This window comes from Girardinichthys multiradiatus, chromosome 23, assembly GCF_021462225.1.
Source record: "Girardinichthys multiradiatus isolate DD_20200921_A chromosome 23, DD_fGirMul_XY1, whole genome shotgun sequence".
Taxonomy (NCBI): domain Eukaryota; kingdom Metazoa; phylum Chordata; class Actinopteri; order Cyprinodontiformes; family Goodeidae; genus Girardinichthys; species Girardinichthys multiradiatus.
In genome coordinates, this window is record NC_061815.1 from 48,509,580 (window position 1) to 48,580,567 (window position 70,988).

A 70,988-nucleotide genomic window follows, 5' to 3' on the forward strand; every position below is an offset into this window, starting at 1 on the left:
TTTCAGTTCCCAAGTTTAAACTCAATAATTTTCATTTGGAGAGCCCTAAAGGTCCAGACTTGTCCTCTGAGTGAAGCAGTTGGAGGACACTAAATCCTCATTCTGTTCGTAAAAGCTCAAAGAAATTTAGTGCAAGAGAGAAAATGTCTTGGCAAAAAACAGCACTGAGATTTCCTCAGGGGAAATTATTGTTTTTCATTTAATAAGTTCTTTAATTCGTAGCAGAGAAAAAAAAAAGTTATTTTAAAAATTCAAATCGAAATAAACAGAATGTCCAAATGAACGTGAATAATCAAATCAGATTTACACAGAACAAAATAAAGTCCAGATGCAGGCAGGCTAACATTCAGCCTCAGCTGTGCTTATGCACACACACACACACACACACACACACACACACACACACACACACAGTCTCTATCAGTGATAGGACAATATCTTGAATCTAATCAGGATCAATAGCTTCAACTGTAGCAAACCAAATAGGTTCCATTTAATGCTGCTTTAATTTCTTATCTCAGTAGAAGTGAGCCATTAAAAGCATTTATGAACACGAACGTTTGGATAAAGTGTAGAAGCTTGAATGCAGTCACATGATGAATGTCGTACAGTTGGCTGATAGAAGAGAGATTAATGATGCTGAACTAAGAGGTTGCCAGGTTTGAAACACCTTGACTGCAGATGTTAACTCTAACAGCACTCAGCATGCTTTTTATTTCTATAGCAATCATCCTAATAATGACAGAACTCTGCCAAATAAAGGAAAACCTGATTTCTATTAAATTATCAAATCAGGATCATGAAGCAATACAGCTTTGTTTTCTACCGTCCATTTCGGATTATTGTTCCTCCATGTGGTGTGGTGTCATACATGTTTGCATACAGGATATGAATTAATTGATTAAAATCTAATTACAATTAAACATTCAAAGCAACATTTTAAAATCTGCTAAAAAGCCACACCTTATCCACCTCTATAGTATAATTAAAGATGATATCAGATAAATCTGAATATATATGACTTGTTATCAAACGTGGGGGAAAACGTGGATGCTTTAAGATTGGTAACTAAATTACTCTACCCATTACAGTGGCTTAAAACAGAAATGCAGACGTGCGTTCAGTTTTTTCAGTGAGGCTGTTTCTCTCTGAAACTCATGACAATGTGTGCAAAATTGTTCAACCTAAAGAAAGTATGTACTACATTTAGAAGGAAAGAGTAACCTGTAAAGTTAGATAAACAGGAGCAGAGGGAGGGTTTTTTTTCCATATTGGTTTTCAGACCCATGGTAACTCTAAAGGAGTTGCAGAGATCTAGTTGTGCTCTCAAAACCTGAGTTTTATGAAAGGGTGGGAAGCAGAAAGCCATTGCTGAAAGAAGTCCCATTTAAAGTCATGGAGGTGACCGGATTAGATGAGATGGAAAAGGAATTTTTTGGACTATATGCAAAGTGCTGTGTGGCAGAAAACTGAGCACACCACCCCCATGGTAGTGGCAGCATCATGCTGTGGGGATGGTTTTTTTCAGCAGGACATTTAAGCTGGTCACAGTTGATGGGAAGATGGATGGAGCTAAATGCAGGAGAATCCCAGAAGAAAACCTGTTGGAGGCTGCAGAAGATTTGAGACTGGGGTGGAGCAGGACAACCACCCTGAACATACAGCCAGAAATACAGTGGAATCAAAGCAGATTCATGTGTTAAAATGGTCTAGAGCTAAATCTAATTAGGAATCTGTGGTAGGATTTGATATTTACAGACAATCTCCATCCATTGGGGTTTAAGCTATTGTGCTAAGAAAAAGGCATGAAAAAAAATCAATATGTAGGTGTTCAAGCCTGGTAGAGATGTACCACAAAAGAGTTGCAGCTTTAATCTCAGCAAAAGGCATTTCTACAAAGTTTGGACTCAGCGGGGCTGAAAATTATTTCACTCTGAAGTTTGAAGAATTTTATAACTCAAAGAAGAATGTCCCAACAGCATATGTCAAATAGTGTAAAATTACAAAATATAAAAAAAACTTCAAGGCTTATGAAAACATTTTCCAGATCAGATTTCCTGCAGCAGGCCAGTTTCCGGATCGAGTGCTAGTTCTTCTACACCAAAAGAATTCAATGAGTTTTGTTTTTTTAACTGACCTGTTGGACGTTGTGTTTGTGGACACTGTTTGCAAAAAGATCAGCATCCCATTTTTCCCATATTCATATTTTTATGTTCCTCTAAACATAAAGTAGTATTTAGGATTATATTTTAAAGGTGAACGTTTTTATTTCAGCTTTCCTTTTATAATCTGTGTCTTCGTCCTTTATTATTTGTCTTTATTTGTTTCTGTATAGCTGTAATACTTTTGCATTTCAGATCTTCCAGAAACATTTTCATTGAGCTGATACCCTACAGTTAGCAGTACGTTGTGACTGTGGGTGTTCCATCGGCCTGCAGAGTGCACCAACTTGTCAGGGCAGGACAGAGCTCTGGGGTGGGTAAATCTTCCACTTGTGCCCTGGGGACAAGGGATTACCCTGGGCAATTTAGCTGTTTCCAAACAGGTGAGATCCAGGTTAGACAAGACCGACTCTGTTGGGGTGTCCGGAGCTTAAAGGTTATTATTCTAAAAGCAACTTGGTGGGTGTTCCCGCTGCTCCCTCCTTGTCTTTTCATGGTTGTTTGTTTGTCAGTCATTACAGATGGAGCATCATGTGTTGGTAGTTGTTGCTAATCCAAGTGGTTGTGATTATGTGGGCGGTCAATAGAAGCTAATTGTGTGGACTGCAAAGTTATTACCACAAATATAATTACTCAGCTTTAAATTATGAGGCAATCTTGCGTTGTGCAGCATTGCTTTCTTTGGTATCTCGAAGAAAGACATTTCTGTGGGTGAAATGTAATAATTCTATGAAATGCAAATACAGTTTAACAATCGGAGTGATCAAAGCCCATAGATGGAATTGCGACTGGACCCACTTGTCAGGCATAAACCCTCTCAAGGCTGGGGACTTTGTGGGCCTTAATAAAGCCCTAATAACCGGGACGTATTGTTTATTTTCTGTTACACTGGCCCTTGGGCCACACAAATATAAACCCTCCAGCACAGTGGCTTTGCTTCAAAGCCTCACATATCCGCTAAATACCATCAGAGAGTTTAGATTTTTCCTCAGTTGTCCTTCTCATTACTGCTTGTGGTGACCCAACTTAAAGTCTTAATGTGCTAATGATGCATTATATATGCTTTCCCTATAAAACATATTATATTCTGCTAGGATGGCAATTATTGCTGAAACACTCCACCTCAGAGGTTTCCTCTCAGAGTATTTGTTGCTTTACATCCAGTGTTTGCATCTTAAGATCTGTAGCTTGTTTTTCCTAAAACTTTAAACTGCCTTGTTCAGAGCTGCTATTATTCTGTTAAAATATAACTGGAGTACTTCTAAAAATATCAAAGTAAACTTAGAGTTCTGCCAAAACAAGGAATGAAGATAAAAAAAAAATACTTTCATAATAGTCTAAAAATATTTTGGTAAATTTGGAAATCTGATCTAATTTATTTAGCTAACTGTTTAAAAAGTTCTGTATATTTGCAGTGACAAACAAACATATAAAAAAAGATTTCATGGTATTAGATTGGAGGATGTGCAATGTCTGTAGAGCTTCTGGTTCTAGTGAAAAATTACAGCACCACCTAGTGGAAGTTGTAGTTTTAGCACCTGAATGAGATTTATGGGTTCTCAAATAAGGAAAAAGTCAGACAGCAGAAATAAAAAGGAGGAAGAAATCCCACAACTGGTCACCTGAAATATTTCTTCTATATTTTTAACAGAAGGGTCTCTGGACGTCTTAATGAGGTTCAGAACACCCCCTCCCAATCACATCTGACTGTCAGAGCATCAAACCAGGGCCAGGTTTCTCTGTTTGCTCAGAGAACATCACATTCAACCAAATGTGTTTGCTTAAACTCTCCAGACATGTGGGCTGAGGAATGAAATATCAAACAGGACAACTGTTAATGGGATGCACAAGTGCTCGCACAGCTAGGTGAGAATGTACTCACACACACACACACACACACACAAACACAGACACACACTAGATGATTATGCATGCATTCAGATTTGCTGCATTTCTCAAACACATGACAGTGACACACTCGCTGACACTCCACACCTCAACGCCCTAAAACATAATTAGTCCTCTCTCATCCTTGTTGAATGATCAATGACTGTACTGTTGGTTTTGCATGAATAATTTCTAATGTGACAAAGACGAAGAGGAGAGGTGTCCTGTTGTGCTTTGGGACACGGGAAGGCTAGATTACCCGTGTGCCAAGGGAATCTAATGCAATTACGAGTGTTTGCTTACACCATGTGTCCTCTTCCGTCTGCGCAGCAGCGTCAGGACTGCGCCCGTCGCCATCCTCCCGTTCAGCTCTCTTGTTTGTTTTCAGTATTTACACCACCACCAAAGGCAGCCCACCCCCACACCCCCCTTCTCATTTACCCCTGCTTTCAATATCACTAATTAAAGTAAACCAATAAGACTGGGGGAGGGCAGAAAATAAGACGTGTTTGCAGACCAGATTGAACTCTACCAGTAGCTCAGAAGTCAAAAGAGACATTGTGAGAGGGCTGTTGTGGGTGGAGGGGTGCATGTGTAGCTGGGAAAATATACATTATTTATAATGCAAGAAAGAGGGGCCACATGGGGAGAGAGGAGGTTTATTTAAAAGATTAGGGAGCCCTGCTTATTAGCTTTACCTCTCAGTCCTTATTAGAATAGTATCTAAATAGATAGATAGATAGATAGATAGATAGATAGATAGATAGATAGATAGATAGATAGATAGATAGATAGATAGATAGATAGATAGATAGATAGATAGATAGATAGATAGATAGATAGATAGATAGATAGATAGATAGATAGATAGATAGATAGATAGATAGATAGATAGATAGATAGATAGATAGATAGATAGATAGATAGATAGATAGATAGATAGATAGATAGATAGATAGATAGATAGATAGATAGATAGATAGATAGATAGATAGATAGATAGATAGATAGATAGATAGATAGATAGATAGATAGATAGATAGATAGATAGATAGATAGATAGATAGATAGATAGATAGATAGATAGATAGATAGATAGATAGATAGATAGATAGATAGATAGATAGATAGATAGATAGATAGATAGATAGATAGATAGATAGATAGATAGATAGATAGATAGATAGATAGATAGATTTCCCCACACCCTGGGAATGACATTTAGTTTTTGTGTATTTAGAAAAGAGGATAATTTTTAAGATAATCTGCCTATGTTCCTGTTGTTCTTTGGGATTTAGATAATATAGGCAAACACAAAATGCACAGACACTCCTGCTAAGTTGAGGGGCGACAGATAATTTTAGGTAAAAGGAAGGGAGGCGGGCGGCTGGCAGAGAACTGTTGGTTCTCTCAGTGTGAGGCTGTGAGAACAAAGTCCAAGTCCAACTGTCATTGCTGAGGATTACATATTTGATATGTAATCCATCGCTAAAGTTTAAGTATGTGTGTTTTGCTGGCAGTAAAGTTGACCTTGTATAAACCCGTGTAAAACTAACTTCCCAAAGGCATTCATGACGTTCACTAAGATGTGTCATATATTGGTCTTATGGAGCATATATTTAGACAAGTTAATAAAATACTATAATCAGTTCTAAATGATCAACCTTAAATTAAATTGACTAATGATTTAAAATAAAATGGCTGTGTTACAAAGTCTACCAAAGATGGACAGCAGTAGTGTAGGGAGCGTAATCTTAATGTGAATCTTAATGTTAGCATGCTTTACCAATCCCAATATCAGCTTGTATGTGTGTTTGGGATCATGTCCTGTTGGAACACCAAACTGTGTCCAAATTTCAACTCTTCAGCAGTTGAGTTTAGGTAAGGGGGAACTATGGCTCACTGGGAAGATCAGTCATCTTGCAATAAGAAAGTTATGGGTTTGATTCCAGTTTCCGCCTGTCACATGTTAATGTGACCCAGGGCAAGGCACTTAACCTGAAGATGCCTGTCAGTGAATGAATGTGTGTGGATGTGAGTGTGACTGGGTGACTGTGGCTGTAGTGTAAATGGCTTTGGGAGCTCAGTATGACTAGAAAAGCGTTATATAAATTCAGTCCATTTACCATATAAAGAACTTGGAAATTGTCCTCCTGTATTATTTCAATCATCATGTGCTAAAGACCACGCAACAACATGATGCCGTCACAACCATGCTTGACAGTTTGTGCTTGAAAGTCTCACCTTGACTCCTCCAAACATACTTCAGTCATTCTGGTCAGACAGATAAATCTTCGTCTCTTCATATAATAAAGAGACAAAGATCATATAATGTTTCTGCAGAAGGCATTTGGTTTAAACATGTGGGTGGTGGGATTTTTTTCTCAGGATCATAACAAACTTCCTTTCATCTTAATGTGATAGAGTGAGATTGTTGAAACTTTGATAGAATAATCCCAAACTTTGTTTAATGGTTAAGTCAGGCTTCTGGAAAGGCACACCCGATGTTTGCTATTTGCAGACTATCTGTAAAAGTGAGGTCCATCCCAGGACACCAGCCATTTAAATTGAAGTCTTTCTGCCAAGACGTCTGGCCAGCAAGGATTGTGCCAGAAGCTTGTTGATGTATATAAAAAGTGTGGTTGTGGTGAAACACGCTGAGGGACTTTTAACCAAATATTTGTGGGCATGCATTGTTATATAATTGAAACCAGATATTTACATACAAATAACCTTTTTTTCTCAATGTTGTGAGATTAAATTAGACTAAACATATTCCCTGATTGAGTTCAGTTAGAATTGTCAAAATTATTTCTACTTCCTCAATGCCAGAATACCATATTTAAGTTATGTGACTTGGGTTGAAACAGGCTCAGGTTTGTAGGTCATCTAGCTCCTTCATACCTTTTCAGCTCTACCTACATTTTTTCTCTGTCACTGAGATCAGGGATTTGTGATGTCTAATCCAAAACACTGACTTTCTTGGCCTTGAGACACTTTGTAGCTAATCTGGCAGTCTGTTTAGGGACATTGCCCATTTGGAAGATACCATTTACACCTAAGCTTTAACTTCTTGGCTGTTTTCTGCATAATAATCTTTCCTCCAGGTGTAATCTATTTTGTGAAGGGTACCAGTTCCTACAGGAGGAACTGGTAGGAGTCTGCCACCCCTGTACTTTATGTGTCAGGCTTGAAAGCTCAATCCTTTTTTCCTCCAAATGTAACTGTTATGACCAAACACCGTAGTTTCTTCAGACCACATGACAAGTCTCCAAAATGAATGTATTTGTCTCTGAGCTCTGCAAACTGTAATCTGGCTTTTTATGTTGCTTTTGGAGAAATGACTTCTTCCTTGCTGAGTGGCCTTTCTGCCCATGTTGGTACAGAACTCATTTCATTGTTGATTAAGACACACTGTTAAACACCATTTTTACAAGGTCATTCACTTTTGTTCTGGGGTTGATGCAGACATTGTGCACTAAAGCACTTCCATCTCTGGTACACAGAACCTGTCTCCTTCCTGAAAAGACATTCCCATGCTGTTAATGTTTGCATATAATAGGTTGAAGAGATGAACACTGAACATTCAGGCATCTGAAAACTGGACCCAAGGATCTACCGGGCTTGTGGAAGTCTACAGTTCTTCCTGATATCTTGGCTGATTTAACTTTTATTTAACTTTTTCTATGATGTCGTACAAGGAAGGGTGCCCAAAATGTTTGACCTAAGCTGTACAGTTTAAAATAAATGCAACCAAATAACAATAAAATATATAAAAACATCTGGCTTTGAAGAAAGTTTTAAAAAAATTCTGGTAAACAGAAACACATTTTAATCCTAACTGAGGATTAACTGAGGATCAGACTAAACAGGAAAGGTTTATTCTGATTTAATGTTGGAAACAGAGAAAAATAAGTTCTATGTCTTTCTGTGGTTTGTATGTATTTAAGCCTGTTTGCTTATTTTGACCAGATGTGGATAAGATTAAATCCAAAATGAAATTCAAACTTCTTGAGTGTAAAAATTGTTGAAGTTGTTTGTTGTACAATCATTCCACACTTAAGAAACATCTAAATGTTTCTATAATATGATGTTGTTGCTCATGGTGAGTGTATGTGAACATTTCACTGGAACTGTCAGAAAGCCCGGAGAACTATTAATCAAGATCATTACTAAAAGTTTAAATTTGGCTTAAAATGATCTTCAGGTTTGAGTGTGTTGATGGCATGCTATGCAACCTTCAAAAAGGGATTAAAAAAGATTCACTGAATCATTTTTAGCTTTTGGTGCTGGAACTACAGCAACCTAAATTCAGTTTCACAACCTCAAGTCTCTCTGCCCATTTATTATTGAGACTGCAGTGCTTTGGAATGAGTAATGGACCGAGGTACCTATAATGGATCATTTCAGATTTTCTTTAGTGCTCACCACAATTACTACCCAAAGAAAAGTGTTCAGTCAGCTGTGTTCAGTTTGGAGTGTGTTTTTTGGGGATCGTCCCAATCCTTTTGTGGCCAGGCAATGAGCCAAGGAACATTGATTTGGAAGCCTCATCTTTGGAAAACTGTGAGTTATTGTGAGCAGAGGGAGAAAAACAGAATGATTTACTTTATGGCGGCTGTCTAACAAGGTAGCTACGACTCACCACACACTCATTTTGATGTTACTTGCCTTACCGCAACCTTGAAACTCTTTTGAAGCAACAATGATCTGGGATGCATCGGGGAGACAGAAATGTAACAAAAATAACAGACCTGCTGAACAACTAAGGAGAGATCTTTGGCAGTGCAAAACAAGTAGTGAATTGAACCCCAGAACCTATTCCTGTTCTATAGAAGTTAAAATTAATGTAGAAATGTCAATTATTATAACATTAGAAAAGGAGCTGTTCTTTTCAGATAAACATGTCAAAAGTGTCATGTGCATTTGTTTAAAGCCCATTATACTCTGACACCCCCAAATAAAATCCAGTGCAAGCAACTGCCCTCAGTGTTCACACAGTCAATAAATGGATAACATGTGGAATTTAATCTCAATATAACGCAGCTGTTCTGTTTCTAGCCTCAGAAGTTTGTTAGAGAACATTAGAGAGAAACAGCACCATGAAGACCAAGGAACACAAAGAGAAAGTTCTGGTTCAGTTTAATTCTGTTTAAAGCAGGGTTAGGTTCTGCAAAAACATCCAAGCTTTGAACATCTCACAGAGCTCTGTTGAATCCATCATCTGAACATGGAGTAGGATGGACCAACTGCAGACCTACCAAGACATGAACATCTAGCTAACCTGAAAGGGCAGCATTAATCAGAGAAGCAGCCAATGGTGACTCTGGAGGAGCTGCAGAGATCCACAGTTCTGGTGGAAAAACCTGTCATCATCATAACTATTTGCCATGCACCTAATACATAAATGTGGCCTTTATGGTAAAGTGAACCAATAAGAAGTCCTGTTTGAACCCATGCAGGGGACACGTCGTGAAAGAATGGGCCCTGGTCAGAGGAGACTAAACTGTTACCTTTCAGACCCAATTACAAGTGCTATCTGTGGCAGAAAACAAACATTGCAAAACCCGAACCCTTCCGTCCTCATGCTGAAACAGGTGGTGGCACCATCATGCTGTAGGGATGCTTTTCTTCAGCAGCAACAGGGAAGCTGTTTAAAGTTGATGGGAAGCTGGAAGGAGCTAAATCCAGAACAGTCTTGGAAGAAAAGCTGAGGGAGGCTGCAGTAGACTTGAGACTGGATCCTGAACTAAATGTAAATGAAAATCTGTGGCGAGACTTGAAAACTACTGTCCACACCCTGTCTGACTGAGTTGAGTTGTTTTGTAAGAAAAATGGGCAAAAAATTACATTGTCTAGATGGACAGAAATGGTAGAGAAATGCCCAGAATGAGTGTAAGTCTATAACTTAATGGTCTAATAAAATACTTAGAAATTTGTCAAACTGACCTGACAAAATTTGCAAAAAGTTAAAGAGGTTTTTATATTTTTGTATTTGAAAAAAAAAACAACAGTTGTATACATTCTCAGGAATGATCTCAGACTTATGGGACAGTAGGATGGGAAAACTGAGCAGATCTCAAGGGAAACTAAATCTCCCAGAATTTTCCTTGTGTGTGTGCCGTTTTCAGGGATTTGGGAAAAGCCATCAAGTGTCTGAGAAAAATCTCTCACCCTACCTTTAACACAACCGTACTAAAGATGCTTTATTGACTCAAAGTTGACACACAAAGGTAAATAAATGCACAAAGTTGCTAAAGGGATTGGGATGTGACATGTATATCCAAGCCTGTCACAGAAAAAGCCATGCAAGTCCCACAGGTGGTGATTATAGATGCATTTCAAGACAAACAAGGTAAGTTTACTGCAAGTGAGCGCGTCACAACATTATAATCTGATTCTGCATTCCTGTTGTGTAAAAGCCAGAATAATTGCTTTGAAAATGTTTTAGGTATCCTTTTTATACAGAGGACATTTTGGTACCAAATTATGTAAGATTGACTCAAAAGACCTAAAATAAGTCACATGGCTTCTTCCCATGCCTGCTGCTGATGAGCCGTTTGACCAGTGTGGGAGAGACAAAACAAGGGAGTGTCATGATAGCACCTTCCAGCTAATCTCTCAATTACTACCTTACTGCTACTGTCAGACAAAAGACAACAAAAGCTTAGAGCTGTCACGCATGAATCCCTCCATATGAGTGTGTGTTTGTCTGTCTCTGCTCTAATAGCTATGTGTGGTCTACGTAATCCTGCTCTTTGTTGTCTATTTCTGTTGCAATTCATCTAGAAAATGCAGTAATGACTGACAGGTTGCAAAACATGAAACATGATCTTGCATGTCTCATTGAGAAAAGCATGATACAGTAGTTATTTCGGTTAGAGGTTATGAATTACCAAAGGAGGAATGTCCATCTTTCAGTTGAAGGAGAAAACTGTGAGAAATGTTTACCTTTTAAATAAATCCAGTCAGCAGGACTTCTTATTATTTTTGTTCCTGTAGTGCGCTAAAGCTTGAGCTAAAACAGTTGTCCCTCCGAAGAACTAAGTTAGTTCACTGTTTTGCCATTTTCAAATGAAGTTAAGTATATTCCACTGAAACATAAGCTGTAGTAAAGCTGTGTCAAAGAAGGACCAGGGATGTCCCAGCCATGGCCTGGCATTAGAGGTATAATGGCCTGGATTTACAGCTAAAACAGGGGCTTCACGCTGGCAGCTTCTGGTGACTTAAGTGGGCTCTCTTCCATAGCCTTTGGGTTACAAACTACATCAATGCTTAGGTCTATATGACTTTCACATGTAGTTTCTCCTTGGCTTATTTCACATAAATGTAAACATAATCATTTATTTCCCAAATTAATGGAACATTGACCACATTTATTGCAGGTTGCCAACAGGTCAGTGGTATTCACCCTTTCTGTGTTTCAGCAAACTCTTTTATTTGAAAAGATACTCTAAATGTTTTGTGCAAAACAATATTTCTTTGATCCATTTCCCAAAAGAAAGCCTCATATGCTCAGCTTTCAATTGTTCTGAATGCAAAACATCAGAACACGCCCAAGAATGCAGGAGGACCTAAGCAGAATTTGATTTGGGGCACCTCTATTTAAATCCAAACCCAGCAGCTCTATTTGCCTTTTAACGCCCCTGGTTTCATCGTTTACAAGTAAATAAGACAGTTAAATCAACCACATCACTGAGTCCATTTTGGTTTCAAGGAACCACACAAAATTGCCAGTTATTTGTTGACATTTTTTGCAGTTCTTGTGCATGAAATGTTGGACCCGCACAGACAAATGCAGCAGAAATGACTAAACAGGTGCCGTTTGATTATAACTGGTAACCTAACTATTAAGCTATAAATACAGTTCTTTTAAATCCTAAAAAAATATCTAGAATTAGAGTTTACTGAATATTTATCTCTTTCAATATAATATTCAGAGGCCTTTGGGGCAAACATCCGTGTTCTATGTGACCAGGTTAGATATTCCTAGGACCCTATGCACCAGGTTAGTTTGCTTATACCCTGGGTTGGTCCTACGTAAACTATTACAATCCTTTGAGCTGCAGCTGAAGCCTCTGCTTCTATTTTTGAGGAATTAAAGATGTTTTGACTTTTTTGAGTTAAATACATTTTACAAATTAGATCCTAGCTGAAACGTAAACGCTGAACCAACATCCCATAAAGTTTCTCAAATATAAATGTATTTATTTCAAAGTTTTTTGTTGTATTTCTGCTGCAGAGAAACCGTGTTTGAATGAAATTACATGTAGAACTAAGTTGAATCAGAATGACACTACATCCAGTTTATAAAGCAGGTTAACAGCTACTAAACGCTGTGAAAATATTCATATAGTTAAGCCCAAAATGATTCATAAGCCTGGGAGACATTTTAATCTGATAGAGAATCGTGTAGGAAGCTAAATATTAGGGTAATGGGAAGGAGGTCTTTTGACCTCAAAGACTTGAAACTCATCAACAAAGACAAACTGTTTTTTATTTTTATCTAAAAGCTGTCTCTCAATTCCTAAAAGAAACAAATGTTTTGGTAGAATGACAATTTTAAACCTGAAACTGCATGAATAATTTTGATCTCTTTTTACATTCATTCATGTTCTATACTGCTTATTCCATAGTGGATCACAGGGGAGCTGGTGACCAATTAACCTAACAGATATGTTTTTGGACTGTGGGAAGAAGCCGGAGTACCCGGTGAGAACCCACGCATGCAAACTCCATGCAGAAAGACCTCGGCCGGGAGTCAAACCCAGGACCTTTTTGCTGCAAGGTAACGGTGCTACCAGCTGTGCCACCTTGCAGCTGGCTCTTCTCACAATTTATCACAATTCAACCACAAACCTGAATGTATTTCCATTTATGTGATAGATCTATCCAACAGAGTGCAGAAGGAAAAGGATTCACAAGTGAAAACATGAAGCTGTTGTTAAAAGAACTCCAGTTGTATGTTTACAATAAGCCCAATGCAGGAGATGCAGCAAACATGTGGGGAAAAGTGTTTTGGTCAGAGGAGACCAAAATATGACTTTCTGGCCTATATCCAAAATGCTGTTTGCTGGTAAACTAACCCTGAAACATCACCCTGTGAGACACTGCGATGGCAGCATCATGCTGAGGTGATGCTTTTGTTCAGCAGGGACAATGAAGCCCTTCAGAGTTGACGAGAAGATGGATGGAGCTAAATCCAAGTCGATCCAGGAAGAAAACCTGTTAGAGGCTGCAGAAGACTTGAGACTGGGGTGGAGGTTCACCTTCCAGCAGGACAACAGCCAGAGATACAAGATCAAACCAGATTCATGTGTTAGAATGCCCTAGTCAAAGTCCAGATCTAAATCTTGAGTCATTGTTCACATGTTCTGCATCTGATCTCACTGAGCTTGAGCTAATTTGCAAAGAATGGCAAAAAGTCTCTAGATGGACAAAACTGGTTGAAACATACCTAAAAACATTTGAAGCTAGAACTGCAGTGAAAGGTGGCCTTAAAAACCGCTGACTTAAGAGGCTGAATACATTTTCAGATTTCCTTAGTAAACATATATTCTTCCCCACTTCATAATTCTGCTCGACTTTGTGTTTTTCTGTTACACAAATTCCCAGTAAAATATTTGCTAGTGTAGATATATACTGTATAAATAATAAAATATAGCAATAAAACACACTGCATGTAATTTTTGTGGCATCGCTCTCAACAGTGGGAAGCATGAGCTAGTATAAATTATTGCCTGTCTAATTTTACATTTTCCTACTATTGGCTTTTAGTTTTCCAATTTTTGAAAATGAGCTGACAGAAAAAAAAAAAAAAGGCAGGGGGGGTGGGGGTCATGCAGCAAAGGTCAACCACTGCACCACCGCCGTGTCCACTAGTTTTAAAGATAGAATCATATCTAATATACTGTCATAACGCACTCACACAAGAATTACCATTTATTAAATAAAATGTCTGATGAAATCTAGATATTCTGAAATACAAGGCAACACTTTTGACCTTTTTCTTCCAAACATGCTTTTATTTAAGTGATGGCATTTACCCAATCCAACAGTGTCACTGTAAAATATTCTTCTTCGAGTCTTTTTGCCAAAGAAAAATAAAGTGTAGAAATAAGCAAACAGGACTTTTTAAATGTCAAGCTTTTCCTGTTACTATTTTATTCTGTGACAGTTTCCCATTTCCTAGGATATAAGCTGCACAAACTTAACATGACAATAAAACATAAAGCCGTGCAACAATGTGGCTGTAATCCAGACCGTGTGTCCTCCCTGGATCAAATGCACAATGCTAGGACAATTCAGATACAGGGATCTAAAAGCAAAAAAATGTAGCAGACTCATGGTCTTCCCTTCGGATATTTTTCCCATAGATTAGTCACGTGGACGTGAGAAGGCCGAATAAATCTGCGACCATGTCTGACATTTACAGATGTTTCCCAGTTACACAAACACCTGTCAAGCCTTGTCTCATTCTTCCTTTTGATCCCGTCTTCCTCTGCTGCTTCATTATGTCCATGCTGCTGCTTTCTATTTCTGAAAAGCTTGCTTTATTTTTGCAGTTTTAGGTAAAACGAGGTCATCAAAGCAGCACAGTTTGTGATTAATGGCACAAGCAAGGGATCGAAGATGAAGAGAAGAAATTTACTTTCCATTAAAACGGTTTGGAAAATCAGATCAGCTGCCAAGTGCATTCATTTGATCTGAACAGGGCTTCACTTCTCTAAGGCATTCCTTAGGACAGAAGACAACCTTTTGTCCTGACAGCCCAAAACTGTTTTTCTAACCGCTCTTGGCAAGTACCATTTAAATCAATATATATTACCAATGACGAACTTTGGTAAGCCTGACCACATGAAGCAGGCGGCTTCACGGCTTAGGACAGATTTTACCTTTTGGTTCCTGCATCTTTTTACCCAGGTTCCTATGGAAAATGGTGTGAAGCACAAACAGGGTCACTGTAGCTGCCAGCTGTGACAGACGTATAGAGAATATGCCCTGATGCTGCTGCAGATACTGTATAAACAGGAATTAGATCTTGTGTTACTTTACATAGGAGCCATGAGTGCTTGGTGTTTGCATCAAGACTTAAAAACACATGGGAAAAATTATCAGACAAAATAAAAAAAGCTCTGCTCGTGGAAATGTATTTTTCTTGAAAGTAAGATGATTATTTTAGGCACAAACACTCAAGCTTTTGCACAATGTAATACTGCCACCTAGTGGTAACCTGCTGCACATTCAGATCTGGAAAAAAAAACCTCACCTAGTATTTTTTATTGTAAGTTACAGAAATATAAGCAGGAATTTTTCATCATGGATTATTGGGAATTCTTCATGAAGGAGTCAGTTCTGGTTTATTCTTCTCTCAAGAGTCTTCCAGACTGATGACTGTACGGATACTAAAGAGAAAAAAACAAGAACATTGATGAAGATAACCCAAGCTTTCCTTCTGTAGAATAAAAACACAAAACTGCAGTTAAACAATTAATCACTTGGTGGAGTAAAAGAAAAACAAGTTAATAAACAAGTCTTTTAATGGATTCAGCTTTTTAAAAATTGGAGAGTTTCAGAAAAGAACTGAACAGCAGATTAAACAGAAAGTAACAAATTGCGAAGTGTTGTCAGTGCTTTTATAAATACCTAAAGGATGAGGCCAAACTAAACTGCTTCCTACCTTTGACCATTTCTCAGAAGTTCAAATGCGGCATTGATCTGACCCAGTGAGAGGTTGTGAGTGATGAACTCATCCAGCTTCAGTTTCTTCTGCATGTATTTCTCCACCAGTTTAGGCACGTCCTTCACACTCTTCCAGCCTTCAGAACACAATAAGATGAAATTTACACAGTTGGATTCAGCCCAGTACACTCTGGAACCACCAAATGAAGTCCAGTGTATCTAACTGGCCTTCAGACATCATCTAATTATCAAATAGACTCCACCTGTATGAAAGTCCATTTCAGTATCAATCCATTTGTTCTGTGAAGACCTCGGAGGTTTGTTAGAGAACATTATTGAGCAAACTAAAAGTTTTAATAATTGTCATGTTATGTCATGCTACCCTCAGCTAGTCAGTATAAGGTGCTACTATTGTAATTCTAAGGGATGCACCAATTGCAGGCCAATTCAATTCAGTTTATTTATATAGCGCCAATTCACACCACGTCGTCTCAAGGCACTTCACAAAAGTCAGGTACTTACATTCCAATTAATCTGGCCAATAACAGATCATTAAAAAGCCTGACCTGCTGATTCCGATTTTTGGGTGATACCAATGTTTTGTGTATGTGATCATGTGTTAAGCTGAAAACCAACATGGCTGTCTTCTCTATATCCAGGACAATCCCAGAAGAAAACCTGTTAGAGGCTGAGATTGGAGGCTGAGGTGGAGGTTCACCTTCCAGCATGACAACCACCCTGAACATGCAGCCAGAGATGCAACGGAACGGTTCAGATCAACACAATAACCAGACACTAGATACATATCAGGCACTGTTATTGGTTGACGCAGTCCAGTTTACTGATTAATCGGTAACAGTCAAAAGCTAAATATCAGCCGGTGTATCTATGAGTTCTTGGTCTTTAATATTTTAACTAATATTATTTAAATTTGTGATAAAAATAAAATACCTCCAAAATAAGTTCCCTTCAAGGTGCGCCCCATCAGGATCTTTATAATCTGAACGCTCATTGTTTCTGTCTCGGTCCACCCAGCAATGACACATGTGCCACAACCCTCTCTGGTGGACTCCAACGCAGCACTCTAGGAACAGCATGATGTTTCAGTTGAGCCAGTTTTTATAAACTATATTGAAAATTAAACATTAAACAAAGAAATGACATCCACCATTATAGATGGACTGCCAACACACTCCAGAGCATAGTCCACCCCACCGTTGGTCATCTCCACCAGAACCTCTTGGATGGGCTTGTCGTAATCTTTTGGGTTGATACAATCAGTGGCTCCAAATTGCTTGGCTTTCTCAAACTTCTCAGGGTTGATGTCGACCCCAATGATCCTTTTGGCCATGACTGCCTTACAGCCCATGACGGCAGCCAGTCCCACCGCTCCAAGCCCAAACACGGCACAAGTGGAATCTTTCTCAACCTGAATGAACAGACAAAGATGGTATAAAAAGTAATCATGAAACTTTATTCTTTAAAAACAAAATTGTGTGAACAGTAATTCTGCATTGAGCTCTTTGAAACAGGAAAATTCTAAAAACTTTGGTGTATCTACTGCCATCCTGTGGAAGGATTTCATAATGACAAGTGATTCAGTCAGTCAGTCATTTTATACCGCTTCTTTCATAGTGGGTCGCTAGGAAGCTGGTGCCTATCTCCAGCAGCCTGTAGCGGTACAATGAATTCATTCATTAAATTAATTGTTATTATGAAGTCTTAGTCCTTTTTTGCCAATTTCAAAAAGATATATCCCAAAAGGAAGGAAGGAAGGAAGGAAGGAAGGAAGGAAGGAACTTTAGAAAATGGGATCAGGAATGAAGTCTGGGAATACAAAGTGTTAATTTTCCATACTCTATTCTCTTTTGTCAGACATATCCGGAGCTGGAAAACACCTGAAACACGTTTCCAGACTCTGAGGAACCCTGACCGGAGTTTGTTATCTGGCTGGTTTAGGTCCTCTCACCTTGCCGGTTTGGACAGCTGCACCATAACCAGTGGAGACGCCGCAGCCCAGCAAGCAGACTTTGTCCAGGGGAGCACTGGGTTGTATCTTTGCAAGAGAGGTGTCAGGAACCACCGTGTACTGACAGAAGGAGCTGACACCAAGGAACTGGTAGACCTGCTGACCCCTGCAAGATATTCTGCTTGTGCCATCAGCCAAAACACCCGCTTGTGCGTTTTCCCTAAGAGACATCATGATCAGAGTGTAATTAAAATCTGTTAAGGCAGCACAGTGAATGTGGTAGGCGGTGTGGGGATGTGTGACTGGAAAATCACCAGTTCTTCTTGCAGATGTTTGTTTTGGAACCTTTACACTGGGCACACTCGTGACAAAATGGCAGAAAAAGAGGAATGACTTTATCTCCTAAGGACAAAACAAAAGTAAAATATGTTTGGGCAAGTGCATTAAAAAAGGCAACATGGAGAAAAAGAAGAAGTGAAACAAATTCAAACTCTGATCGAACATTGATTATATATATATATATATATATATATATATAGTACAGACCAAAAGTTTGGACACACCTTCTCATTCAAAGAGTTGTCTTTATTTTCATGACTATGAATATTGTAGCTTCACACTGAAGGCATCAAAACTATGAATTAACACATGTGGAATTATATACTGAACAAAAACGTGTGAAACAACTGAAAATATGTCTTATATTCTAGGTTCTTCAAAAGTAGCCACCTTTTGCTTTGATTACTGCTCCACACACTCTTGGTATTCTGTTGATGAGCTTCAAGAGGTAGTCACTTGAAATGGTTTTCACTTCACAGGTGTGCCTTGTCAGGTTTAATAAGTGGGATTTCAAGCCTTATAAATGGGGTTGGGATCATCAGTTGTGTTGTGCAGGAGGTGGATACAGTACACAGCTGATAGTCCTACTGAATAGACTGTTAGAGTTTGTATTATGGCAAGATAAAAGCAGCTAAGTAAAGAAAAACGAGTGGCCATCATTTCTTTAAGAAATGAAGGTCAGTCAGTCCGAACAATTGGGAAAACTTTGAAAGTGTCACCAAGTGCCGTCGCAAAAACCATCAAGCGCTACAAAGAAACTGGCTCACATGAGGATCGCCCCAGGAAAGGAAGACCAAGAGTCACCTCTGCTGCGGACGATAAGTTCATCCAAGTCACCAGCCTCAGAAATCACAGGTTAACAGCAGCTCAGATTAGAGAACAGGTCAATGCCACACAGAGTTCTAGCAGCAGACACATCTCTAGAACAACTGTTAAGAGGAGACTGTGTGAATCAGGCCTTCATGGTAAAATAGCTGCTAGGAAACCACTGCTGAGGACAGGCAACAAGCAGAAGAGACTTGTTTGGGCTAAAGAACACAAGGAATGGACATTAAACCAGTGGAAATCTGTGCTTTGGTCTGATGAGTCCAAGTTTGAGATCTTTGGTTTCAACCATCGTGTCTTTGTGCGGCGCAGAAGAGGTGAACGGATGGACTCTACATGCCTGGTTCCCACCGTGAAGCATGGAGGAGGAGGTGTGATGGTTTGGGGGCATTGTCCAAGCTTCTGCTGGCAACAACTTAATGCTCACCCTCTACCAATGATCCACATAGCCCTGTCTTTCAGTGTTTAACCCTTTCTCTCTCCTAGACATGGCAATTGACTGAGCTTCTACTGTAACTAACTCTATGTGCTCTCTTTCAGACTCTAACCTTGAAAACTGGCTCAGAGTTTATCTGTTCTTTCTTTTTAGATGAAACGACTAAAGGAGCTACATCCATTAACATTTACTTTTCCTTCCCATAGAAAGTACTCCTGGATCAGTGCTTCTTTGTTGTCTTTGTGTCTCTGCTCTGTTCTCTCAAACCCCCAGTCGGTCGTGGCAGATGGCCGCTCACACTGAGCCTGGTTCTGGTTCTGCTGGAGGTTTCTTCCTGTTAAAAGGGAGTTTTTCCTCTCCACTGTCGCTACATGCATGCTCAGTATGAGGGATTGCTGCAAAGTCAACGCCAGTGACTGTCCACTGTCTCTACATGCTCATCCAGGAGGAGTGAATGCTGCAAGTCACTGACTGGATGCAATCTGCTGGGTTTCCTTAGATAGAAAAACTTTTTATCCAATTTGAATAAATAACTGAATCTGACTGAACTGTTCAATGATTAGGATTAATTGGAATGTATGTACCTGACTGTTGTGAAGTGCTTTGAGACGACATGTGTTGTGAATTGGCGCAATATAAATAAACTGAATTGAAAATTGAATTCAATTGAATTTGAAGAACCTAGAATATAAGACATATTTTCAGTTGTTTCACTTTTTTGTTCAGTATATAATTTCACGTGTTAACTCATAGTTTTGACGCCTTCAGTGTGAAGCTACAATATTCATAGTCATGAAAATAATGAAAACCCTTTGAATGAGAAGGTGCGTCCAAACTTTTGGTCTGCACTGTATATATTATATTTTAAGTTTTACTGTAAAAATTACCCGGTGCAAACTGGGTTACTTGTGGGCCAACACTCTCCACGATGCCTGCCGCTTCATGGCCGAGAACTAAAGGGAACGGTCTGAGTTTCATCCCTGTTCCAGCCTCATACAGGTATTCACAGTCTGTGTGGCACACGCCTGTTGCAACGACCTTTGCAAAACAATGCAGCACACACTTAAACAGTTTCAGGAAGTGGAAGCTGATGATTTGCACACCAGCAGTTATGAAGCCGTGGCAGAGGATGTCACATGTCTTATCTTTGTGACATGCTGTTGTATCACTTTGAGATCATCTTTAAAATGGACATACTTCAAAGCACAAAAACCTCTGAAACGGCAACAGAAACAAATAAAAATATGTATGTGCAGAAAACCTTGATCCGAACTTCGTGAGCCTTAGGCGGGGCAACATCCACTTCTTCGATTGAAAGAGGCTTCCTGGGTTCCCAAGCAACAGCTGCTTTGCATTTGATCACCTGAAAAAAATGAAAGTTGACATCCTGAACTTCAGTGGTGAACGTCCCTTAGACGGACTGTCTGTAATTTATCTTTGCAATGAATAAAGGCTATAGCTTAAATGACTGGATGAGGAACAACAAGCAGCTGATGAAGATGAAGTTAATATCAGACATGACATTTGAGTAAATGGCTGTTTCACTGTTTTTATACCTCTAGACAACAGTTGATCAGCTCTAGTTTGAAATCTAAAATGCCTGGATTAGTCAAAGCTGAACTATTTTTTTTTTTCTGTTTTTCTGAGATATGTGAGACATTTATTTTATTGGCACAAGTACAAACAAAACCCCTCAAATTAGATGTAATTTAGAAAATATTATGTTTAAAGACAGCAAACATAGGCTGAATAATTCTAATCTGCAGACATATTGTTTAAAATACAGTTTTATTACCCATGACTATTGTATTCTCTTTGTGATAGTTCAAAAATGAAACAATACTAAACCACCTTTGCCACTTTGTACCATATAAGATCAGGTGCAGCAAAAAAAGAAGAAGTCAAACAAAGACTATAAGACTCCAACCTGCAGATACATTGTTTTCATGCGGGTAAAAATTTGCAATGTGTTCTATTTCTTACATTCAAAAATATCCACATTTTAGGGCAGTTTTATCATTTTGCACCACATGAGATCATGTCCAAATCAAAAACCAAATTATTTTTAAAAGTCTAGCATAGATTGTACTATTCTTATTTTATTTCCAATGAAAGTCTTTGTTAAAAACCTTAGATCTGACAAGTGAAAAACGGACTATAATTTTACGGTAGTAATTATAATAAATATGTATTCTAATTATAAAAGTTAAATCATTTAAGATTTTCAGATTATGTTTAAAGATCACAGGTCTCACCTAACACATTTTTGCATTTTGATTTCATTTCTTTCATGAGACAAAGAGGAGGTCGCGAATCGGAAGCAAACTTTATCTATCTATTTATTAGATAACAGAAAGACGACGTTGAATTAATTTAATTATTTTCTTACCTGTCCAGTTGTTGCCATTATTTGCTGACGTGTCAACCTGGACCTGAATGAAGGATGTGAAACACTGTTGAACCTAACAGTTATACTGACCGTGTACCCCTGCTTGATTCAGCGTCAACACTGTGACAAAAACACGGAGTTTGCGCCTTTAAAGGATCACGCTTTTGACGTTAACGACACCACTTTACGACGCCATTTATGTTTACGGCAGTCTGTGATCACACGTGTTATCGCATGGAGATTGGAGTCGGTAGAGCGCGCAGCTAGCCGTTCAAGTAAGTAAGTTATTAAATGTGTTTCGGACGTTTATTTTGTATATCTTAAGTGATGCTTTACGGTAGATGTTGTTGTTTTAAACGTTGTTTATGTTGTTTTGGGAATGAACATAATGCGGCTAACTAGTTAGCAGGATCTCATGTGGCACCGCTGGTGTTAGCTCATTAAGATGTGTGTGTTTAAAAGGTTCACTGTTGTTCTCATGTCTTTTTACTGCAGACCTTTAGAGGAAAATGTCGTTCAGAGGTGGAGGTGGACGTGGTGGAGGTTTTAACCGAGGTGGAGGTTTTAACCGAGGTGGAGGTTTTAACCGAGGTGGGGGCTCCAGAGGAGGTGGGGGTTACGGCCGAGGTGGTGGAAGAGGAGGTTTCAGACAGCAAGACTTCGGCCCTCCGGAGCGTGTTGTTGGTAAGATCATCCCAACCATCCATGTTAGTAGACTTTTGAAGGGAGCAAATAGAAAATCTTCCAGATGATACACACATTGTGTGTGTAGGTTTGACATTAAAACAGTTGCAACGTTTTAAAAGCTGAAATGATGGACTAATTCTGGTACCCGCTTTGACAACCGATCATTTAAAAGTAATTCTGTGTATTCTGCACATAGGCAGCTGTAAGGATGTGACTGTGACAAATAACAGTGGGAGTTAACTGGTGCAATCTTGAATCAGAAATGAATTATTTCATTCAATTTAAAGTTTATTACGGACCCAATAAAACACACACACACAATCACAACAAACGATTCATTCAATCAACAAATAAAGTCATACATAAGTTTACACAAGTTAGCTTGCAGCGTGTTTAATCCTACTGAGACAAACATCTTGCTTGCACTGGTCCATCTAGGCCTCCTGAGAAGCACCAGTAAAGCGTCATTGTAGGCCACCTGCAGCCTTTTCCAGGTTTCCTTTTTTATAATTGGACCAGAGATGGGCTGTGTAAACAATGATTTAAACAACATTATTTTCACCTCATTTGTACAGGATCCAAACATGCGTACTAGTGTATTTGCCTAAGCATATAATGTTTTACATTGTCTATTTATGTCTTCATCATCAGACAAATCCTCTGTAAATATATGCCCAAGATATTTTATTTTTACATTTAACATTGTGACTGACAGATAAAAATGTGGAAATTTTGTACTTTTATCCTCCTTAGTTTTACATAACATTACCATGCTTTTTGCTGCATTGTATTGAAGGTCATGCTGCAGGCCATAGCATGAACAAATATTAAGCAACTGTTGCAGCCCTGCAGTGCTTGGACTGAAAACCACCAGGTCATCTGCATACATCAAATGGTTTAAAACAAAATAGCATCCAGTATTACAGGCCTTACGTCTTGTTGACAGTTCATCATGATACACATTAAGAAGAATAGGGGATAATATCCCCCTGTCTGACCCAATTGCCAACCATAGATGATGCAGAAACACTGTTTCCCCATTTGACCAAGATCTTGCTGAGCTTACCAATAAATTAAGATTCTTACAATAAAATTAGGTACACCTTTTTGAATTAACTTCATAAGCAGTTTTCCATGATTTACTTGATCAAAGGCTTTGGAGGCATCCAAGAAGCACATAAAAACTGTGGAGCTTTGTGTCTTATATTTAGCAACAATTTCTTTAGGAGCATATATACACACATCTGTACCCAGCTTAGCTTTAACGCCAAGCTGACTTATCTGAAGATGCCACAAGTTTTGAGATCTCTGCAAAATCTGCAGTGTATGAAATACTTGGTCTCCCCACTGTATAACTGCACTTTCCATTTCACTATTATGCACCTCTTTCTTTTGGTCTGTCATGTAAAATACATTGAGGTTTGTTGCTGTCATATTATCAGATTTGAATGATTTCAGGGCATATGAATTCTTCTGCAAGGTGCTGTATCTGTGCTGCAGATGTTAGAAGCTCAGCCTGGTCTGTTGTTTAGGACTCAGTTGACCTTTAGGTTTGTTTTATAATGAAAGCATAACTCTGACTGTGTGTCCAGTATGCCATCTTGTCAGATTATTAAACGAAGCTGAAACTCACAGTTTTCCTCGTGAACTTGCCTCTGCAGCTCTGGGAGAATTCATGCATCCATGTGAAGATGAAATTGTGTGCAAGTGTACAACAGAGGAAAACAAAGTTCCCTATTTCAATGCTCCGGTGTACTTGGAGAACAAGGAGCAGATTGGAAAAGTGGACGAGATATTCGGCCAACTCCGAGAATTTGTATCCTTTCTGTTGCCCTGATTTTGGGGTTGGAACCATCTGAGGAGTTTAATCGGTGTTGCGTCCAGAATGTGTTTCTTTCTTTAACTAACTGCTGCAGTACTTTTCAGTAAAGCTCTCTGAAAATATGAAAGCATCTTCATTCAAGAAAATGCAGAAGGTAAAAAACATTTTGCGACACTGATTGTAGATGCTTCTGCAGGCTGAACTAATTCTGTGTATTTTCGGCTTCAGTTTTATATCGATCCAATGAAGCTGCTGCCACTGCAGAGATTCCTCCCGAGACCACCAGGAGAAAAGGGGCCGCCGAGAGGAGGAGGCAGAGGTGGAGGAAGGGGTGGTGGTCGTGGAGGTTAGTATAGTCTCTCACATTAAACCAGTCTAAAGAATGAAGCACTTGGAAGATTTCTTCCTGGTTTTGCTTTTTAAAATGTTTTGTTTGCATATTCAGGATATAACTTCTAAGATTGTGTGTCTTGCTTTGTTTTATATCAGGCGGTTTTAGAGGCGGGAGGGGAGGAGGTGGACGTGGCGGAGGATTCGGAGGTGGTCGAGGTGGTGGAGGAGGCTTCAGAGGGAGAGGAGGAGGTGGTGGACGTGGATTCAGAGGTCGGACCTTTTCTCTTTACAGGAAAATGATTTTCTTCCTCTGTTAGAATGTAGGTACAGTGGGGAGAACAAGTATTCGATACACTATCGATTTTGCAAGTTTTCCTACTTGCAAAGCATGTAGAAGTCTTTAATTTTTTTCAAAGATTCTCTTCAACTGTGAGTGATGGAATCTTAACACAAAAATCCAGAAAATCACATTGTGTGATTTTTAAGTAATTAATTAGCATTTTATTGCATGACATCAGTATTTGATCACCTAACAACCAGTATGAATTCCTCGCTCTCACAGGCCTGTTAGTTCTTTAAGAAGCTGTCCTGTTTGAACTCGTGATCTGTATAAAAGACACTTGTCCACACACTCAATCAAACAAACTCCAACCTCTCCACCATGGCCAAGACCAGAGAGCTGTGTGAGGACATCAGGGATAAAATGGTAGACCTGCACCAGGCTGGGATGGACTACAGGAAAACAGCCAAGCAGCTTGGTGAGAAGGTAACAACTGTTGGAGCAATTATAAGAAAATGGAAAAAGTTCAAGATGACGGTCAATCTTCCTCAGTCTGAAGCTCCATGCAAGATCTCGCCTCATAAGGCATCAATGATCATGAGGAAGGAGAAGGATCAGCCCAGAACTACACAGCAGGACCGAGTCAATGACCTGAAGAGAGCTGGGACCACAGTCTCAAAGAAGACCATTAGTAACACTACGCCGCCATGGATTAAAATCCTGCAGCGCACGTCCAGGCCCGTCTGAAGCTTGCCAGTGACCTTCTGGATGATCCAGATGAGGAATGGGAGAAGGTCAGTTGTCTGGTGAGACAAAAATAGAGCTTTTTGGTCTAAACTCCACTCGCCGTGTTTGGAGGAAGCAGAAGGATGACTACAACCCCAAGAAAACCATCCCTACCGTGAAGCATGGAGGTGGAAACATCATTCTTTGGAGATGTTTTCTGCAAAGGGGAGAGGACGACTGCACCGTATAGAGGGGAGGATGGATGGGGCTATGTATCGGGAGATCTTAGCCAACAACCTCCTTCCCTCAGTAAGGACATTGAAGATGGGTCGTGGCTGGGTCTTCCAGCAGGACAACGACCCGAAGCACACAGCCAGGACAACTAAGGAGTGGCTCCATAAGAAGCATCTCAAGGTCCTGGAGTGGACTAGCTAGTCTCCAGACCTGAATCCAATGGAAAGTCTTTGGAGGGAGCTGAAAGTCCGTGTTGCTCAGCGACAGACCAGAAACCTGAAGGATCTGGAGAAGATCTGTATGGAGAAGTGGTCCAAAATCCCTGCTGCAGTGAGTGCAAACTTGGTCAAGAACTACAGGAAACATCTGAGATCTGGAACTGCAAACAAAAGTTTCTGTACCAAACATTAAGTTTTATTTTCCTGATGTATCAAATACTGATGTCATGCAATAAAATGCTAATTATTACTTAAAAATCACACAATGTGATGTTCTGGAAGTTTGTGTTAGATTTCATCACTCGCAGTTGAAGAGCATCTATGATAAAAATTCAAGACTTCTTCATGCTTTGCAAGTGGAAAAACCTGAAAATCAGCAGTGTATCAAATACTTGTTCTCCCACTGTTGTCACATGGTTTGTTCTGATGGTTTTCTGTTTTTTAGGTGGAAGATGAACAGAGTCTTCTGGCCTGGTGTGAAAATCTTATCGCCATCAAACCTCCATCTAGAAGGCTTCAGTCTGTCAGATTCTGGAGCCATAGACTCGTCAGGACCCTGTCGAATATGTTTTTTTTCATTTATTGTGTGCATCACTTGGATGAGTGATGGATTTTAAGTCATTTTTACCATTATTTAAAGGATTCATTGTCTGCTTGTTTCTGACATGAAGGGGACCTTTTTGTTTGTTTTGGATCGTTTTTGAATCAGTTTGTATAAAAGGCATGCTAGTAGTCTGTGCTGATTTGTTGGAAATGCTTGACTGCAGTTTAAGATTCTCATGTGGTGACTTCTCTAAATGTGGAGAAAAAAGAACTTATTCAGCATTGGCTGAAAACATTTTAATAAAAAAATTTCAGAAATTGTATTTTTGTTAAAGACATTGATTAAAAGGTGCTCTGTAACTGGGTGTGCTTTTCACCTTTTTCATTTTTTAAACAGTTTGACTTTTTAAAGTAAAACAAATGCAGGGTTCTTTCCTTATTAGCAGTAATATTCATACCTTATACAGCAGGAACCCAGACTAGTTACCAGAATTTTCTGCACAAAATATGCTGTATTTAGTTTGACATTTATAAACTGCTGCCATTATTTAATGGATTACAATGTTGGCACTTGCTAATGAAATGATGGGATGATGGCAGTTTTGGTCATTTTATACCTGTAAAGGTTTGGTACCACATAGTGTCGTATACCACAGGACCTTCCACACCGACCCTGTGTCACTTTGTCCCGGCCAGGGGGACATTTCATCCCCACTTTGACCACCAAGATTTAAAAGTAATTTTCTGTATTTTACTTATAATCTGAAAGGAAATGTGATTCTATGACTAATAAATGTTTAGTAACAGGAGGTCATCTAGAGTTATTTTGGTTGGAACTGGGTTTCTAATGTAAGAGTTCATTTACAGAAAGTGTGTGTTTAAAGAACAAACCTCCATTAAAATAAAGGTATGTCAATTAAAATCTGCTGCTTGGTCCAGACACTCTGGTCACTCTTGGTTTGTCTTTAACGGTATTCATGGAAAGTGTTTGACAACCAGTTATTAGGTAAATACTAAGCTAGCCATGATGTACAATTAATGGGGCACATTCAAAACCTAAAAATCAGGAAAAAAGGCTTAAACTACTCAAAAGAGAAATGCAGTGAAGACCGTAAGTCTAATTTTAAACTGAAGTACACAAGTGACTTCTGTGTCTAAAGTTAGAACGTGTTCCAGTTAGCAAGTTAGAAATGCTAACTGTTGCTCTTTGTGATTCAGTAACAAGCTAACTGTTATTAGCAACATAAGATAACAGTTTATATTTCATTTATTCAAACATTAAAGAAACATGCTCACTGTCAGAGGTACAGGGATGTGTACCTAAAGACTTTACAAGACAAAAACCATCACGTGCAAATAAACAGTTCATTACAGTTCATCACTACATTTATAAATGTGGCGGCCATATTGGATTGAGCTCGGGTTGGTGACCAACTTTCTTCCCACTTAAATTTCTGGCCTTGGGAGACCTTCCTGTATATTTTTCCCAAATACAAGTTGGAAGTTTTTATTTCGGAGTAAAATTGAATGTGCAATAATCTGCATCCTTCAATCAAAGTGCCAGTGGTTAAAAACAACTGAAAGAGTCTTATTGGTGTTTTACTGTAGAATGTGTCAGAATGGTGGTACTTGAAAACCTCAGTTTTTACTGTGGTGGCACATCTTAGAATCACTGTTGTGTTGTAGAACATTTCTTTAAAAAACAGAAAAAGATATTAAACATTTTTCTGTTTTCTAAATTTGACAACCTGTTTCAGGTTGTATTCTAGACTTTTCAGGAGAAATTTAGCATGGAACAATCTTTGTCATGAAGCTGGTTGGGGATTGAACAGGTATTGATTTGAAATCCCAACCCACTCCTCTCTCATGTTTGGTATATTACCTATTCCTATTTTACATTCAGTTTATTTCCAGCGTCTGGCATTTACATTTGATGCTATTGTTTTTAACCTGCATGATGGACGTTTTTAATGCTGCAACCTGACAGGAACCACAGGACTCTCAACATTAACTTGTCTGTGCTTTCATCTTTTTGTGTTTTTATTATCCATCTATTTAATTTTTTAATTATAAATCCCTGAACAAATGACCAGATTTTGCTTTTAATTGGTAATAAACACTTCTTCTGGTTATCCGAGGCTTTCATTCTTCAGTTTCATTGTGTAAATTTAAACGATTAACACGCTGAGATCACTTATTACTTTGAGGTTCTTGCTCATTCTTGTTCGACCCAGATAAGTGAATCTTTGACCATGCCGACGTCATACGTACGCTGAGCGTTCTCGCTTCTGATTGGCTTAGAGGTTAACTCCTTTACGGCTGCTCGGAAAACACCTTGTTGCAGAAGGAACGAACATGGAGACAGCTGGAAAAGTAAGTATCTACAAATTATAACAGAAATGTCTTATATGCATTTTTCCTGCATGTAAGTAAATGCTTTAAAAGTGTTCCGGTATAATACGAGCTTTAGGTTTTGTGGCCTAATATGGAGATATTTCTGAACATGCGTTGAATGAATCGCAACAAAGAATCTGGGTCCCCTGATTGAACAGCTTTGGCAGCTCAGCTCCAGCTGCACCGCCTCTCTAGAGACTTCCAGCGTTGGTTCTGCGTCTTCCTTCAGGAAAATAATGCGATCAACACAAAGTTTAATGAATTTTCTTTTGGCGGAAAAAAATCATTGTTGTGCCGTTCATAGCAGAGTTTAAACAGAGACAGCAGCTTCAGCAGGAACATACAGGAACTTTGATAGAGTGACTGCACTGCGGAGCCTTTCTCATGCACAGCAAGGCAGCAGGTACTTTGTTCTTGTTGCAACACCTGCTGGATGCTGTAAAATTAATTAATTGGATTAATTGGAATGTATGTACCTGACTGTTGTGAAGTGCCCTGAGACAGTATGTGTTGTGAATTGGCGCTATATAAATAAAACTGAATTGAATTGAATTAAAATCCCCGTTTTCTGCAGGTGATCAAGTGCAAGGCTGCTGTTGCATGGGAAGCAGGAAAGCCTCTCTCCATTGAGGAGGTGGAGGTAGCCCCACCTAAGGCCCATGAAGTTCGCATTAAGGTGAGTTTTAACCTGATTTCAGGCATGGTAGCTACATTTCCAACAGACTATTCCACCTGAATGAGCATTCTGGTCTCCAGAACACTGATATTGGTTTTAATTGGAGTTCCTACATAGTCTTCAAGCCTAGAAATATATGAAAAACGTTAGTTTCCAGACTGTATTCTCTCGTCCAAATCATAAAAATAAAAAATCAGACTTTTACAGTGATTTATGTGTCGATCTTTGATTTGCTGCTCATCTAAAGTTTTCATCCAACACCATGGTTGTTCTCATTTTACAAGTTACTGATGGAAAAATAATACATGCATGATGCACACATTGAGAAATCAAAAAGGGCAAAGGTATTGCTTTTTGGAGGCACTGTTACTGGAAGGCAGAGTTTGTCATGCATGGAACTTGAAAAAAAAAATCATAGTTTGACAAACTTTTCATCCAAGCAGTCCTTTGTAATAGACGTTTTACTCACATGGATTTTGCAGAGTGGTGCAAACCCATTTAGAGAAATAGAAGAATAGAACAGGAAACGTTCGCCATCCGTTCAGTGGTCATTTAAAGTGGCATCAACAATCAAACATTCATTCATCAATCATTAGAATGTAAAAGTTATGGGAAGGATAACATCTAAATAATAAGATGTATATTTTGTAGTTCAAAAATAAATCCCATGTAAAGACACATAAAAAACCAACCAACATGGAGCTATGCCAGGATGCTCTTCATTGTCCTTAGTGGCATTTAACTCCATAGTCCATGAAGTTCTCACAAGCTAGCTGCTCCACCTGGGACTCCCCACCACCACCTCTGCTTTTCACACCGTTAGACTCGGCTCCAGCATCTCCTCTCCCAGTCTCACTTAAAATGGGTGTCCCTCAGGGCTCTGTAATTAGCTGTCTGCTTTTTACTCATTATAAACTCATTACTGCCTCAGCCCACCACAGCTGCATCTTTAAACATTTGCTGACGACATTCAGTAACAGTAACCAGTGTTGGACCACTTGTTGCTGAATATTAGACTACTTGCACAGACACCAGGCCTCCTGCTGCTTTCGGCCATTTTGTATCCAGGACATGGCGGCTGATATGACACGCCCCAAGTCTGACGTCACAAGACGCTATATAGGAAGGCGGACATTTTTAAAACTCGCTTTCCAGCTGGCAATCTTGACGGGGTTGCCACGCAACTGGAGCGTCCTTGGAAGTAAAAGAGATCCCACGCGGAGTCTTCATTTATTTCTCTCTCTCGTTGGCCAACGAACAATTCATAACTGAGGTTTCTGGACTAGGAAGGCCAGGAATTTCACTTTGCCGATCGAAGACGTGAGTTTAACACGTAACTAAAAACACGGAGTTCGAGGAAACGAACCGCCATTTTGTTTCACCCCTAGTCGACTGCTGATGGTCAGATCCTATTTTTTCCTTTTCGTCAAGAAGACCAAAGGACGGGACTGACCGCTCTCTTGGAGTGTAACTGCGCAACACTCAGCCCCCCCTTTTTCCTCCCACTCGCGGACCCAGAAGGAAACTTCACCAAGTAAAACCCATCTTTTATTTAATCTTTTATTTCTTTATTAGAAGGCCTGGGCAGGGTCAGAGGTTGTAGAAGCGATCAGAATCGCTGGTTAGGATCTCGTGTTCTGAATGATACGTGCATGTAACCTTGCTTATTGAAACTTTGATGTGTTATTTTGATATCGGGATCCGCCGCGTTCCTCGACCTGCTTGTGTTTTACTATCTGAGAGTCAACGCGGGTGCGTTGTAAGACTGGACTGTTAAACGACCTCATGGTAAAATTCTCCACCCCCACCCACTCGCCACCACACCACTTTTCATATTCTCATTTCCTTCTTCTGTTTTTGCCATAAACTGCTGGTTGATTCAATACATACCCACTGCCGTTTGTTGAATTGTGCTTAGTTAAATGTGTTACCCCTGTGTTTGTAGAACTTTGCATGTTAAGTAGGTGAAGATTAATAAATATTCACATAGATAAAGAGAGAGCGTTTTGTGTTCATTGTGTGCGAAAGTGATTCGTCAGTCAAAATAAGGTTAACGTTCCACACGTTTCAGCAGAAACGGTCGATTAAACAGTGACATCTCCGGCAATAGTTATTAATTATTACGGAGTATTTAACGGTTGTAATTGTCAAAGGCGTTGAGCCGCAATTACAACACCAGAAATATCTCTGGTCTCGATTCATAAATGAGGATTTTGGTTAGGAAGTTGATTTTGTCAGATTATGATTTGTAATTATAATTATTGATCAAGATTAATCAATCAATAATCATAACACACAACACCAGAGAAGTATTTTTATACCACATTTCTCAGTTTGCTGGTTAAGACTTTCACTTTAAAGCGATTATTCTTCTTTAGCAGTGTTTTTGTTGAACTTAAAATTATTAAAATGCAGTATTTTTCTTTTTTTTTTATGGTAACAAAATATTAACATATTTGTATTTTATCGGTTGCTATTCAAATATTACGGATGTGTGATTGTTATGCGTTAAATGAGTGAGCACTGCTCCAAATGTCAGTTAAATAATAAATAGTTCTACTTTATACTGTTTTTAAACTGTGCATCTTGGGCGGGACACACACACACTAGGACACACACCAGGCACTGAAGCTGAAAAACAATTATAAAGTTCTCCTAAGAAAACAAATCTTTCCTGCTGTAATCTTTTGTTCTGTGTTACAAAGTTTAATATTTGAATGTAATTTAAAAAGCTCAGAATGTGCTGAGTATAATTGCTGTGTACTTCCTAGATTCTTGCTACAGGGGTGTGTCACACTGATGCTTACACTCTGAGTGGCAGTGACCCTGAGGGACTTTTCCCTGTCATCCTCGGACATGAGGGTGCTGGAACTGTGGAGAGTGTTGGTGAGGGTGTCACTAAGTTCAAGCCAGGTAAGGAGCAGTGAATAACTATAAATATGTGTTGTTGTTGGTGTTTTTAATTCAGAATCATCTTCTCCTAGGTGACACCGTCATCCCTTTATATGTGCCTCAGTGTGGTGAATGCAAATTCTGCAAAAACCCCAAGACCAACCTCTGCCAGAAAATTAGGTGTTGTGACATTTAGAAACTTGCTCCTCTGCCAGCAACCAAGCTCTGTCATAAAAAAGAATGTCTCCTCATGCATCCATGATGTTTCTCCACCCTGCAGAATAACCCAGGGTCAAGGGCTGCTCCCTGACAAGACGTCACGCTTCACCTGCAAAGGAAAGCAAGTGTTCCACTTCATGGGGACCAGCACCTTCTCTGAGTTCACGGTGGTGGCTGACATCTCACTGGCCAAGGTTAATGAGAAAGCTCCGCTGGATAAAGTGTGCCTTCTTGGATGTGGTATTTCTACAGGTTATGGTGCTGCTCTGAACACTGCCAAGGTGAGCATTAAAGGTGGTTTATCATGACATGCAACCACCTTTCCAGAAGACGTAAAATAGGAAGAATATTTTATTATTATTACTATTATAGAGCATTTATAGGATACTCCAAGACGCATTGCAAACAAACACAGAAAGGAATAAAATACAAAATTTCAAAGAAAAATAAGTGCACTCTAACAAACTCTTGAAGGTTGCTGTAAAAACTTCCACATTTTCCTTGTTCAGATGTTTTCTTGCAAAAAGATAATTGTCACACAGTGACAAACCATAAATATAGACACAATTGTATTTATTGCAATCTGTAGAATAATGCCTGAGATTAGACTTTAAATGGTGTATTTATTATATCATTAAAATAAAAACTCTTAAGGGTAAAAAGAGCTAAAATCTATGCGTCTTTAGCTGATTAGTCTAAGCTGTTACTTTCCAAAGGGCCTTGTTAGCGACTGTGAAGGTTGTCAAGTGCCGGACCTCTGGCTGAACACAACTTCTCCAAGCTTGTGTTTCTTGATGAACTGTTAATATAGGTTTGATCATCGTCTTGCAACAGTACACATGACTGTATGATTGGCTAAAATTGATTAAAGTTCCTTGAGATGACGCTATATAAATGAACTGAAATTCAATTGAATTAAAATTGAAACTGCAATATTTTTTTCATGCAACATGAAAGTTTGAAGGGGTTTCAACACAAGATAATGGAAAAAAGTAGCAATCACATCAGAACGGTACTGTGTGTACAAAACTCTGAATGGAAATCAGTGGCACAGAAATTGCAGTAAGTACAATGATTGCTCTAATAAAAAAATGCTAAAGGGGGCAAAAACAAAGTAAAAAAAAAAAAAAGACTTGCCAAAAATTTGCCAAACTGAAATTCAGAAAAATATCGGGAGCCAAAACAATTCTTAAAACACGAGCAATATCTCATATTTTATTCTGATTCATATTGAAGTTTTTCCGAACACATCAGACTTTTTACAAACTGAGAATACAACAATAAAGACGTCGCCTTCAAAATAAAACACATTCTGAACACTTTATGTATATTTGATTCCTAGTTTTCATGCAGGCCTGGTTTGGCCCGTGGGTTGGAAATATCCAGATTGTTCTAGACTGTAGTCATGCATAAGGCGGAGAGCTAGATGGAAGCATTCAAACTATCATAGTGTGTTCTGCAAGACAATTGAGTTTATCTGTGGTGTAATACAAGATTTTACCAACATAACTGATCTTCCTGTTTGTAGAATTACTTTGAAAACCTTTAATTCTCCGAAATGTTTGCCATGTCTCCCAGGTTGAGCCTGGTTCTACATGTGCTGTATTCGGACTTGGAGCTGTCGGGTTGGCTGTCATTATGGGCTGCAAGGCTGCTGGAGCCACCAGAATCATCGGTGTGGACATCAACCCCGACAAGTTCGAGAAGGCCAAAGAGTTTGGAGCCACAGAAGTTGTGAACCCAAAGGACCACAGCAAGCCCATCCAGGAGGTTCTGGTGGAGATGACTGATGGTGGTGTGGACTACTCATTTGAGTGCATTGGAAATGTGCAAATCATGGTGAGAGGTTTTATTAGTTACACTGTACAGGTAGAGAAGTGTCTCTTTGGGAAGGGATGAAGTTGTGTAAAAGCAGCAACATATGACCTCTTCTCATCTCAGAGAGCTGCTCTGGAAGCATGTCACAAAGGTTGGGGTGAAAGTGTCATCATTGGTGTAGCTGGAGCAGGACAGGAAATCTCCACCAGACCATTCCAGCTGGTGACAGGCAGAGTGTGGAGAGGCACAGCGTTCGGAGGTTTGGAACTTAGGTGTCTTTTCTCAAAGTTGGTAATGGTGCTTTAGTCAGTAATCATCTCTCAACAAAGATGTTCTTCCTCCAGGCTGGAAGAGTGTGGAGAGTGTACCTAAACTGGTGGAAGATTACATGAATAAAAAGATGAAGGTGGATGAGTTTGTGACTCACACTCTTCCCTTTGAGGAGATCAATGAAGCCTTTGACCTCATGCATGCTGGAAAGAGGTAAAAACAATTAAATCATGCAGAGATCAGTTGGATCATTCCTCTGGTTTTAAATTTGAGAAACCTCTTTTAAGGCTTGTTTAGTTTCCTTAATGTGGTGGTTTGTTTACATCCTGACACTTTCTACCTTTTTTGTTTTGTGGATTGCAGCATCCGGAGCGTTCTGACCTTCTGATCTGCCTAAAACATCCGTCACATCCAGCCTTAAAGCAGCCTCCAACCATAGTTCCAGCATTTACTTCTCTGCACTTCCTTTGATACAAGACCCAGTGTTTAGAAGAAGCTCTTTAAAAGCAGAACATCTTTTTGAAACTCTGTTAATAAAACCTTATTAGAAAATCTTCAACTTGTTGCTTTTGGCTGATTTAACATTTGATGAGCATACCGGGCTTTGACTGCTGGTCTCACCCCAAACACAGGTTCTCCCCTCACACCGGTCAGCTGGTCATTTTCTTACTTGACAAAAAAAAGGTGTTCAGGAGTAAAAAATAAAAATAAAACCCTGGTGCAGCTATTTTTAAAGAGGAAAACATTTTGTAGAGAAAGATAATGTCTCACAAAAGCTTGAACATGATGCATGTGGCGCACCTGTATGTAGGAGCTGAGAATGCTTCATAAATGGTGGATCATTAAATGTAGCAATGATTATCTCCATCAAAAATCTCTTTTTAAATAAGTTGTATTTTTTGATCAGGCTCAAATGTTTTTGGACAGTAAAAACATGACATACAAGGTGAAATGTTTTTAACATGAACATTAATACACCAACATGGGCTGGTAGGCAACATGGGGTAAAACTACTTTGCTCAAAGGCACATCAACATGATGGGGGAGGAACATGAAACTGAAGCAGCAACTTTCAGATTGGAAGATGACGATTTTTCGCACAGAGACCCATCCTCCTCCTGGGAGTCGGAGCGATCTTGTCCACCTCTACTTCATAGAATGCAATCAGACATGAAATATTTATTCTCAGAGGCTATATTGATATTAAAATTTATACTGGATCTGGTCATGAATAGAATTATCTGATTAGTAATCAGACTTACATATTTTGTTGATTTAAAGAAAAGAAACATGAAATCTAGTTAAAGTGAAATGAAAGTTCAGAGGATAATCAGCTGATTATAGATCTAACGTTATCACTGTGTCTAGAAATTTAAAGGTAGGAAAGCCTTTATGGTTCTGCAGGTTCTGACATCAGAAAATCGGCCTAATCATAGAACGGACAGAAGAGTACCTGCTGCTGGGTCAGGAGGTCGCTGACTTTCTCCAAATCAACTTGGGTTTCTGCTCCTGGTCTCTGATCTGAAGGGATCTTCAGCTTTAGCCTCAACAGATGTTCTGTCTGTCCAGAGAGGTCTGGGATGCTGTTGGTTCTGGTTCGTACTCTGGAAGACTGGGTGGTATTTCTCTCTTAAATTCAGAGCTGAGTTGTAACCAATTAGGAAAAAATAAAAACATCTTGCAGGATAAGATGGGTTCTGGTTTATGAAGGCAAAACAAACAACGCTGGCTGAAAGATTAGACTGAAAACCCCAAAACATTATAGTGAATTAAGTGGATCAGTCTTGATAAATTCGACTTGATTTCTTTTATGGTACTGGTTCCGTGACTTAGCCATGATCAAGAAAATGCAGGTGCTGTAGGATCACACTTCAACTTCTTGGTTCTTTAAAATCTACAAACCGGGTCAGAAATTCCGTTAATTATAAAAAACATTTGCAGAAATCTGCAATATATCGCGTACTTCACTGGCTTTATCGTTTTAAAATATATTTCAAATAATCTAAACATGAAGCTTGATTTCTCTACATGAATAAGAACAAGGTGGTTCTGTTTCTGCCTTTTGGGTCAACTGTAACCTGTTTTGTAATCTAAGTGCGCATGCGTCGTCAACAGCTATTTTAACACGCCAAAAAGGCTCCATCTGATTCCAAGATGGCGACCGCTGTAATGGTGAGTCCCACACATCGCTGCTGTTAGCCGAAGCTCTCCGTGTGGCTCTAACTCACCTAAAGAGCATGTTTATCCACCGCTCAACACAGACACGGTGAAGGGAACGTTGGCGACGGTTCCGAGTAGGAAACAGAAGCTGAGGACGGGGTCCAAACTCTGACAGTTAGCTTCACACGAAGTTAGCGTCGCGGATGCAAACCGACGGTTTAATTGGAGCGGTTTGGGAAATTAGTGATTGTTGGACTTGTTTTCCGGTAACTCACGTCGAAGATCTCGTTTGATTCGGAAGACACATCAGGAATTTCTCCAGGTCGTTTAGAACAGTTGTTCTGAATCAAACTGTTGATGTTGGAATGAATGGGATCACGGACGCTGGAGCAAAACGTGGACGTCAGCCGTTTGTTCCGCAGATGGGTTGAAGCTCGGTTCTGACAAAGATTCTGCCGGATACATGAACGGTTCTGTACACGCAGAAACCCACGGGTTTCTTTAACCTTAAATGTGTGACAAAGTTCCCACGCAGTTTGAAAACTAGTTTTTATTATTTTCCAGGTGTGGAAAAGTATCTCAGTTCAGACTGTATTCCCTGTCCCAACATGTTTGTCCTTCCTGCTTCCCGTCCTTCCATCCATCATCTTTCTGTCATCGTCTAGTTATACATCTGGCGATTTGTCTGTTCTTCCATCTATCTGTTTGTCTCCTTACACTCACGGATTTTGCAGATTTCTTGTTAGAAGAATGACCTGTAGAAATATCGTAAACACAATCAATTTATTCTTCTAAAACGGGCAAAAATTGATTTTAATAACTGCGTTAACTGTGATTCTGGCAAAGTATGGAGTTCTGAGTTGGGTTTAGGAAACCTGATGAGATTAAAAACGTTCAATAAAATTTTTTTCATCAGTTGTCAAATGTTCCAAATATATGTGGACTGAAATGCTGGTAATGTCACAGGGTTGCAGAAATATTTCATACACTGTCATAGCATTAATGCAGTAATAAAAAGGAGAAATGGGTCAAAGGTCAAATGAAGTGGCTACAGATGCTTTGCATTAATCAGCCACACATCAGAAACACAAGCTGCTGTTTGTACTATTTTAAAAGTGTTTGATTCCTTCCAAACAGACAAGTTTACTTCCTGCTAATTCTGAGGACAGCTGTGAAAAAGCCCTTCAGAAGGTTGTGAGTCCTGAAGCTTACATCAAACATCCTTTACAAAACAGGCGAGTCATTTTCAGGTTTCTGTTTCCAAATAAGTTAAAAACAAAAGTTTTCTAAGGAGCTGTTAAGAGTTGCACTGACTTGTTAATTGTAAGGTCAGTTTCCTCAGATTGATCGGAAATGGAAGCTTAAACACCTAAACTGGAGGAAGGAGCATAAAGAGTCTGTTTGGATGCATGTTGCTGTAATCATTCACGGTTCTGAAAATAATTCAGATTTAAGCAGACAAGTCCCATTCTCCTCTGAGACTTGCACAGGAAAAGATTGTGTAGTTTGGAAACGTTGCATGCAGCTGAGCTTCTCCAAAACTCATCATCTTTTGTTTTTACAGGTGGGCTCTCTGGTTTTTCAAAAATGACAAAAGCAAAACATGGCAAGCGAACCTTCGGCTGATCTCTAAGTTTGACACTGTGGAAGACTTCTGGGCGTAAGTAGATAATTGATTCAGAGATTCATTCGCACTCTTTGGCCACGCAACATCAGATCAACGTATAATGTTTAAAAATTGAGTTTGGCAATGATATTAAATCTTGATGAAGACAAACCTGAAGCCGGTTCATATCAGCAGTAAATGGAAGTTCTAAACTGGATGTAACTGGTTGTAATCTGCAGGGGGCATCTTGAGGAATTTGGAATCTAATTTCAAATCTATTTTATTTCTCACTTAGGAGCTATGTTGACATGGAGGGTAAGAGTTGCTACAGAAACAGACTGTTTACTGAGCTTTAAGCATATTAATGGACAGATGAGCGGAAGGAAAGAATCATCAAAATGAACAGAAATGTTTGGAGTTTACCACTCTGTAATAAACCAATTTATTTGTTTCTTTTTAAGTCGAATTACTGAAATAAATGAGCTTTTTGATGCTATTTTAGTTAAAGTTGCATGTATGTTTGATCAGAATATCTTCTGTTTACAGATTATATAATCACATCCAGCTTTCCAGTAATCTAATGTCTGGGTGTGACTATTCACTGTTTAAGGTAAGTTTCACCATTTACACTTAATCACTATAATCTGTTTCTCACCATAAACATTTGTGCTGTTGACTGTAGTTTAAATCCATATGTGACGGTTAAATATGAAGAGTGTTTTCCAAACACTTCAGAGAGCCAGTATGTTAAAGGTGGTTTAACCCATTGAGTTTTATCAGTGGGAGTTGCTGGTTCCATGTCTGGACTGTTCTGGGTTTGTATTTGACCAAAGGACGGGATCGAACCCATGTGGGAGGATGAAAGGAATCGACGAGGTGGTCGCTGGCTGATAACTTTGTCCAAACAGCAACGGAAAATGGATCTGGACCGGTTCTGGTTGGAGACGGTATGCTAGGCTCTATTAAAACCACGTTTAGTTTTTCCTTCGTTAGGCTTAATTTGATCAATTAAATCTAGAACATACCAGCACAGAAATGTTTGAAGACAAAATATTTTTTAATACCTCCTTCCCTGTTATGTTGGGTCAGTACTATGATCACATCAGATACTAACTGCATTTTGTCTAAAATATCAAATCTGTTGCAAATAATAATCCGTTTTCGTGTTCGGCCTGCAGCTCTTGTGTCTCGTGGGTGAAGCATTTGATGACCACAGTGATGATGTTTGTGGTGCCGTCATTAACGTAAGAGCCAAAGGAGATAAAATCGCAATCTGGACGACAGACTTTGAAAACAAGGAGGCCATCACACACATAGGGTGAGCTGCTCAGACTGTAATTATTAACGGCACAGTTGTTTCACCTACGCATCAGATTCTCACTTTAACCTACATTAAAACATCCATAGTTTCTATGTGTTACCACACATTGAAATCACAAATGCATTATCTGATTACTGAGTATTAAAGTTACAAATGAAATCATTACAGTTTTAGGCCTTAAAAAGTGAAATAATCCCAGATCTCACAAGATCTTAAATGACCTTTGATTAGATTCTAAATTTGCACAAATCTTCATTCATCGCTCTTTCCATCTACACTTTTAAGTACCATTGAGAAATAATTTGACACTCCATTTCATGTGCTGCAGCTCGGGGTGAGAAATTAGGGCACTGTTATACTTCAACAAAACTGCAAATAGGGCTGAAAGAATTCATTGGATTAATCGTGATTAATCGATTACTGAAATAATCGTCAACTAATTTAGTAATGGAATAATCGTTATCTGGAGTATACAGAATTTATAATATGCCATCTGCTGAAAGAACAACCCACTCAGAGCAGTAATTAGGCCATAATTGTACAAAAAATACATATTTTGCGTTTAGGATGAAAATCATTTGTCTACAGGTCCTTCTCAAAATATTAGCATATTGTGATAAAGTTCATTATTTTCCATAATGTCATGATGAAAATTTAACATTCATATATTTTAGATTCATTGCACACTAACTGAAATATTTCAGGTATTTTATTGTCTTAATACGGATGATTTTGGCATACAGCTCATGAAAACCCAAAATTCCTATCTCATAAAATTAGCATATTTCATCCGACCAATAAAAGAAAAGTGTTTTTAATACAAAAAACGTCAACCTTCAAATAATCATGTACAGTTATGCACTCAATACTTGGTCGGGAATCCTTTTGCAGAAATGACTGCTTCAATGTGGCATGGCATGGAGGCAATCAGCCTGTGGCGCTGCTGAGGTCTTATGGAGGCCCAGGATGCTTCGATAGCGGCCTTTAGCTCATCCAGAGTGTTGGGTCTTGAGTCTCTCAACGTTCTCTTCACAATATCCCACAGATTCTCTATGGGGTTCAGGTCAGGAGAGTTGGCAGGCCAATTGAGCCCAGTGATACCATGGTCAGTAAACCATTTACCAGTGGTTTTGGCACTGTGAGCAGGTGCCAGGTCGTGCTGAAAAATGAAATCTTCATCTCCATAAAGCTTTTCAGCAGATGGAAGCATGAAGTGCTCCAAAATCTCCTGATAGCTAGCTGCATTGACCCTGCCCTTGATAAAACACAGTGGACCAACACCAGCAGCTGACACGGCACCCCAGACCATCACTGACTGTGGGTACTTGACACTGGACTTCTGACATTTTGGCATTTCCTTCTCCCCAGTCTTCCTCCAGACTCTGGCACCTTGATTTCTGAATGACATGCAGAATTTGCTTTCATCCGAAAAAAGTACTTTGGACCACTGAGCAACAGTCCAGTGCTGCTTCTCTGTAGCCCAGGTCAGGCGCTTCTGCCGCTGTTTCTGGTTCAAAAGTGGCTTGACCTGGGGAATGCGGCACCTGTAGTCCATTTCCTGCACACGCCTGTGCACGGTGGCTCTGGATGTTTCTACTCCAGACTCAGTCCACTGCTTCCGCAGGTCCCCCAAGGTCTGGAATCGGCCCTTCTCCACAATCTTCCTCAGGGTCCGGTCACCTCTTCTCGTTGTGCAGCGTTTTCTGCCACACCTTTTCCTTCCCACAGACTTCCCACTGAGGTGCCTTGATACAGCACTCTGGGAACAGCCTATTCGTTCAGAAATGTCTTTCTGTGTCTTACCCTCTTGCTTGAGGGTGTCAATAGTGGCCTTCTGGACAGCAGTCAGGTCGGCAGTCTTACCCATGATTGGGGTTTTGAGTGATGAACCAGGCTGGGAGTTTTAAAGGCCTCAGGAATCTTTTGCAGGTGTTTAGAGTTAACTCGTTGATTCAGATGATTAGGTTCATAGCTCGTTTAGAGACCCTTTTAATGATATGCTAATTTTATGAGATAGGAATTTTGGGTTTTCATGAGCTGTATGCCAAAATCATCCGTATTAAGACAATAAAAGACCTGAAATATTTCAGTTAGTGTGCAATGAATCTAAAATATATGAATGTTAAATTTTCATCATGACATTATGGAAAATAATAAACTTTATCACAATATGCTAATATTTTGAGAAGGACCTGTATAAATATGGTCTATCCAGAACTCCTCAGTGGCACCTGGTTTAAAGACTGTAAAAAATCTCCTATTAAGCACCATTAGTTGCATCTCTAAGTGAAACCGTCCTTCATGTCAGCCAGTAAGCTGCCCTGCTGAAGCATTTTTTAAAGCTGGACCTATTAGCCTCATAGTGGAACCCTAGAGGAAACAAAAATCAAAATGTTCTTGTTGGTCATTTAGTACCTGCTCCATTTGTCATGAAAAAGTTTAACAAGGTTGGGTTTGGAATCTGGGACTTCAGTGGCCTGAAACCCAACAAGAACAGCTGTTATGGAGCTTAGTTTGAACTGTTTGAGGCCTTCAAAGCTTCACGTTGTGTAAAAGAATCAGCTGCAGTTGATGGACTTCCTTTATTTCTTTAAGAACATTAAATATAAGTTCTCTGGTATTATAAGTATGTTACTTAGTTAACTTAAAGAACTTTTAGGAAACTTATAGAAACTGCTACTAAAATAACATTAGTTTTAATAATTCTAACATTTATTACACTTTAAATTCAGAGTTGAGCTAAAAACAGAATAACCATTTTCTAAGGTTAGTCAGTGTTTCATTATTTCTTCTTTTTCCACAGATTAATACATTTCTGCTGATTTATTATTTAGTCAGGATGGCTGCTCTGGTAGCCAGCTTGTATTTGGCTGCCTAACGGACATGCTGCTTAGATTTGGTATCTGTAGCTTTAACCCAATGTTGCCTAACAATAAGAAGGATGTTTTGGCTCATAAATGTTTCCAAACAGACCTTGAAAAGTTGGTTCATGCTTTTATTTCCTCTCAGTTGGACCGTTGTAACGCTTTGTATGTTGGTTTAGATCAAATCTGCATCGCTTACAAACTGAACAGAATGCAGCAGGCACTAGAAAACATGAACGCTTATCTACGCTTCTAGCTTCTCTCAGTTGGCTTCCTGTTGGATTTAGGATTGATTTTGAGATTTTATTGCTTGTTTTAAAAGATCTGGCCCAATCGTAGCTGTGTGATCTCCTGAGCATCCACACTGCAGTAAAAGCTCTTTGGTCGACCAACTAGTTTCTCTTAGATGTTCCTAGATCCTGGCTGGAGTTCAGAGGTGATCAGGCCTTTGCAGGTTCTGCCCCAAAGCTCTGGAACAGTTTACCGTTGAGACTTCTAGATTCTTTATTCCTTGGCATTTGATTCTATCAGAATTTGAGATTCTTTTAAAGCTGCTTTATAATGTATTTCGTTTTAACTTTTTAAAATATTTTTGTACTTCCTTGCTCTTATTATTGTTTTATCTGTTCATTCGACTGAATTATAAGACACTTTGGGCAACCTCTGTTGTTTTTATGTGCTATATAAATAAATTGACATTGACTTGAGAGCAGAGGGCCTTCTTTCAGCCAGCTTACAGGCAGTTCACAGCAGCAGGTGGGGGAGGGGCAGTGCTGCTTTCCTCTATGCTCCAAACAGCCAGAGAAAACGGCTCTCTGCTGCTTCTCTAACATGTCTTGAAAAATGCGTCAAACCAAAGGAACTGTGTGATGAAACCTTTCAGTGGTTTTAACACTGATGATGCTAACCGACCCACACTTATTTTTATTTTGGAACGTTGTACTCGGTTATTTTAACTTAGCTTTTATTCATTGGTTTTATTTACCTCTGATATAGAAACCATCATTTTGTTTCTGCCTCTTTGACTTGTGAGCGTATTTTGTGTAGGTCTGAAGGTCCTTGGAGACATGCTCTGGTTTCCATCTGAATAATATTCTTAACCCTGTGCCTGATGGCCCACTGTCCTTCATGTTTTAGATATGTGTGACATGCAGGACAGTGGGTTATGAGGGCCTAGTTAAAAACTGCTACGTTAGAGCTTTGGTGTCTAAACTCAGTCCTCAAGGGTCAATGTCCTGCATGTTTTAGGTCAGGGGTGCCCAAGTCCAGCCCTGGAGAGCTACTGTCCTACAGCATTTAGATGCATCCCTTCTCCAACACACCTGAATCCAAAAATTAGCTTGTTACCAGAGCTCCGCAGAGCCGAACCGCGTGCAGAGGAGGGAATTAATGTGTTGGCGCAGGGAAGCATCTAAAAGTTGCAGGACAGCAGCTCTCCAGAGCTGGACTTGGGCATGCTTGTTTTTAGATTGTTCTCCCTTTTCATCACAACTGAAACTAATGAATGGGTCATTTGCAGGTTTCTGCAGAACTGGATGCCTTGCTGAGGAGCTAATAATCATTAGAATCAGTTGCGTTGGAGCAGGGGAAACATCTGAAGCATTCAGGAACCAGGTCTCTGAGGACCTGAGTTGGACACCTCTGCATTAGTGTGATTATATTACATTTGTTTTTTTGTTTCAGTTTTCTGATGCTTTTGCAACATTGCTTCAGTAATCCTCAGTGATGTTCAGCCGTTTAAGTAGTATAACATTTAGTAGACTTTCAGTGTGCCTCAGCTCATCTGTGACTTCATCTTTGTGCTTCTAGGCGAGTGTACAAGGAGAGACTAGGCGTCCCACCAAAAGTGATAATTGGCTACCAGTCACATGCCGATACAGCCACAAAGAGCAGTTCCACCACCAAGAACAAGTTTGTTGCCTAAAGACCTCTGGATTCATCTGTTATTTGCATCACATTTTATGTCTTTTTCCATGATCTTCCTGACAAATTAATCCACTGGGAGGAAGAATGTTTTGTTTGTTTGCCCATTTAATGCCTGACCAAAGCTTCTGTTTGGGGAGAGAGTATGTGCAATTAAAAATGTAGCACCTCTTTGGACACTTTATTTTGCGGACTAAAGATATCAGTTTCTGGTGTATTAAAATTTGATTTAAATTTGTTAAATATTAAAGGGAAATATCAAAAAGCTTCCTGATTATGAATTAAAGCAGTCCAATGATTTAAAAGTTTACTAAAGTTAATTTGAGTTGACATTTTGCTTGGATCTAATAAAAATGATATCAAAATTAACAATAAAAAAATTTAGTTTAAATAAAATGTGGCTTTTTGGTATCGTTGGTCCATTTTAGGTAAATCGGCTCTTTCTATTGGCATTGAAGTTGCAGAAATGTTCTTTCTAAAAACCTCGTTCAGAAGCAAAGTGTTTAAATTAAGCCAGAATTCATTCAGAGAAATTAAATGTATTTATGCTTTAATTAATATCTACAGAAGTTGAGTCTTTGCATAGTTCAGCTGCAGAAAATATTCCTTCTAAACAACCACAAAGAAAAGTTTGCTGGAGCTTTTTCTCTAGAATTTCAAGCCGTTCATAGCTGAGCTGCTTCTACTCAGATGAATGTGAACATTTTCAGTTGTAGAGCAAAGACGTGTCCTGGAGAATCGATGTTTATTTAGATGAAGAAGAGACCATTTTCTTTAGTGCTTTTCTGACAGATTTAAAGGCCTATAATCTGCAGTGAACAACATAACATTTGTTTAAGGTAAAATGTTTTTTTTTTTTTTTACTAAATTGTGCCTTCGGTGTTTAAACCCTGTCTGCATCTTTTTATTTTACAGTGTATGTATAAAGGACCAATGTAAATAAATTGTACAGTGATGTGTTCTCTGATAAGAAATGGAAAGAAAACAATAAATATATATATTAAAGAATGAATGATGTTTTTGGACAGCAGTTTTGAAGATATCTAAAAACCTGAGTAGGAATATATGTAAATGATCCATCCTGGTTTCCATTTTGAAGTACTAAATTTTGCAGCTTAAATGAACCTTTCAGATGAACCGAGCCAACCCGGGAAACGGTTTTGTGTAGAGGTTCAGTCACTCGGAGATATCAGAAAGTACAACTGGAGCTTTCCTCTTTCCACCTTTTGTTACATTACAGAAGCAGCTTTGGGTTTGGTTTTACACAAAGTAGCCCATAATGATAAAATAAAAACACATTCAGAAATTTGAGTAAATTAAAAATAGAAGACATAAAAAGGTATCTTTAATGAAGCACCGTTGGCAGTATGGCAGCTGTCTGGTGTTGTCAGCTTGTTTTTAGGTGTCCTCTGAAGGTCAGCGTCCATCCAGTCTTTTGTGGATTTCAGTCCAGTCTCTCTAGGACCTTCCCAGTCTGCCCTAATATTCAGTGGATGTCATTCTACTCTACGGCGGGGCTCTCAGACTCCAGCCCCCGTGGGCCGTGACCTGGAGCCTGTAGATGGTTCTCTGCTTAAACACACATGCATCAAACACTTAGATCATTAGACTGAAGTACTTCACTGCATACTAAGAAGGCAAGCCAGCCATTTGCTTTAGGTGTGTTGGCTCAGGAACATGGCTAAATGTTATTGGACACCAACACTTGTGGACGTTAGTTTGAAACCCCTGCTCTATGTGGACTAGTTGTTCAGGTCCTGCCACATATAAACTTCCCCACACCATGATGCTTGCATTACTATGCTTTAAAGTAGTGATGTTAGCCAGACTTTTGTACAGACATGATGGATTCAGACAAAATGTTTTGAGTTGGATTAATCAGACTAGAAAATTACTTTTGCACTGATGATCTCGAAGGTGCAAAATTCAGGTATACTGTCTCATTTGTCCTCTGATAATCTTATTTAGGAGGTCCCCAAACAGTTTCTTTGACTTCCTCATTTGGTTCCAGATCATGTCCAGTTAGCTGTATTTACCACAGGTGGCCTCTAACAAAGTTGCAGAAGAATCTCCTGGGGGTTCAGTGGAAATAAGTAAGACACGCATGAGTCACATTTCAGTTTCACAACAAAGGGTCTAATCACTTCTTTACCGATTATGTTTTTATGTTTACATTTGTAATAAATGTAGCAAAAATATTATTGAACTTTTTCATTAAAAAAAGAATAAGCATGAGGAAGCATTTGATACATTGATTGGTTATATCTGGAAAGTACACTGGGTAGAATGGGATTTCATTCTGGTTTTAGTTTTGATAATTAGAGTGTTGTACATAGAACCCAAATGAAAAGTTCAAGTAAACAGACACCTTTTGGGGATGGGGGTGAGGTGGGTGGATGAGTATAGAACCACTGGCTGAAATTATTTGAGATAATGTAAAAATAAATGGAGTATGAGTGGGTGAAGTAGATTATAAAATATCACTCTATGTAGATAATGTGATACTGTATATCACTAATCCACTGACCTCTGTTCCTGCACTTTTAGATTTCCTGTGGGATTTTAGAAAGGTATCAGGCTACAAGTAGCAAGCAATGATGTTGGCTGGTGACAGGCCGCCAGAGTTGCTTTGATTAATTGGCCCACCCAAGGATTTATAGGTTTAGGCTCAGGTCTTATACCACTGACCTCGCAATTGTATAACAAAAACTATGGCAAATGGAATTTGACAAGCCCTGAAATGTACTGGCGACCTGTCCAGGGTGTACCCGGCCTCTCATCCATAGACCGCTAGAGATAGACACCAGCTCCCCCGTGACCCTGTACGGAAGAAGCTGTTAAAGAAAATGGATGGATGATTTTGACAATAAAATCTGACTTGGCCCACTGGGAAATCCTTCCCTTATCCTTAATAGGGAGCATAAAGGCAGTGAGGATGAATCTCATTCATCTGTTTCAGACCCTCCCTGTTTCGATGCCACCTTGCACCATTAAATTCTTAGACAAAATAATATTGTGTGGCAAGGGAGAAAACCTAGAATCTGGCTAAAATTATGTAGCCCATGGAAAATGGGTGTGTAGATTTGCCTAATTTAAAACTTTTATTGGGTGGCACAGATGTTTAGTAGGATGGATATCTCAGGCTGAGGAGATAAATTGGATTAAACGGATAAATCATGCTTGCCAAGTCGTTTCACTGGGGACTGCACCTTTTTTAGAAAAAAAGAAATATAGAGAACTTAAAATAAAAAATGAATGAATTGTGCCCACACAGTGGATATGGGCACAAGTGAGGAAGAAAATTGGTGCCCCTCTATCAACATCCCGGGCAGATTGCAGATTATATACCCAATAAATGACCCTGGATTTACGATCTGGGCAGATAAAAACCTAAACTATACACCAAATGTTTGATAAAGTGACATTAAAATCCTTTGAACCGTTGCAAGATAAATTTGCTTTATGGCTCATTGATTTTTCTAGGTATTTACAATTGTGAGATTATATATTGTCCTTTTTAGAACTCGAATCCTATTAAACACTTTGATAATTTTTTTTTATAGCTTTTTGAAAACTAAGTTTAAAATAACATCAACCATGAAGAGACACCTACAACCTCATTATCTGACAATTCCTCGGATGGGAAGGGGAAGCAGGCGTTGAGGCAAACACAATTATCGAAAAATAGAAGGAGGCCTGTAAAAGAGGTCATAAACTTACAAACAGGCCAATCAATGAGATGTTTTTAGGACTCCATCATATCCAATAGTGATGAAGCTGATTTTTTTTGGAGGGACTGCAAACAAACTGGTGACCATTTACATATTTATTTGGGACTATTCTGCCTTAAAATCCTGGCAAAGGATAAAAGAATAGATTCGAGCCATTTTAGAGTTTAACTTGCCACTCCATCCCAAGTCTATTGTATGGTTGAAACCATTGGGTGAATTGGGAAAAGGAAAGTTTAAATACTTCAAATCTTTTAAATGATGGCAAGGATAATGATAAAACGGACTTAGCTTAAAGCGCTACCTCCCACTCTCCTTCACCAGCAAGAGGGCTTAAAAAATTACTGCAAAGCTCCATTTCATTGTTCACTTTGGTTAAACATAACCCTTTTTGTTATTTTTATATGACATATAGGTATATTTATTTTTCAGTATTGGATATGGAATAATATTTTGAAAGATGTACTCCTACTTGTTCAAGCTGGCTGGAAAACTGTTTTTGAATGTAACACTTGCTGAGTCACTATTTGTTCTTACTGTTCTTGCCTCACTTTGCTGTAATTGTATATTGAGAGGACAAGAAACTTTAGAATAAACGTTGTTTAAGAAAAGGAATTAGATTGAAATCAGTTTTAGAATAAGTGTAATGTAAAACAGTTTGGGAAAGCTGAAAGCGTGGGAATACTGAATCTCCGTTTCTATAAAGACAACTTTTCCGGATGCTCCTTAACTCGTGTTTCATCTTTGGTTACAGAATTAGTTTTCGACTTCTCTCAAGACAGATTAGGAAACTGTTTCTTTATCCTCAGGCTCAGTCATTCATGGCGAATTGAATTAACTTACACAGATAGTATGCAGTAAAGCATATTGAATACATCTAATTGCATTGAAAGCAACACAGCCCAGCCTGGAAAATAAGATACATTTTCTTAGACAGATTCTCTACCTGCACATTTTTACAGAACAGATTTTAATGGCGGACGATAAGACATAACTGCCTGAGAGGAGCTTATTTTGTGATTGTTAAATGTTTAGACCACTATGTGTCGCTGTTGAACTGCTTGAGGTAACGCCAGGACAGGAGCTTACTGCAGACTCTAAACCATGGGTGTCCACAGTTCGACCCAGGGGCAGTTTGCTACTCTCTGAATGAGTTTGTGCAGCTCCTGAACACGTTTCTAGAATGGATCAAAATTTGGCCTGTAAGCATAGATGGTTGATGCATTTTCTTTTTAGGGATGACATTTTCACAGACAAATGAAAACTCACCAAGACAAAAAAAGTGTTGGACACAACACAAATGTTTTCTCATTTATTAACCAGATTTCTGAATTCATCTTAAGTTAATGGGATATAGAACTCCAAACATCAGCTTTTACTGAGCTTAGGCAAAACAGTTCTAGTAGCACCAAACGGGAAACAATCAACAAACAGGGAGGGGAATGGAGGAAGGCAAGTGTGTTATTGTAGCAGAGTTTATCAGGAAGTCAAGAGGAGGGCAGTGTGCAGATTGCACGCTATGCAGCATGATCCAAAGGAGATGCCCTCCTCTTCTCTCGACTGCTTGTGAGTTTCCCACCATTGACAAGCATTCAGGGTTTTATATCGTTGTGATGGTGAATCTCCTTATATTACCCCAGTGTGGACAATTTTCATCCATCTAGGGGTTCATTTTTTGCACTCCAAACATATGTCTTACTGTACTCATAATCTCTAATAGACAGAAATGTCACTGACCAGGCTGCACGCATCTCCCAGAGCACCGTCCCGGCATGGTTTGTGAAAAACCACAGAGGGGAATACTTATGGCATTCTTTCAACAATTCAAACTCTTAGGTTTGTAGAGTGTACAACTAATATTGTGCAACAACAGATTCTCCCACCTGAGCTGTGGATGTCTGTAGCTCTTTCAGAGTTACCCTGGGGACTCTTGGCTGCTTGTCTATGCTTTCCTTGCGCAGTCATGTGATAGTGATGCAATGCAGGATTATGGGCTAACTGTTTTTTTCATGGTGTCGTAAGGGTAGGGAATTTTCTATGATATAAAATCAATATTTGATCGCTTATCAAATGTCCATAACATCACTGTTATTATCAGATATCAATATTGGCCCAATTTTAATAGCGGTTAATTGATGCCGTTGTTTCCACTTTACAGTTCTGCGCTACATTGTTTTAGATTATCACACAGTGTGACAAAATGTGCTCAGGTTTAGTACATTTTGTCATTGATATTACATTTCAGTTTATTTCATGTAAATTGGCTTTCTTTCAAGCCTTTTGAAATATGATCAAATGCACAGCTTGATAGTTTCTTTGTCATATTCTATGATGATAAATACATAATTAAATCTACTACTTTTTGTTGTTTAGACTGTGTTTCTTGTTTAAAGCTCTTCCTTAAATTATGTTTATGATGACACTTTGATCACACCAGCGTCAGTGTTCAGAATGAGATTTTGCAAATCCTTGCTATCCCCCTGCAGCTGATTAGCACATCTTGTCCTCTTGTAGTGCTTACAGCTGACACATCTGAGGTGTCTGGATTTGAAGATCCTGATGTTCTGAAAAAAAAAAGTTCTTGATGTTCTGATTGATGTGATTGATGATCCAAGCAGACACCTGTAATTGACAGAGGCATATGCTCCATCTAAAAGGCTCACACAAGATAATCAGCAACAAGAATGACAATTCTCTTTGAGGGTTTTCTGAGCCCAGGGCTCACTTCAAGCTGATATTAGTCCAATCAGTGACTGATTCAAGTAAAAGGGTGCACTTTGTAGATGCATAAACACCATGCTATAGCTACACAATCTCTTGTCTAAGTTCTTATGGGATGATGCAATGTTAAAATACAACCAGTCTGATGCACCTTGGAATTAAGCTTTGGCACATTTTAAATTTGTCCTTTCGCACTTGCATGATTTCAGCTAATTCGGATGTTGAGATATTCTTCACTACTTGTCTAATCAAAGCACACTTTGATGACAGGTCTGTTCATTGTTCTGTTTAAGCTCTTTTGGCTGCTGAAGCGATCAAAGCTCACAAGAAATCAGAACATATAGAAACCAATCCTCCTCACACCCCCGACTCTCTACATGCTCAGCCAAAAGTATTTAAATTATTTAGTTGGATGGGGGTGTACATGCTAAACAATGCCTCAAAACAGCCCCTATACCAAACCATCATGCTGCCTGCGTTCTGATATGCAGGCTATGTATAACATCTGATTGGTTGCAGGGATTTGCTTCTATTCAGTATTTAAAGATTTTCAATATAAATAAATAAAAAATTGTAAGAATTCAGTAAAGAAAGAATTGGCTTGTCGTCTGCATTCTGAATTCAGGACAGAGATTTGCACAAGCCAATTACAGCCACAGTCAACATATAACACTGTCTCACCTTTGTTGCTATGGGAAATGTTAATGATGAAACAGAGTGCACTCTTGAGTCAGACCCAGTGATTTATTTTATTTCTTACCCTTTCCCAAACTGTCCACCGGGAGGCAATGTGGCTGCACACCTGACATCAAACCGCTGAATCCTTCATAATCGTTTTTTAGAGGAAACAGAGTTTCCTGTGAGTGCATGTCGGTTGCACACAGTTGGGGAAGACAATGACTGTAAATAGCAGCTGAGCGCTTTTTCTCCTATTTACACACTTTAAACTCCAACCCTATCCATAAATTAAAAAAAAAAGGAAACATTTGCATTGCGTAACCCCACACATCATTGCTGCAGGCATCTGACAACCTCCTGCTCTTCAGCCCACCTCTTATACACAAGTGCCAGGTGCAGGAGGTCTAGACTCAGTGACATGACACCACTGTGGATGAGACATCATGCAGCATGAAAGGTTTTAGAAAGTACCTCGCATCTGCAGGAGGTGTTGATACCCTCTGTTTTTTTAAGGCAGACATGTCAGTGAACCTTTAGCTCACTGTAACTCTCCAGCAGCTGCTTCTTAGGACTCTAAACTAAGCTCAATTGGTAAGCTAATGCCTATGGTACTGCTAAAAGAGTCCTATAGTCAGTATTCATGCTGTCTTTTCCTGTAGCAATAAATAAATAAATATTTATAAAGTAGAATATGTTAGGTATGTATCCTGCATAAACATATGTGTGTTCCTAAACACATCCAGCAAAACTCTGCAGGTCTCAAAGATCCTTAATTTACAGGTCAGTTAAAGCAAAATTTGGAAGATAACCTAAAATACACATGTTTATTGAGAAATAAATTGCCTTGCAAGCATTTTCATATACAATGGATTTTATTGGTATCCTATGTGATAATCGGACACAAAGTAAAACATAATTGTGATGCGGAAGAAAAAGGATGCATGGTTTTACTAAATGTTTACAAATAAAAATCTCAAAAGTGTGGCATAAATTGGTATTCAGCCTCCAAGTGTCAATACTTTGCTGAACCTTTGCTGCAGTTACAGCTGTAAGTCTTTTAGTGTTTCACATGCAGACTGATTTCTTTGCCCATCTTTTCATATTTACAAAACAGCTCAAGTTTCATTCAGACTGGGTGGAGAATGTCAACGAACATCAGTTTTAACATGAGATTCTCATTTGGATTTAGCTCTGGACTTTAACTGGGCCATTCTAACACCTGAATCTGATTTAGTCTAAACCGTTCCCTTGTTGCTCTGGCAGTATGTTTACGTCCCAGTGTGAGGTTTTTTGCAGCCTCCCACAGCTTTTCCTCCAGGATTGTCCTGTGTTTAGCTCCAACCATCTTCAGTTTAGCTAGACGTCCATGTCTTGGTAGGTCTGCAGTTGGTCCATTCTCTCTCCATGATCAGGTGATGGACTGACCAGAGCTATGTGAGATGTTCAAAGCTTGGACATTTTTCATTACCTAACCCTGCTTTAAGCTTCTCCACAACATTCTCCCTGACCTGTCTGTTGTGTTCCTTGTTCTTCATGATGCTGGTTGTTCTCTAATGTTCTCTAACAAACCTCAGAGGCCAGAAACAGCTGCATTTATACTCATAATCTAGTTTTTCCTTTGTAAAGAAATATAAGTTTGGTTTCTGTTATTTTAAATCAGACTCATAAAAAGGTTTTGAAAGATTAAAGATAAAACTCTTAACTGGATGGGTACTTTGTTACTAGTTTGTTTTATTAGTGTGCTTTACAGAAATTCTAGTAGGTAATGTTTAAGGGGACGTTTCATCTTAAATTATATTTTCATTTAAGTTCAGTGCCCTGATAATATGAACTAATGATCAATGCATTTAGACCAATGGAAAGCAATTTGTGTTTCTAACAACTGGCCTCTCATCCCTGCTTTATGCTGCTCTAACAAACTACTACAGCAACACTGAAAGGACAGTGTTGTGAGGCAAGGACGAGGTGGTGGATGTTAATTTAGTAGAAATCTGCTATTAATTTAGTTATATATCACTGGATTCTTTGGATTAGTTTGTAAACTGGCAAAAAATAAAATTTTCTTGTCACATTTTGAAATTACTGATTACAATTAACATTGAAAAAAGTCAGCGTTCTGAACTCCTGGTCACCAACACTTTTAAAGCTTAATTTATGTCGAACCTGAATTAAATGTATGTTTATAACACTAGTCTGACTACGTTGGCGTCTGGTTTATTTCAGAGAACAATTTAAGATTATTTGACTGACTTGGAGAGCTCTTCTCGAATAGGTACCAGGTTATCTCAGAGGACCTCTGGACCCATAGGTCCCTGGCAGGTCCCTGAGGTCCTGTGATCAGGGCCTGCTGATGGGGATCCATTCAACACTTAAAAATAAAAGGAGACAGAACCTTCTGTCTAGTGGCCCCCAGACTCTTGAACTCTCTTCGTTTGGACTTGAGATCGGTAGACACTGTGGTCTCTTTGAAAAGACAGGTAAAAACGTATCTGTTTAAATCTTTGTGATTTTCTGTCTTGAAAGGTACAATATAAATAAACCTTACTTACTCGTTCAAATATCATACCATTATTATGAAACCCAAAAAACCCAGAGTCTCTCATGTTCTTTGTTTTGTATCCACTGTGTTAAACTTGGTTGTTTCCTAAAAAATGATATTTTGATTTATTCACTTTTTTTTTCTGCTGGCTCAGAGTTGTAAGTCTAAATGAAGTCACACAGATGTGGAGCAGTTATTGGAAAACATAACCGGTTCTCGAAAATATGAAAGCATTTTACCAACCTAGCATAGCTCAAACAGCCATAATTCCCATAAAAATGACATTATTTCAGAGGAAAATGTTAATGTGTTCTTTTGGGAAAATCCGTTTGAGAGAACAACATTTTATTGAATGAAAACATGTCTGTCAGATATTTCTGAGTCTTTCCATGAATATCTCCCCATGCTCTCCCACAGAAACATGGACTCTGTGTGTCTGAACATGCACAATGACTTTGCTCCATAAAGTGAGAACACAGTAAGCTAGTTTATTTAGCAGTTCACTGAATTGAAGTGTGAGTGCACAGTTTGCCCTTGAACATAGTGATGTAATCTGCATGTTGATATTAACGTGTGCTCCTACACTGCTGTGATTTATAAAAGACAGTTGCTAGAAGATTTGATTTCATTTCTAAAACTGTTAAGCAAATAATTATGCGACGTGTATAATTTGTTTATTTTCCAGCCCTTCGTGTCATATACCTGCTTCATTCTGTTCAGATTTGTGGCAGGCAGGAAAACCTACCAGAACATCAGAACAGGTCACCACTCGATCACAGAACTTAAACAGAGACACAACCTTTCCCATCAATGTCCTCTCAATACAACGGTGAAAGGTCTTGAAAAGAAATGGACTGAGATTTAATATTGTCGTTAAGGCAACACAGAGAGAAAAGTACTCTGTTAAAGCAAAGTTTTTTTTAAACTTTATGAGGGGTTGAGTTCAAAATGAATGGCTCTTTTTCAAAAACAGACATTTATTCTAATTTCAACATTCTATTCTATTCTATTCAGTTCAATGTGGGCTGTTCCTTTGTTGAAATTACATCACCTTGTCATTGTGGTCAAACCGCTAAGTCTCTGTCTCCTCTGACCATAAAACTATACTTCAGAGGGCATTTGGCCTGTCCATGTGGACAGCTGCAAACCTCAGTCACATACTGTATGAAGGTCTCTGTTATAGAGTGGGGGCTTCTGTCTTGGTTGGCTTTCTCTTACTTAACCATGGTCAGTAACATTGGTGTTCCAACATCTTCCGGTTGATGATAGTCTTGGGCCGTGGTGATTCCTGGGTTGTTCCAAGACAGCCTGAGCCTTGAGTCAGAAGGTTGAAATCAAAACTGGTTTTGAAATGGACAAAACATGCTAACATTAAGCTTCTTGAACAGCCCTGACCTCAACCCTAGAAATGAAAGACGTTTGTTTAAAAGCAGGGTCTGAATGTAATCTGTAGTTTCTGCCTAGACAAATGGTCAAATGTCCGGTCAGAATTATTCCAGAAGCTTTTCCATGCCTGCAAAAAGCATATAGTGTCCTTGCAACTTGCTAAGGGATTTTTATTCAATAAAATTCATTTAAGTTGTTTGTTAAATATTCATACCATGCAGAAAAAAATGATGGTCCAAATTATTAAATATTATAAATAAAATATTTATAATTTCTGATATTTCAAATAAATAAGAATAATTTAAAACATTTTTAATCTGAGTGAGAGCAACATCAGATGTATTTTTTCAGCAGCCGTGCTAAAGTGCATCAGTGGTTCCCAGTAAACCACGGTAACAGTTTCTTAGTACATGTTCTTCCACAGCGGCCAGTCATGCTTTATACCTGAAACTGTACATCATCAGCATCAAATAACTTGTTTTTTTTTTAACACACTGTGACAGCCGGACCGAGCAGCTGTATTGATTCTTTAAAAATAATGCATTTGTGACCTGGCCGAGAACACAGCATCACAATCAGGAGAAAGCTGACAAACGTCCTGGTATGGCCTCCACGTCAAAAGGAATAAAAATCTCTTACTAGTAAGGGGTGCTCTGAGAAAGAATTATGAGTCAGCCATTGAAATGTCAACTGTTCAAAAACAGCACAGTACCAAACCATAATGGATCTTGGCTGCACAAAGCCTGGGCAGATTCTTCATCCAAAAAAAACCCACTAAACTTTGTCCGTTTTACTCTTGTAGTTTTTTTTTTTTTTTAACATCATATTAGTATTATATTAAAAAAAACTTTATTTGTAATAAATGTTTGTGAAGTCCAGAAAACAGTGTCACATATAAAAAAAAAAAGCATAAATTCTGCTTGTAATATTGTCATTTATGGTTGTTTAACAATATTATTGGCTTGATTGTCATTTATATTTGAGGTTTTTATTAATGCATTGATTCTTTAGATCAATAATTTGCATTTTTCATTTAATTCTACCTTCTTGTTTGGTAAAAACACTGCATATATATTTACATCAAAGAACTATTTCTGATTTCCCACCAAATTTGTATATTTAGAATTAAAAGGTACATTGAGAGCACAGTGGAACTGTAGTCAAATCGCTTGTTTGTGTGTGAAAGCCTTGCCAATAAAGCTGTTTCAGATTCTTTCACTATTTCCTTTGGGATTGGATAAAAGGTTATTGTAATAATTTGCTTTTGAAGTGCGCATGCCCTTAAAAATCTGATATCAAAGACTTTTAAACCGTTTCAAATCTGTGTCTTACTTTTTCTAGTTTGGATATGTTTTTAGGACAAGATCAGTTCATTACATGAAATGATGTATGATTTGTGTCAGATAGTTGAAACTTAAACACAGCTAGGACAAAGATCCCAAATGGACATCAAGACTGCTCTTGGAATGGTTAACGTTGGCTAACAATAAACTTCTTGAAAGATACACCCTAATTAAAATCAAGAGACGATGCTTGAAGGACATGTTAGTGCCAGGAAAACAATCAACATAATGGGGTCTAACAGCTCTGGTAAGAATAGTGGCCAAATATCTCACCAGAATCATTCCAGATACTTGTTAATGGCTACGGAAAGTGTGTTGTTACCTTTCATTTTGCTGAGGGACATTTATAAGTGGAGATGTATGTAAATATCTGAGCCTGTATGTGTAATTATGAACCAGTGGGAATTAGATAAACTTTACATTCAATTGAAAGTTAGGCACAAAATTCTTGTTTTAAAATTAACTGCAGTTTTATGCTGTATAAACATTCCAACCTGTAAATAGAACAGCTTGAATGCATAATTAAAACACCAAACTTACTATAACATTCATGTTGATGAATATAAAAGTAATTTAGCTACAAATAAAAACACTCATTCTGAATGTCAGCAGTAAAAAAGGATCCTGTGGCAGTTTTTGTTAAATGAGTTTTTACTCCTGTCTGTTCAGCAGTTATCGCTGGTTTCATGTTAAATTTATTCCCCAAAGCTTTGACTACCGTCCATCTCTGATAGCTGCCTCTCTGGACAACTTAGGATTTCTGCCCAACCTGTTTTGGAAACACATTTATATCAGTTTATTACAGTAGTAAGATGAGATGTTGCTGCTTCTTATGCTGAGTTTGATCTTGACTCTGAGGTCAGCTCATCATGCGTAAATGGTGTTTCCCAGGCAACAAATTCTGTATAAGAAATGCTGATGAAGGCAGTGAGGGGAGGTCTCTATCAGGGAAATCATTCAGTGGCTTCAAGAGATGATGATCTCATTGAATATTTTAGACATCAACACACAATTTCAATATTATCAAAGATTCAAAACAGACACAGTCAATGTGTGGGCCTCTGTCGCACTGTTTTCTTTTTTCTTTTGCCACGTACAGTCATATTCATTTAATAATGGTATGTGTTCCAATGAGGCAATGAGGCTTGATTAAGAGCATCTTTTAAGAACAAAAACCTTTAACTCCTGAGGTTTGCAGATAACACTATTGGTCTGATCCAGGACAGCGACGAGTCTACATACAGACTGGAGGTGGATCGGCTTGTCCACTGGTGTGGTCAAAACCACCTGGAGCTTAACCTGTTCAGGACTGTGAAGTTCTGGAGAAAATTCCACACACTGCGTCCCCTCACCATCCTCCAAAACACTATGGGTTCCTAGGAACCACCCTATCCTGGGACCTGCGATGGTCCTGACACATAGACAGTGTTAGGAAGAAGGCCCAGCAGAGACTGAATTTCCTGCGGCAATTCTAGAAGTACAAACTGCCACAGGAGCTGCGGGGCATCTTCTACACATCCATCACTGTATAGTTTGGCTCTTCAAAACAGGACAGGTCCAAATTGCAATGAACAATGAAGTTTGTGTCATAATTGTATTTTGTGGTGGACCAGAGGCAGACAAGCATGGAGAAGATCAGAGTTGGATCAAAGCTCCAACTTTAATTTAAAGAGTTCACTCACATGAAGGCGAGGTGCAGGGTGACAAGATAATCCAGTTGACAGGGTATTTGAAAACAGAACCTACAGAATTCAGTGCAAGGACAAAAATCCAAAAGAGACATCGCAAGGACATGGAAGAGACATAACGACACCGCGTGGAACAAAGGACGAAGGCAAACTTAAATACAGACAAAGGTGGACATGAAACAATAGGGCAGGTAATCAGAGGAGCAGGGAACAGGTGAGAAAAGGAGGCTGGGAGGCAGAGGGAGCAGGTGAACCTAATAAAACCAAAGCATGAGGAAAGGGACTAAAGACAAGACAGTAAGCAGACCAAGATAAAAATAAAGCATAAGAATCAAGGATAAACATGAACTGAAGGAAACTGAGAAACTGAAGGGAACACAACAACCTAAGCACTTAGCAAAACAGAAACCATAAGGAAACCCAGACTACAAAAGTAAAGAAACCTAAGAAAACAATAACTAAAGCTAACCTATAAAGGAGAGGGTGGAAAACAAAGATGAACTAGAAGAACAAAGCTAAGAAGAACTGGAGAATAAAGAAAACTTAAACTGAGTAATAACTAAAAGGGGAAAACAAATGACGAGAGGAGTAACAGAAAGGAAACTAATAAATGAGAGTGCAAGGGAACCAGAGAATTAAGAGAAATAATAATAATAATCATAAGGAAACCATTCTAAGAAAATAAACAGGGAAGCAACGCCAAGGGATCTAGAAGAGCAAACTGGGGGGCAGAAGATAACCCAAAACAGAAAACCACAACTAACATGAAGACAAAATACAAGTAAGAAACATCTAGCTAAAAAGGTAAATAAAAACACAAAACCACAAACAAAGTCCAAAATGTAACATCCTGACAGTTTGTTGCAGCCTTTTCAGGTGTTGTGCAACTACTACTTTGGTTATTCTAGGTTTTGTCTGGATGTCTGTCAACAAATGTTAATGTCCATACATTTTTGTTAATACAGAAATTCAGGCAAAAGTCTGTTTTAAACTTAGAAAGATCTTTATGAATCTAAAGAAGATGAATAGTATTAATTTTTCATTGTTTGCATAATGAGTTGTAGACCTCAAATTACCCCTTGTCTGCCTCTGATTGGTTGATCAGTCCCTTTTGATGACTCCTGTAATGACTCTTCCTTTATAACCACATGCTCCCAGTGAGCACACATTCAAACCTTAGAATCCATGAGCAAGATTTTGCTTGTGCCGAGTAAAACAGAGGACTAATCAACCTTTAAGCATCTGTTTGAGATAAACGTGTTTCAGTGAAAAGTTCAGTGAGAGGTGAAACAGTTTGATTTCAGGCCGTGTAAGTTGCTTCCAGGTATTAGAACTCAGATTTAAGCCCTAAAAGCCTTTTCTTTGGGCTCATGAAAGGACAATCATTTCTTGCTAAATGTTTAAGCTTTCATCAGCTTAGATATAAAAATTTCAAACGCCCATTCCCTAGTTTAAATTTCCCCTTCAACTTGGTGTGCAGATTAGTTATTGTTTTGGTCTTTGCTCACTAGATGTTTGTTTGTGTGTTTCTTTGCCTATTTTAATCATTAGAGATATTTCCTGCATCAGGTTTAAAGTGGCTCAATATTGAAACACAAGGAAGATACACCAAAGTGTAACAGAGAAATTCTAAGGTCCTCCTGAGATAAACCATTAAACCTGCAGCAATAATTTAAAAACAACATTTTGATACAGATGATAAGTGCAGCGAATGCCACAAAGGCTTAAAGTTTTCTTCCATAAAAAGATTTATCTGATTTATCTGGAATACTAATCAATACCTTACTGGGTACACAGTTACAACATATGATCTTTTGTGAACGTGCTCTAAATATTTTATCTACTTCAGATGTTGCCACACCATCAGGTGTGGAGCAACTACATGTCTTTGTTAAACAAGGAGCTACTTCCTGATCTGTTTTGAACCACAGCACAAAAGTTACTGCCACAAAATCTTGTGTGTTTGATGCGTTTGACTGATCAAAACTGCCTGTAATCCAAGTCTGCAGCGTTTAGGGGAGCATGTGCATTTTTTCGGTCTTCTCGTGTACTTCGATTTGTTGGCTGTTTAATCTTCAGTTGCGACAATGGTCTTTGAGATAGGGACTAGAGCTGCAGCGTCGGGTCTTTTAGGCGTGTAACGGGCAAAAAAAGCGTGTTAATTGTCCTTGACTGTTGAAAGTAAATTAATTATTGATCCCCTTCTTGACTCCTCTTCTGTACTTATGCACTCTTACAAATCCTTTTATCTCTGGCTTGAAGTAAGAACATTTACTCTTTTTTCCATTATTATGCAGGGTGGGAAGAGAGCAGCCTGCTTAAACCTTTTCAACCAAAGTCATCTTATTTTGTTTCTGCTTGTGGTTGTGAAGTCTGCTTAACAGACTCGCCAGAAATGATCAAAACCCTTTTCTGTGATCTGCTGCGATGACCTCTCTCTTGCATTACCCCCCCCCCATCTTTAATTTTCCAAATAGCTTTTCATTTATGTTTCTGTCTCTTCCTGCTTTCTTGTAGTCCATACGACGCACGTTTTCTCACCTCCACACCAGTGGTTGTAACAAATGAAAAGGAGGAGAAGATGAATAAAATCTGGTGCAGAGGTCTAAAGGCTGTGTTGTGAATTGATGACAGTGAATGTAAAGGTGTGGAAGTAGTTCAGACAACATCATCATTATTCCATGTATTGATTCTTCCCAGCAAGAAGGAAACCGTTGCTTTATGTTAGAAAGAGATGTAAACAAAATCCAACATGATATTAGCTGCAGATATTTAAAAGCAGCTGAATATGTCAAACGCTTTGGGTGAAAATTTCACTTTAAAACCAGACAAACACCAAGGTTTTTATGCAGTTTAGTCTAGCAAATGTTGAAGGATGAATGTTGAGAAAGACAGATGCTATCATAGATGTTTACACTTTCATGTTTGATGGCAGGTGCTTTGATCTGTAGATATTAAGTGAAATTTGGTCATTAGACATATTTACACATATTTATTTTTCCACGGGTGAAAACTGTATAGACAAGAAAACAAAGTTGTTGTTTTTTTTGAGAAACTCCTTATTAGTTTGCTTAGTTTGATGAAAACCTTGTCATAAAGGTAATGTTTTGCCCTTTTATTTAAAGCTGGGGTTAATTATGAGTACAAATATGTACAGTTAGTCATGAAATGTTTACTTTTCACTGGCAGCTTCTTTTTGTGTTAGAAGTAGCAACACAATGTGAAGTAAAATTCCTTATGTAAAAAAGCCAACCCACCTATGTTAATTATGACCAGATTAATATTAGACAATGATGACAATAGCTGGAAAAGTAAAAGTCATTCTTTACTCTCAATTTAGGATTTAATTTATCACCAGAAAACACCTTGCTAATAATCTCACATCCCAGCAAAGCACCAGTGAAACATAACCTAACCTTGACACATTTAGATACTTATCAATCAATCAGGTGTGCTGGATGCCAGCTGTTCAAGGCAAATTTATTTATATAGCACTACAGCAACAAGACAATTCAAATTGCTTTAAATGATGAAAAATGCGATAAAAATGTAAAAAAAGTATGTTGCAGTAGCAAGATAAAGGAAAGTTAAAAAAAGTAAAGAAAATGTGGACTACAGACTAAAAGGATTAAATGTTTATATTTTAGGGCTGAACAAGCCACCCTGTCAGAAAATCGAATATTTTAAACCATTCATTGATGCACTCTGAGCTTTTTGGTCAAATATTTATCTTAACATAAAATCAAGGGAATGCCCACCTACACTGGGCCAGGCAGGGAGATCATTAATCAGAGATTAAGCCAAAAAGCCTATAGTAACTCTGGAGGAGGTGCAGATTTCCACAGCTTAGGTGAATGAATCTGTTGACGGGACAACTATTAGCTTAGTACTCCACAAATGTAGCCTTTATGGAATACTGGCTGGAAGAAATTGTTGAAGTACCCCTTTAAAGGGGCCTTCTGCGCGTTCGTTTATTCACCGTAACCTGGAGGAATTCACAACACATTAGAATAAATCACACGGAGACAGCTGTATGTTATTCAAAGTACCTGGACCAGGGGAACCTCTCATGTGATCAGGACACACACCGAGACCACTTCTGAGCTTCTCACTGGGCTCATGTCTTTTATTAAAACACATGAAAATGGGCAGTGCCCTTGATTACAATATTTTCTCACATGTAGTCACGTACACACTTTTCCGGCTTACCATATTTAGACAGTCATTGTCCTGAACCTGCACCATGTTTTCTACTGATATGAGAAGGGAGTACTCTGCCAGTTAATCTTTTCAAATCTCTACAGTTCTCAGTATTTTTCTGCTTCATCACACTCAAGGCCAAGTTTGTGCAATAACAATTCTGCAGGCCACACAATGGTTATGAACACAGGTTATACATTTTATTTCCCACACTGGTTATGAACATAATAATAATAATGATGCACACACATAATATATCTCTACAAAATCCATTGTCGAAGCCATAGAATGTCCTGTTTGCAGTTTGCCACACGATTTTTAGAGGACATAACAACCCAGTGGTACAATATCCTGAGAACAAAACTGAACCTTTTGTTCTGTATTCAAAAAGGTGATATGTGAATGAAAAGTAACACTTCACAGTACCCTGAACATACCATACATACTGTAAAACAAAGTGGTGGCAGCATTATGCTGTGGGAATGCTTTTTTTCAGCAGGGACAGGGTTACTGGTCACAATTGATTGATAGATAGATGGAGCTAAATGCAGGACAATCCTGAAAGAAAGCCCAGAAACTGAGGTGGAACCTCGAGCAGGAAAACACCAAACTACCTAATTATCAGCCTGAACTGCTGCTACATAGCAAAAATCCATGAACACACAACAAACAATCCCATGGCTTTAGAAAAGAGCTAATGGATGATTTAAGCTTCTGCTCTTCTGACAATCTGTGCTGCCGTGGTACCGTTGGTTTATACGCAAACAAAAACAATAAGGGGAGATTCAACTTCTGTCCCTGTTAACTACATACTTGTCTCTCTTATGGAAAACTATGATGTTCATTTCTGCTACCTTTGAAAAGTCGCCATTGATCTTGACTGGTGTAACCTTCAGCCAGGGGCTGAATTATATAGAAACATGTAGGGATGCATGATATATCTGCATTAACACTGGTATTAGCTGAGCTTTTGCTGTGACTAACTCTATGTGCTCTCTCTCACACTCTAAACTTGAAAACTGGTTATCTGTTCTTTCTTTCTAGATTAAACGACTAAAGGAACTACAGGGGTTGGACAATGAAACTGAAACACCTGTCATTTAATGTGGGAGGTTTCATGGCTAAATTGGACCAGCCTGGTAGCCAGTCTTCATTGATGGCACATTGCACCAGTAAGAGCAGAGTGTGAAGGTTCAATTATCAGGGTAAGAGCACAGTTTTTGCTCAAAGCATTGAAATGCACACAACATTATGGGTGACATACCAGAGTTCAAAAGAGGACAAATTGTTGGTGCACGTCTTGCTGGCGCATCTGTGACCAAGACAAAAAGTCTTTGTGATGTATCAAGAGCCACAGTATCCAGGGTAATGTCAGCATACCACCAAGAAGGACGAACCACATCCAACAGGATTAACTGTGGACGCAAGATGAAGCTGTCTGAAAGGGATGTTCGGGTGCTAACCTGGATTCTATCCAAAAAACATAAAACCACGGCTGCCCAAATCACGGCAGAATTAAATGTGCACCTCAACTCTCCTGTTTCCACCAGAACTGTCCGTCGGGAGCTCCACAGGGTCAATATACACGGCCGGGCTGCTATAGCCAAACCTTTGGTCACTCATGCCAATGCCAAACGTCGGTTTCAATGGTGCAAGGAGCGCAAATCTTGGGCTGTGGACAATGTGAAACATGTATTGTTCTCTGATGAGTCCACCTTTACTGTTTTCCCCACATCCGGGAGAGTTACGGTGTGGAGAAGCCCCAAAGAAGCGTACCACCCAGACTGTTGCATGCCCAGAGTGAAGCATGGGGGTGGATCAGTGATGGTTCGGGCTGCCATATCATGGCATTCCCTTGGCCCAATACTTGTGCTAGATGGGCGCGTTACTGCCAAGGACTACCGAACCATTCTTGAGGACCATGTGCATCCAATGGTTCAAACATTGTATCCTGAAGGCGGTGCCGTGTATCAGGATGACAATGCACCAATACACACAGCAAGACTGGTGAAAGATTGGTTTGATGAACATGAAAGTGAAGTTGAACATCTCCCATGGCCTGCACAGTCACCAGATCTAAATATTATTGAGCCACTTTGGGGTGTTTTGGAGGAGCGAGTCAGGAAACGTTTTCCTCCACCAGTATCACGTAGTGACCTGGCCACTATCCTGCAAGAAGAATGGCTTAAAATCACTTTGACCACTGTGCAGGACTTGTATATGTCATTCCCAAGATAAATTGACGCTGTATTGGCCGCAAAAGGAGGCCCTACACCATACTAATAAATTATTGTGGTCTAAAACCAGGTGTTTCAGTTTCATTGTCCAACCCCTGTACATACATTAACATTTACTTTTCCTTCCCATAGAAAGTACTCCTGGATCAGTGCTTCTTTGTTCTCTTTGTGTCTCTGCTCTGTTCCCTCTAACTCCAGTCGGTCGTGGCAGTTGGCCGCTCACACTGAGCCTGGTTCTGCTGGAGGTTTCTTCCTGTTAAAAGGGAGTTTTTCCTCTCCACTGTCGCTACATGCATGCTCAGTATGAGGGATTGCTGCAAAGTCAACGCCAGTGACTGTCCACTGTCTCTACATGCTCATCCAGGAGGAGTGAATGCTACAAGTCTCTGACTCGATGCAATATGCTGGGTTTCCTTAGAAAAACTTTTTATCCAATTTGAATAAATAACTGAATCTGACTGAACTGTTCAATGGTTAGGATTAATTGGAATGTATGAATCTGACTTTTGTGAAGTGCCTTGAGACGAAATGTGTTGTGAATTGGCGCTATATAAATTAAACTGAATTGAATTGAATTCATCGTGTCCCAGCTCTGCTCCTCCCACTAAATTAAAGCATGCTACACAAAAGGAGTAAAGTGGCTATAAAAGAATATCTTTTGTAGAGCACATCTCTGACTCAGTTAATCTCAGTTTTCCTCACAGTTTTCCTGGAGCTGAATGCACCATAAATTGGATATCGACTTTAGTTAATGAGCCCTCTGGTAAATTATGTTTTTTTTCAAAACTTATGTGATCTCAGCAAATGTCACAAAGCATGAAGGTTGGCCTTTGCTAACAGGAGAATTGAGCAGGCGACAGATAGACACAGCTGTCTTCATGGCCACACAGTGAGAGGTCTAATCAAGCACAAGAAGTGTGAACACTTGTGTGGGATGTGCTGCGTCTTTAAAATGCCAAGAATAATGACCAAATCCAGCATGCTTCTTTACAGCTTTTTAGCTCAATTATAAGCCCTTTATGTTAACATTGTAGAATACTAATGAAATGCTAATAGTCAGTGACTTGACATCAATATGCTGATGTTTGATATTATTTGGAAGCATGTTCAATGATTTTTGATAGACTTGATCTGCTGTTTCATCTTTCTTCTTGATGAATTTATGCTTCATTCTTATTCACATAATAACCCATCATGTTTGAGCAGCATTTACGAATAGTTAATTTATTAAACTCACCGAATGCTCAATTAAATTAGTTTTTCTCTGAAACCACCTTTTGGCATATTTTGTAAAAAGTGAACTTTTGGAAATCCTGCTGTTCGTACACAAATAGCTTGCTGCCATGTAATCTAATGTATCCTGATAATACAAGAAATATCCAGAAATGTACCAGCATCAGTCTGAATCAGACTGAATGTCATATCTAAAACTGTCTATTTGACAGCTGTTTGGTGAATGTGGAGCAGAGCCACATAAACTCAGTTCATACTCATTGCTCTTGGTGACTTGAGCTGTTCTTATTCTTCCATCTTTATCATTGAAGGACCTTGAATCTCTCTCTAGCATTTCTCCTACAATAATTGCAATAGAGATTTGGAGAGATTTCAGGCTTTACTGTGCCCTCTGTGTTGGAAGGGAGCTGGTCATCTCTTTCAGGCTGAGATCTTTGTAGCAATCTAACCCATTGAATTTAGAGTCAAGTGAACTATAAAGGCTCTATAACGGGGTTTATGCACTGAAGCATATTAATAATGTGGCTTTAAATAAGAGCTAAAGATACAAGATTATTGTATAAGATGACAAACTTACTTTTACCTTACTTCTCTCATTGTCTGTCAGGTTTAACAGATATTTGCCGAAGTTCAGAAGAGTTTACTAAAATCTACAAATATATATCAGAAGTATAAAAGTGGTTAGCGAGGAGCCTTTTATATGTCAAACTACACTGCAAATAAAAAATGAAAGTAATATGATATAATTGTTACACCAGTATAAGAATATAGATAATTATATTTGTTGTTGAAAATGTATAGTTGTTTACAGTGAATCCTGAGAAGACAATTCACAGAAACATTGAAAACAAGGGTTTTCTGTTTTTAAAGCTCTTCTTTTCTTACCAACATGTTGCCTACTGAACAGTCATATCATCAATCAGCCTTAAAAACATATATCATATCTTTAAGACATAAATTATGTCTTGAAGATGATTATTTTAATTATACTTTTGTAGTTGGTAATGGTAGCAGCATATTACTCTGTGTGAATCAGAGGCTTAGCTGGGATTGAGAGACATGCTCCCTTAATCTTGTTGCTTCCAGGATGTTAGTCCATTTAAAGACTTCCACACGACATTAATGCAGTCAGACCTTTCCATTACATGACCTGTAAATGATTCAGGAGCCACCGTGTTTGTTGCAAATAGACAATCGTATTTCATAAACCCTGATTTTAAAAACAAAAATCAGAGGTTTTCATCAGCAAGAGTTCTGATGAAAATTAAAAAGAGAGATCATGTTTCTCCTATTTTAGCTTCCCTTCATTGGCCTCCTGTTAAATCCAGAATAGAATTAAAAATTCTCCTCCTCACATATAAAGCCCTTAATGATCTAGCTCCATCATACATCAGAGATCTGATTGTTCCATATGTTCCTAACAGAGCACTTCGTTCTCAGACTGCAGGTTTACTGGTGGTTCCTAGAGTCTCTAGAAGTAGAATGGGAGGCAGATCCTTTAGTTATCAGGCTCCTCTCCTGTGGAACCAGCTCCCAGTTTTAGTCCGTGAGGCAGACACCCTGTCTACTTTTAAGGCTAGGCTTAAAACTTTCCTTTTTGATAAAGCTTATAGTTAGAGTGGCTTAGGTTATCCTGAGCTATCTCTGTAGTTATGCTGCTATAGGCTTAGGCTGCTGGAGGACATAATGACCACTTTCACCCTCTCTGCTACATTCTCATACTACTCTTCAATTTTGTGTTATTTGCTGTTATTTCAGCTTTTAACTCTATGTTCTCTCTCTGTTTTTTCTCTTTCTAGAAGCTACATCTGACCTGGCTCTGTGTGACACCTTCCTGGAGGGGGCATCTTCCAAGCTGCTGCTGCCAACAACTTAATGCTCACCTTCTACCGATGATACACCTGGCCCTGTCTTTCATTGTTTAAGCCTGTCTCTCCTAGACATAGCTACTGTGACCAACTCTATGTGCTCTCTTTCATATGCTAGGCTTGGAAACTGGCTCAGAGTTCATCTGCTTATCTGTCTTTCTCTCCTACATGAAGCCACTAAAGGAGCTATAACCATTAATGTTTCACTTTTCTTTCCCATAGAAAGTACTCCTGGATCAGTGCTTCTGTGTTCTGCTTCGGTGTTATTTTTCTGTCTCTGCTCTGTTCTCTCAAACCCCCAGTCATGCGTAGCCGCTCACACTGAGGCTCGTTCTGCTGGAGGTTCTGCAAGTCACAGACACGATGCAATCTGCTGAGTTTACTTAGATAGAAAACGTTTTAACCAATTTGAATAATAAACTGAATCCGACTGCACTGTTTGATAGGATCAGTTGCAATGTCTGAACCTGACTTGAAATCTGTATGATTGAATTGACTGTGTAAAGTGCCTTGAGACGACATGTTGTGAATTGGCGCTATATAAATAAAACTGAATTGAATTAAAAATCCAGCCTATCCATCTATCTGTCTGTCCATCCGTCAGTCTGTCTGTTAATCTATCTTCATTTTTAATAAACTTGAATATTATTGAAAAGTTTATTTATTTCAGTTACTCTGTACGTGAAAATATGTATTTTCTAACATGTTTCTAAAAGAATCACATATTTTGGCACCAACTCCAATACTTTATTTTCTCACAGCCACATGGCTGCTTTTGATACATTTGAACTGGAATTCAAATGGATGCAGATTGTTAATTGACTCTGTGACTCATTTGGAGCCACTTCCTGCATAGCTGCCTGTAATAAGTAGCTATTTACTGAATGACTAAAATATTAAATTTAATGAATGCCTCATATAAGAGGTGCTCTAATGAAGAGACAAAAAATCAGCCAAGTTGATTTCTTAGACCTAAAGCTATTAATAAAATGATTCTGCAACCACACCTAAACTCTCCACTGCTCTGGTTTATCCTGAACCAAAACATATACTATAAATATCGACATAAAACAGTGTCTCATTCTCATGGCAGCTTATTTAAATTTTGCCGTAAGGTGAGAATGGATAAATTAGGCGTAAAATGCTAAATAAAAAGCCAGGCATGTCAGTCTGGTGTGTGTGTGTGTGTGTGTGTGTTTTAACTGTGTTTTTGTGTGTCCCTTACTGCAATAATTTCCTGCCAGTCTTGAGGGGACTGTTATCTCCTTGACTTGTCTTTACCGCGAGCGAGTGGCACTCTCTCCACCGACCTAATTCTGCAGCTGTGCCAGGTGAGAGCAGCAACCTCATTTAGCTAAATGTTTTTTTTTCTTTTTTCCCTCAGAATTTAAGCTTTAAAAGGAGTTCAACTTATCTTGTTCTTTCCCCACATCGCACACCATTCTCTATATTCAATTGACTAACATATCCTTTCTTGCTATCTTTCCCTTCACATCACAAGATTATTAATGTATAACCGATACCCACCTCCTCATTTTATCTGCACCAGATAGTGCTCAGACAGCACAAGCTAATTTTGGAGGATGACACTGCTGAGTGCTCGCGACAACCAGCTCACAATGAGCGGGGCATTATTTCCTCTCACACAGGTTCCAGTCTTCCTCAGGTGTAAATCACTGTAAACACAGCGTGTCCCAGATCTTAGAGATTGAAGAAAATGCTGAACATATTTTGCATCATTACTCTGTACTCTGAGCCGTGCGTCCTTGTTTGCATAGTACATCATCTTACATAATTAGAACTTGAATGTTATTTCTGCATTTAGTAAGCATTGGTATGTAAACAAATGTAAGGGTTTCTTTGTGAGAGAACAAACTGCAGTAGCGTTGAGTTTGAAAGTGTTTGCTGCAAATAGAGATGAAATAAGCGACATTGTCTCAGAGGAAATTATTGATATTGTAACCAAACACTGTTGTGCAGCTTTCTCCACAGATAACAAGTGCCTTAAGAGACATCTTCTCATAATTAACAAAGAAGTTGAGAAACAGCAGAGGGCTCCAGTTTGTTGGTTGGCACAGAAACCTGTTTAGCATTCCACACTTAGAACCCACGGTGCAACTGAGAATCATATGAAATGCATTATTAATTTCCAAGCCTTCAGAAAAATCGACCTCAGTATTTGTCTGACCTAATCATGTTTATTTTATCTTGCCTATAGCATGTAAATCATTCTAAATCAGCTTTAATTACACTGGAGTGGAGTTTGTCATCAGCCGGGGCAGATATTAGTTTCAAGGACAGGATTATATTACTGATATCAGACTTTTTGTTGTCTCTTGTTCTGGATATGTGTTGCTAGGCTGACATGTAGACTCTGTGTGTGTGATCTTATCTGACTTGAGAGATAATTGGAATTTATAGGAGGTAATAGATAACATGGTTGTACATACTGCTGAGCCGACAACAGCGCTGAAGTAATATATATCATATCATTTCTTAGAGTGGTTTAAAATGGAAAGTCCATGGCAGGGTGATACTGACGAATCCGACACAGATTGAAGTTGGTGCCCTGGGATTTACACTTCTGACTCCAAATATGAAACCAGGTGCAGGTGTGGTCTGTAGCAGCATCCCATTATCTTTTAAAAAGTCTTTTGGTCTCAAAGGATGTGTTAGCTGTTTTTATCTGTTT

General features: G+C 38.9%; 4 protein-coding genes and 1 long non-coding RNA gene across 10 annotated transcripts; 3 read left to right on the forward strand and 2 right to left on the reverse strand.

Moving 5' to 3' along the window:
• Window positions 1-14,053: 14,053 nt before the first annotated feature.
• On the reverse strand, window positions 14,054-21,824 carry LOC124859784 (alcohol dehydrogenase class-3-like). 2 transcript variants are annotated; one of them, XR_007036184.1, is made up of 9 exons: window positions 21,690-21,824; window positions 20,562-20,663; window positions 20,188-20,338; window positions 18,015-18,102; window positions 17,701-17,920; window positions 16,947-17,160; window positions 16,683-16,815; window positions 15,730-15,868; window positions 14,054-15,454 (listed from the first exon to the last, which is right to left on the reverse strand). XR_007036184.1 is itself a non-coding variant. In XM_047352622.1 (9 exons), exons 1-9 carry the CDS (start codon window positions 21,705-21,707, stop codon window positions 15,421-15,423), a joined length of 1,146 nt encoding a protein of 381 aa, XP_047208578.1. In that variant the 5' UTR covers window positions 21,708-21,824; the 3' UTR covers window positions 14,054-15,420. The 2 variants fall into 2 exon arrangements, 1 of the variants encoding a protein (XP_047208578.1); XM_047352622.1 differs by having other exon boundaries at window positions 16,900-17,160.
• A 3-nt stretch (window positions 21,825-21,827) lies between these two features.
• On the forward strand, window positions 21,828-26,897 carry gar1 (GAR1 homolog, ribonucleoprotein). Of its 2 annotated transcripts, none has more exons than XM_047352626.1 (7): window positions 21,828-21,964; window positions 22,185-22,373; window positions 24,038-24,192; window positions 24,293-24,352; window positions 24,427-24,544; window positions 24,688-24,801; window positions 26,435-26,897. In XM_047352626.1, exons 2-7 carry the CDS (start codon window positions 22,199-22,201, stop codon window positions 26,443-26,445), a joined length of 633 nt encoding a protein of 210 aa, XP_047208582.1. In that variant the 5' UTR covers window positions 21,828-21,964; window positions 22,185-22,198; the 3' UTR covers window positions 26,446-26,897. The 2 variants fall into 2 exon arrangements, with proteins under 2 accessions (XP_047208582.1, XP_047208583.1); XM_047352627.1 differs by having other exon boundaries at window positions 21,880-21,968.
• A 1,875-nt stretch (window positions 26,898-28,772) lies between these two features.
• On the forward strand, window positions 28,773-35,357 carry adh5 (alcohol dehydrogenase 5). Its single transcript, XM_047352623.1, has 9 exons — window positions 28,773-28,905; window positions 29,501-29,602; window positions 32,374-32,515; window positions 32,587-32,674; window positions 32,775-32,994; window positions 34,292-34,552; window positions 34,655-34,790; window positions 34,876-35,014; window positions 35,165-35,357. The coding sequence occupies exons 1-9, from the start codon at window positions 28,888-28,890 to the stop codon at window positions 35,187-35,189; spliced, it is 1,131 nt and encodes a 376-aa protein (XP_047208579.1). The 5' UTR covers window positions 28,773-28,887; the 3' UTR covers window positions 35,190-35,357.
• Window positions 35,358-35,398: 41 nt separating this feature from the next.
• LOC124859788 lies at window positions 35,399-37,525 on the reverse strand. Of its 3 annotated transcripts, none has more exons than XR_007036187.1 (3): window positions 37,030-37,525; window positions 36,255-36,443; window positions 35,399-35,470 (listed from the first exon to the last, which is right to left on the reverse strand). It is a non-coding gene; the product is annotated as an uncharacterized LOC124859788 (long non-coding RNA). The 3 variants fall into 3 exon arrangements; XR_007036188.1 differs by having other exon boundaries at window positions 35,426-35,466; XR_007036186.1 differs by lacking the exon at window positions 35,399-35,470 and adding an exon at window positions 35,484-35,947.
• eif4ea (eukaryotic translation initiation factor 4ea) lies at window positions 36,905-45,687 on the forward strand. Of its 2 annotated transcripts, XR_007036185.1 has the most exons (8): window positions 36,905-36,973; window positions 38,099-38,196; window positions 38,526-38,621; window positions 39,114-39,177; window positions 39,401-39,514; window positions 39,746-39,885; window positions 44,272-44,403; window positions 44,562-45,687. XR_007036185.1 is itself a non-coding variant. In XM_047352624.1 (7 exons), exons 1-7 carry the CDS (start codon window positions 36,956-36,958, stop codon window positions 44,674-44,676), a joined length of 645 nt encoding a protein of 214 aa, XP_047208580.1. In that variant the 5' UTR covers window positions 36,916-36,955; the 3' UTR covers window positions 44,677-45,687. The 2 variants fall into 2 exon arrangements, 1 of the variants encoding a protein (XP_047208580.1); XM_047352624.1 differs by lacking the exon at window positions 44,272-44,403 and having other exon boundaries at window positions 36,916-36,973.
• The last annotated feature ends 25,301 nt before the right edge of the window (window positions 45,688-70,988 follow it).

Bases quoted from the DNA above. Each gene is read 5' to 3' on its own strand.
- LOC124859784 (XM_047352622.1), bottom strand. The intron at 20,339-20,561 runs GTTTTCTGCACA...TGTTTTGCAAAG, and splicing joins CTCACGAAGTTCGGATCAAG to GTCGTTGCAACAGGCGTGTG. The intron at 17,161-17,700 runs GTGAGAGGACCT...CTGTTCATTCAG, and splicing joins CAGCTGTCCAAACCGGCAAG to GTTGAGAAAGATTCCACTTG.
- gar1 (XM_047352626.1), top strand. From the start codon at position 22,199: ATGTCGTTCAGAGGTGGAGGTGGACGTGGTGGAGGTTTTAACCGAGGT. The intron at 24,193-24,292 runs GTATCCTTTCTG...TAACTGCTGCAG, and splicing joins TCGGCCAACTCCGAGAATTT to TACTTTTCAGTAAAGCTCTC. The intron at 24,545-24,687 runs GTTAGTATAGTC...GTTTTATATCAG, and splicing joins AAGGGGTGGTGGTCGTGGAG to GCGGTTTTAGAGGCGGGAGG.
- adh5 (XM_047352623.1), top strand. The intron at 32,675-32,774 runs GTGTTGTGACAT...TCCACCCTGCAG, and splicing joins AACCTCTGCCAGAAAATTAG to AATAACCCAGGGTCAAGGGC. The intron at 35,015-35,164 runs GTAAAAACAATT...TGTGGATTGCAG, and splicing joins CTCATGCATGCTGGAAAGAG to CATCCGGAGCGTTCTGACCT.
- eif4ea (XM_047352624.1), top strand. The intron at 38,197-38,525 runs GCGAGTCATTTT...TTGTTTTTACAG, and splicing joins AAACATCCTTTACAAAACAG to GTGGGCTCTCTGGTTTTTCA. The intron at 39,515-39,745 runs GTATGCTAGGCT...TTCGGCCTGCAG, and splicing joins ACCGGTTCTGGTTGGAGACG to CTCTTGTGTCTCGTGGGTGA.